This window comes from Cherax quadricarinatus, chromosome 26 (assembly GCF_038502225.1).
Source record: "Cherax quadricarinatus isolate ZL_2023a chromosome 26, ASM3850222v1, whole genome shotgun sequence".
Classification (NCBI taxonomy): domain Eukaryota; kingdom Metazoa; phylum Arthropoda; class Malacostraca; order Decapoda; family Parastacidae; genus Cherax; species Cherax quadricarinatus.
This window is the reverse complement of record NC_091317.1, coordinates 4,732,543-4,804,631: the sequence shown is the minus strand read 5'-3', so window position 1 is coordinate 4,804,631 and position 72,089 is coordinate 4,732,543. Positions and strand designations below refer to the sequence as shown.

The window sequence follows — 72,089 nt, the reverse complement described above, 5'->3', positions numbered from 1 at the left end:
TGTTGAAATAATAGATTCAATGGTTTTACACCAAGATAATGAAGCAATGGATACTGATTTTACATCCTATAATGATGATGTGCAACAAGTCAGAGATGAAGTAGTTTTTAATGGGCAAGGGATTTCTGGTTCCAGTGCCTATGCTAACACCAAAGGCAATGGTTCTGATCCTGAGGTCTCACACAGTAAACAGTGGAACGGTCGTATTGCTTATAACTCAAGAGAAAATTATATAAAGATGCAAGAAAGCAAAAAATTCAATGATACTGATGAGATTGTATCACCTGCTACTCGACTTGGTAGCCCAAAATTCACTGGTAATGATGCAGACGACATTGGTGAAGTTGGAGACGATTTCACTATATCTAAGAATTCCAATTCCATTGTTGACAAAAAATCAGTGGATTCTGTTGTTAATGATGGCATGAAAACAAGTGAGGTCGTTAAAAAAGTGAACCAGGATAGACAGAGAAAGTCTCCCATGCATGAACTTCTTGCCTCTGATGAAGGAAAGGATGGTGACCCTCTTTTCCCCGAAGATAAGGATGGCGAGTCTCTTATCTCTGAAGATAAGGATGGTGAGTCTCTTATGTCTGAAGATAAGGATGGCGAGTCTTTTATCTCTGAAGGCATTGTTTCTAGGCACGGTAAGTCTAAAGAGTTAGAACAAATTGTCTTTTCAAGCGATGAGCCGGATGTCTCTACTGATGATGACTCCGAAGCGTCTGTTGACAATGATTCTGAGGACTTTAGTGATGATGAATCTAAGGTGCCTGGTGGAGGAGAAACATCTGGCAATGATGACCTGTCTGAAGTTTTAGAAGAGGAGTCCGAACTTTCCAGTGATGAGCACAAACTTTCTGGTGATGAGTACAAATTTCTAAGTGTTGAGTCCAAACTGCCCAGTGATAAGTCCAAACTTTCCAATGAGGAGTCCAAACTTTCCAGTGAGGAGCCCAAACTTTCCAATGATGAGTCCAAGCTTTCCAATTATGAGTCCAGACTTTCCAGTGAGGAGTCTAAACTTTCCATTGAGGATCATGAACTTTCCAGTGAGTCCAAATTTTCTAAAAGCGAGTCCAAACTTTCCAGTAATGAGTCCAAACTTTCCAATAATGAATTCAAACTTTCCAATAATGAGTCCAGATTTACCAATAATGAGTTCTAACTTTTCAATAATGAGTCCAAACTTTTCGGTAATGAGACAAAACTTTCCAATGATGAGTCGAGATTTTTTGATAAATTATCTAATTTTTCCGGTTATGAGTTCTTACTTCCTTCAATGGAACAGTAATTATGAGGATCCTAAGTCTGAGGACCCTAATAATGGGGATTCTAATAATGAGGATCCTAATATTGAGGATCCTAGTATTGAGGATTCTAATATTGAAGATTCTAATGCTGAGGGTGCTAATTGTGGAAAATAATTTCCCAAAATTATGCTGTATATTTTTTATAACGTAAATATACCTGATTAATATATTACTATTGCTCCAAAGTGTATTTTGAAAAGGTGAACCGACAGGGAAGCTCTGCGCCTACGCTGACGAGCAGGAAAAGAGACGCCATTGTTTTGAATGTGGTACAGGCCCGCTAATGAAATGTGCATAAATTTCGTCACTCTGGAAGTTAAATTGTGTTTTAAACGTCCCAAATAGGAGCCGAAATTGTTGGATTTGCAGTCTTGCATAACGTGAGCATTAAGCAGATGGACAGGACAGCTTAGGAACCCCACCTAAGTCGTTGTCTATATATGTTGAGATTCTGGCCAGTATTTTCTTCATAAATTTAGGCCGGGGGGTTGGTATGACACACAGAAATCTCCAGACTAATTGGTGAGTCTTATTATTATAAATTCTACATCAATGTATATGTATTCACATTTTAAATTTAATATACAGTCCACATATTTACATTAATGTTTACCACAATTCCTGGTGACGTATATTTCATTTGAAATTAATATAGGTCCAGAGTGACTTGTGGAGAGATAGATTATGGTAAGTATTGAAGGGGGACATTTTTTTGCGACCTAGGTGTCCTAAAATTCCTACTTGTCTCTGTAACCTTGATGATAAAGAATAATTATCTTTGTTACCATTTACTGGTATGTATCTTATGAGTTACATCCAGGTAAATTTAATTTTCCACAATAGTTGCCCGTTGGTCCTTGATCGAACTGGATGTAATTAGTGAAGTCATTAATTAGTGAATTAATTACTTAATAATTATATGTGAAATGACAGAAGGAGGTGGATGTTAGGTCTACCAATATACTTAATGTGTAGTGGATTATAATTATTACAATACTAAATTTGCTAAGCCAAGTCTGGCAAGGATAAGCCAAGTCTGGCTAAGATTTATATTAATGTGTATTTAAAATTTATATTATAATTTCCTTACATGTGTAATTGCTACGCTTATGTGTAGCTAGGATTCATATTAATGCATTTAAAATTTATATTATAATTTCCTTGCATGTGTAATTGCTAAGCTCAAGCATAGCTAAAATTATTAATGTATATTTAAAATTTATATTATAATTTCCTTACATGTAATTGCTAAGCTCAAGTAACTAGGATTTATTCAAGGTAAGTTGTAATATTTACCTTTATAAAGTGCATAATTAAGTACATAATCAGTGTTATTAATTAAGTTGAATTTAATACATTACACCATGGGTGAAAATGAGGAAATTAATGTAGATGACAAACATATGGAGTTTAGAGGGAAAAAAATCATTGCAGGCTAGAAAGGGTCATGCAACAAAGGCATACAATAGATGTTTGGAATTAATGAATCAAGAAACTGTGAATACTGATTATTTAAAATTGTATTTAGATGCTTTTGGGAATAGATATGATTCATACAAATTATATTATAAAAAATATGAAGGAGATTTGTTTGTAAACTGTGGAGATGAGACAGAAATAAATCTTACGATTAACCAGTATTATGAATTAGAAGAAAAGATTCATTCTTGTAAAAGTCAGGCTTTGAATAAATTAAAAGGTGTAAACCAGGCAGTTAATCAATCTATTCCAACAAATGAGATGTCTTTGCCAAAACTTCCAGAATTATGTTTACCTGTATTTAATCCTGGAGAAAATTGGGAGGAGTTTAGATCTATTTTTAAAGCAACTGTGCATGATAGGAGTGACCTAGCATGTGTAAATAAATTATTTTACCTCAAAGGGCAGATAAGAGGAGATGCTCGCATTCTCATACAAGCCTTTCCCAATGTAGATGATTCTTACAAAGAAGCAGTTGACTTGTTGAATGTCACTTATGGTAATATAGAACAAAGTAGGTTGGATCTAGTGAATATCATTGTCAATTTAAAAACTCCAGATCACACTTACAAAGGTTTACAGCAGTTTAGAGTTAAACTGGAGAGCACTCTCAAAACTTTAAGTAATAAATATAATCTGAAGGAATCAGACTGGTTATTGAGTGCCATTGTACAGAACAAATTAATCTGTAAAACACTTGAATGACTCTCGAACAAGTATCACAAAGGTTATTTTGGTCTGGAGGAAATAAGACTAGGTCTACAAGAATTAATTGTTCAGTTGCAGACAAGCCAACCAACTCATTTTAAAGATACAACACATAATAACTCTGAGATATCTGTCAAGTTTCACAAGGGGAAAAATTATCTCAATATTAATAATCAAAATTCATTTTCTAAAAAGAGTTGCATAGGTACATATCAATTAGCAGAATCAGAAATAATGATTCTCTACAAGGTAAGAAGAATAAGTACCCTCCTAAGAGTAGCCCAGTTAATAAGAAACCAGTCAAAGAAAAGAGAGATTGTCTTTTCTGCAAGGGTACTCATTTTTCCAAGAATTGCAATGAATACAATTCATGGAATGATAAAGTTGAAAGATTGGAAGAACTTGACTGATGTATCAGATGTCTAGGTAATCACAATGTAAAGGATTGTCATGCCAAATTAAACAACTTTTATCAATGTCACAAAGGAAGACACCATATAGTCATGTGTAAGGGTCTATATGATAATGTTGATAATAATGATAATGTTGACAATCCTGACACAACAGTGGCTAATGTAAAAATTTGCTGCTAATGTTAATAATGATGGTTTTGCTGAAGTAGCCTTACCTGTGTTACAGGTAAAAAATTGATGATAAAAGGCATAAATCAAAAAATGTAATTTGCATTATTAGACCAGGGATCACAACGTACTTTCATAAAACGTAAATGTCTTGATGGGATGAAAGTACAGATGGGAGCTCCTACAAATCTAAAATTATCTGGTTTTCTCTCAGATAAAAGGGCTCAATTGTATGGCGCTGTTACTGTAAATGTCAGTTTGGGCAATGAGGAAAAAACGTGTTAATGCAGTAATTGTAGATAGACTCCCAGAGAAAATATCTACAATAGGGCTTAGTAAAGCTACAGAAAGACTTTCACATAATGTAAATTTAGCACCTTCTGGTGTAAATGATGATTCTGTAGGCCCAATAAATATTTTGTTAGGTAGTGACTATTATGCCTCCTATGTAAAGGGTATGGTAAAGAAATGTGGTGTCACCCTTTTAAAGACTGCAGGAGGCCATGTAATGTATGGTAGGATTCCTCGTAATAATAATACATGACTAGAGGAAACTGTAAATACTATAAATGTGTGTCTTACTCATGAAGTCGTGCCCCAGTATAATTCTCCCATAGAGGATGGTGTTGAGCCAGTGCATAAATTGTGGGAATTAGGCAGCATTGGAATAAATGTAAATGAAGAAAGTCCAGACGATTCTTTTACTCAGGAACAGTACCTGAGAGATGTAAAATTTGAATCTGGACAATACTGGGTACGACTTCCGTGGAGACTGAACCATCCAGAATTGCCCACTAATTACAGAATGGCATATAGACAATTAAAGACTCAGCTCCCTGAACTGAGTAAGACACCAGAATTGTTGACTGCCTATAATGATATAATTACTGAACAATTAATTAATAAATTTATAGAAGAGGTACCTCCTGAGCAAGCCAAAATTTATGGTCACTATTTGCCACATCACGGAGTGAAGAAGGATTCTAAGACCACTCCTCTGAGGATTGTGTTTAATTGTAGTGCCAGGAATAACAAAAATGTACTTAGTTTAAATGACTGTTTGAAGACAGGTCCGTCGTTGACGGAAAAATTAGGAGATATCTTATTAAATTTCAGGATGAAGAATTATGCCTTTACGGCTGACATAAGTAAAGCTTTCCTAAGAGTGGGTTTACAAGAGGCTGACCGGGATTGTATCAGCTTCTTATGGCCTGAGAATCCTAATGACCCACTTAGCTCTCTGAAAACCTTTCGCTTTAGGAGCGTATTATTTGGTGCTACATCCAGCCCGTTCCTACTTCAAGCGACGATAAATGCACACCTTAAACGTATGGGAAGTCCATTGAGTAAAGTAATTAGCAAACAGTTTTATGTGGAAAATTTCCTGGGAGTGACGTCAACTGAAGAGGAACTGTTAATGACTTATGGAGAGGCTAATAAAATAATGCAAAGTGCAAATATGCCTCTGAGGGAATGGAATAGTAATTCGTCCAAATTAAAGGACAAAATAAGTAAAGATTACCCTGGAGATGAAGTACCAAAATATAGTAATGTATTGGGATTAACTTGGGATACTGAGAGAGATTTGTTAATGTTAAAACCTAATAATTACGGTATGCCCAATAAATTAACTAAGAGAGTTTTGCTTGCTGAAGTTTCCAAATGTTTTGATCCACTAGGCTTAGTGTTACCCCTTACTATAAGAGGGAAATTATTAATACAAGAAGCATGGAAGCTTAATGTGCTTGGGGCGAAACTCTGCCTGAGGAATTCATTAACAGGTGGGATGAATTAATTGGTGATTATGAAAAAATTCCAATGTTGGAGTTCCCACACCAGGTGACATTGTGTTAATTGATACTGAACAACATCGAACATTGTGGCTTCTGGGTAAAGTATTGACATTGTACCCAGATGCACAAGGTGTTGTCCGGAATGTCAAAGTGTTGTGTCGTGGCCAGGAAAGTTTACGCACAATTAATAAATTGATTCCCTTGGAATTAGATGATATTCAATCAAACGTAAATGAAAATTTAAGGGAAAGTGACACGAGTGATATTGAAGGTAATGCTGACCAAGTGATGCAGGAAGATGAAATTGTAGTAAGACCTACTAGGAGAACAGCCACTCAAGCCAGAACCGGCTGGAATCGTCTCCTAAAGGAAGGAGTAATTTGAGTAGTTTAGCAACGACCTCCGCCCGGCCGCAGTGTGGAAAATAATTTCCCAAAATTATGCTGAATATTTTTTATAATGTAAATATACCTGATTAATACATTACTGTTGCTCTAAAAGTGTATTTTAAAGAAGTGAACCGACAGGGAAGCTCTGCACCTGCGCTGACGAGCAGGAGAAGAGATGCCATTCATTGTTTTGAATGTGGTACCAGCACGCTAATGAAATGTGCATAAATTTCGTCACTCTGGAAGTTAAATTGTGTTTGAAACTTCCCAAATAGGAGCCAAAATTGTTGGATTTGCAGTCCTGCATAATGTGAGCATTAAGCAGATGGACAGGACAGCTTAGGAACCCCAGCTAAGTCGTTGTCTGTTCATGCTGAGATTCTGGCCAGTATTTTCTTCATAAATTTAGGCAGGGGGGTTGGTATGACACACCATAATCTCCAGACTAATTGGTGAGTCTTATTATTATAAATTCTCCTTCAATGCATATGTATTCACATTTTAAATTTAATATACTGTCCACATATTTATATTAATGTTTACCACAATTCCTGGTGATGTATATTTCATTTGAAATTAATATAGGTCCAGAGTGACTTAGGTGTCCTAAAATTCCTACATGTCTCTGTAACCTTTGTAAATTGTGAGTTCATTACCTTTGTAAATTGTGAATTCATTACCTCTGTAACTTGCTCAGCTATCAAAACTTTGAGGCCCAGTCCCTGGACCCATTATGTACCTCTGTAATCTTTTAACTACCGCCCACTGGATGGGTATGGGGTGCATAATAAACATATTAAACTAACTAACTCTGTAACCTTGATAAAGAATAATTATCTTTGTTACCATTTACTGGTATGTACCTTATGAGTTACATCCATGTAAATTTAATTTTCCACGCTAATATTGAGGATTCTAATGTTGAAGATCCAAATGATGAGTATCCTAATGTTGAAGATCCTAATGTTGAAGATCCTAATGTTCAGGAGCCTAATGTTGAGGAATCTAAGGCCTTCAATTACACAATGAAAGTGTTATTGCTGATAGTAATACTAACAAAGATCCTCAGACAAAAACAAAATAAGAAAGATGAACAAATGGCAAGTTCGATAAGAAGAAATTGCCATGATATTTGCATTGACTGAAAGAGTCATTTATTGTTGAAAATGGTGAAGAAAGATTTCTGCTGACATATGAGTCATCAGTGACATATTTATGAATAAGAATGATGAAATATCTTCTGAGAGGCTGACAACAGAGACCAGAGACAGGTAAGTAAAGTGCTGTGGAAAGCCTCGTCTCTATCACAAAAAGTAAACAACTCACAAAACTTAATGATTATTTACTCCCAAATGTATCACAACTAAATATTATATGAGCAGTTCATTGTATAAGTTAAGAAATTTATTCAATCTGTATAAAAGCATTCAAGAGAGATTCTGTGTTATTTAGAGGACAGAGAAGTTACTGAGTTTATGACCAGATGTAGGAATTAATTTATACAACAATTAGCAGAATTGAGCTTTGGGCTATAAATAAAAAAAGGATAAGAAGCCAACTGTTCTCTCAGAGATCCTTCATGTAAGGTAGGGTGCCTTGATGCTGGTCAAGAGCTCTTGGTTAAAGGAACAGGCAATAACCTCATTTCATTTGAATTAAAGTCACGGGAGCTACTCATTCTTTGGTCAGACCTGATAACCTCTCCCAGGTGCTGTATGACCACTAAGGGTTGAACGCTTCAGAAGGAAAGTAATAATAACATATTCTTAATAGGAAGAATTCCGAGTGTAAAGACATTGAGGATTCATAACCTAGTACGTTAAATCTCCATATTTTACAGTGTGCAAAATAACGATTTTAAAATATTAATCTGCAAAAAAATAGTTTTCATAGAGCTGAAGTTTTAGTATTCATGGAAGGAAGACATAAAGTATTAATGAATTTCATACAAAAAAATAATAATATAAAACATTTTTCGTAAAGTTTGGAGATTATATTAGGCTTCTTTTTAGCAAAAAATCCTCTTTAAGTTGTTTATGAGACCTTCATCCATAAATGATACTCAACACACACACACACACACACACACACACACACACACACACACAAGAGCTCACTCGAGCAGAGCAAAGTTACTGGTAATGGGCGATTTCAACCACAGGGAGATCGACTGGGAAAACCTGGAGCCACATGGGGGTCCCGAAACATGGAGAGCCAAGATGATGGATGTGGTACTTGAAAACCTCATGCATCAACATGTCAGGGACACAACCAGAGAGAGAGGGGAGGATGAGCCAGCAAGACTGGATCTTGTGTTCACCCTGAGCAGTTCATACATTGAGGACATCACTTACGAGAGGCCCCTTGGAGCTAGCGATCATGTGGTTCTGACTTTTGACTATATAGTAGAGTTACAAGTGGAGAAGGTAACAGGAACTGAAGGGGACAGGCCAAACTATAAAAGGGGGGACTACACAGGTATGAGAAACTTCCTGCAGGAGGTTCAGTGGGACAGAGAAATGGTAGGAAAATCAGTAAACGAGATGATGGAATATGTGGCAACAAAGTGCAAGGAGGCAGAGGAAAGTTTTGTTCCCAAGGGAAACAGAAATAATAGGAAGACCAAAACGAGTCCTTGGTTTACCCGAAGGTGTAGGGAGGCAAAAACTAAGTGCAACAGAGAATGGAAAAGGTACAGGAGGCATAGGACCCAGGAAAACAAGGAGATTAGTAGAAGAGCCAGAAACGAGTATGCGCAGATAAGGAGGGAGGCCCAGCGACAGTATGAAAACGACATAGCATCGAAAGTCAAATCTGACCCGAAACTGCTGTATAGCCACATTAGGAGGAAGACAACAGTCAAGGACCAGGTGATAAGGCTGAGGAAAGAAGGTGGAGAACTCACAAGAAACGATCAAGAGGTATGTGAGGAGCTCAACACGAGATTTAAGGAAGTATTTACAGTAGAGACAGGAAGGACTCTGGGGGGACAGACCAGATGGGGACACCAACAAGGAATACACCAACAAGTGTTGGACGACATACATACAGATCAGGAGGAGGTGAAGAAACTGCTAAGGGACATCGATACCTCAAAGGCAATGTGACCGGACAACATCTCTCCGTGGGTCCTTAGAGAGGGAGCAGATATGTTGTGCGTACCACTTACCACAATCTTCAACACATCCCTGGAAACTGGGCAACTACCTGAGGTATGGAAGACGGCAAATGTAGTTCCCATTTTCAAAAAAGGAGACAGAAAAGAGGCACTAAACTATAGACCTGTGTCATTGACGTGTATAGTATGCAAAATTATGGAAAAGATTATCAGGAGGAGAGTGGTGGAGCACCTGGAACGGAACAGGAGTATAAATGCCAACCAGCACGGATTCACGGAAGGCAAATCCTGTGTCACAAACCTTCTGGAGTTTTATGATAAAATAACAGAAGTAAGACAAGAGAGAGAGGGGTGGGTTGATTGCATCTTCTTGGACTGCAAGAAGGCCTTTGACACAGTTCCTCACAAGAGATTAGTGCAGAAGCTAGAGCATCAGGCGCATATAACAGGAAGGGCACTGCAATGGATCAGAGAATACCTGACAGTGAGGCAACAACGAGTCATGGTACGTAATGATGTATCACAGTGGGCACCTGTGACGTGCGGGGTCCCACAGGGGTCGGTCCTAGGACCAGTGCTATTTTTGGTATATGTGAACGACATGACGGAAGGGTTAGACTCAGAAGTGTCCCTGTTTGCAGATGATGTGAAGTTAATGAGGAGAATTAAATCTGATGAGGACCAGGCAGGACTTCAAAGAGACCTGGACAGACTGGACACCTGGTCCAGCAAATGGCTTCTCGAATTTAATCCTGCCAAATGCAAAGTCATGAAGATAGGGGAAGGGCACAGAAGACCACAGACAGAGTATAGGCTAGGTGGCCAAAGACTGCAAACCTCACTCAAGGAGAAAGATCTTGGGGTGAGTATAACTCCGAGCATGTCTCCGGAAGCACACATCAATCAGATAACTGCTGCAGCATATGGGCGCCTTGTAAACCTGAGAACAGCATTCCGACACCTTAGTAAGGAATCATTCAAGACACTGTACACCGTGTATGTCAGGCCCATACTGGAGTATGCAGCACCTGTTTGGAACCCGCACTTGATAAAGCACGTCAAGAAACTAGAGAAAGTACAAAGGTTTGCAACAAGGTTAGTTCCAGAGCTAAGGGGAATGTCCTATGAAGAAAGATTAAGGGAAATCGGCCTGACGACACTGGAGGACAGGAGGGTCAGGGGAGACATGATAACGACATATAAAATACTGCGTGGAATAGACAAGGTGGACAAGGACAGGATGTTCCAGGGAGGGGACACAGAAACAAGAGGCCACAATTGGAAGTTGAAGACACAAATGAGTCAGAGAGATAGTAGGAACCATACCCCCGGCCGGGATTGAACCCGCGGTCATAGAGTCATAGAGTTGTAAGGCAGTGGAATAGCCTAGAAAATGACGTAGTGGAGGCAGGAACCATACACAGTTTTAAGACGAGGTTTGATAAAGCTCATGGAGCGGGGAGAGAGAGGGCCTAGTAGCAACCGGTGAAGAGGCGGGGCCAGGAGCTAGGACTCGACCCCTGCAACCACAAATAGGTGAGTACAAATAGGTGAGTACACACACACACACACACACACACACAATGTGGACATGGAACAGGATAATAACCAGCAACAATTGATACTTAAATCCAGACACACACAAGGCGAATAACTTAATATAAGCTAGGTGGGACAAGCTTTTAAAGGGCAACATTGTAAGACGGTGCAAGGGTTGGTCAAGTCCCAGGAGGGTTGTGTCAGGTCACAAGAAGTTGCGGCCAGTCATTACACCGCACAAGACACTCTCACACACACACACACTCACACACACACACACACACACACGCACACCACAGTTACAGTATTAGAACAGAAGTTGAAGGTTTGGTACACAAATGCAGATGGATTAACGAATAAACATGAGGAATGGCAAGAAAGAATCAATGAGAAGTCCCCAGACATCATAGCAGTTACAGAAACAAAACTCATGGAGACAATAACAGATGCAATCTTCCCACCAGGATACCAGATCATGAGGAAAGATAGAAGGGGCAGGGGGGGAGGTGGGGTTGCTCTGCTCGTAAAAAACAGATGGAAATTCGAGAAAATGGAAGGAATAGATGAGACGGGAGAAAGAGACTACATAGCAGGTACACTTCAGTCTGGGGAACACAAAGTGGTCATTGCAGTGATGTATAATCCACCACAGAACTGCAGGAGGCCAAGAGAGGAATATGAAGAGAGCAACAGAGCAATGGTGGACACACTTGCTGAGGTGGCAAGAAGAGCTCACTCCAGCAGAGCAAAGTTGCTGGTTATGGGGGATTTCAACCACAGGGAGATTGACTGGGAAAACCTGGAGCCACATGGGGGTCCCGAAACATGGAGAGCCAGGATGTTGGACGTGGTGCTGGAAAACCTCATGCACCAACATGTTAAGGACACTACCAGAGTGAGAGGGGAGGATGAACCAGCAAGATTGGACCTTGTGTTCACCCTGGGCAGCTCAGATATTGAGGACATCAAGTATGAGAGTCCCCTAGGAGCTAGCGACCACGTGGTTCTGTGCTTTGAATACATAGTAGAGCTGCAAGTGGAGAGAATAACAGGAGTTGAATGGGAAAAGCCTGACTATAAAAGAGGGGACTACATAGGGTTGAAGAACTTCCTGCGGGAGGTCCAGTGGGACAGAGAACTGGCAGGAAAGCCAGTAAATGAAATGATGGAATATGTAACAACAAAATGCAAGGAGGCAGTGGAAAGGTTTATTCCCAAGGGCAACAGTAACAACGGGAAGACCAGAACGAGCCCCTGGTTTACCCGACGTTGTAAAGAGGCAAAAACAAAATGCAATAGAGAATGGAAAAAGTACAGAAGGCAGAGAACACACGAAAATAGGGAGATCAGTCGCAGAGCCAGGAATGAGTACGCACAGGTAAGGAGGAAGGCCCAGCGACAGTATGAAAATGACATAGCATCGAGAATCAAGACTAACCCGAAACTGTTGTATAGCCACATCAGGAGGAAGACAACAGTCAAAGACCAGGTGATCAGATTAAGGACAGAAGGTGGAGAACTCACAAGAAATGATCAGGAGGTATGTGAGGAGCTGAACAGGAGATTTATGGAAGTTTTTACAGTAGAGACAGGAAGGGCTGTGGGAAGACAGCACAGAAGGGAACATCAAGAGGGAATATACCAACAAGTGTTGGATGACATACGAACAACTGAGGAGGAGGTGAAGAAGCTCTTAAGTGACCTTGACACCTCAAAGGCGATGGGACCGGACAACATCTCCCCATGGGTCCTTAGAGAAGGAGCAGAGATGCTGTGCGTGCCTCTAACCACAATCTTCAACACATCCCTTGAAACTGGGCAACTACCTGAGAAATGGAAGACAGCTAATGTAGTCCCCATATTTAAGAAAGGAAACAGAGACGAGGCACTAAACTACAGACCTGTGTCTCTGACATGTATTGTGTGCAAAGTCATGGAGAAGATTATCAGGAGGAGAGTGGTCGAACACCTGGAAAGGAACAAGATTATAAATGAAAACCAGCATGGGTTCATGGAAGGCAAATCTTGTATCACAAACCTCCTGGAGTTTTATGACAAGGTAACAGAAGTAAGACACGAGAGAGAGAGGGGTGGGTAGATTGCGTTTTTCTAGACTGCAGGAAGGCCTTTGACACAGTTCCCCACAAGAGATTAGTGCAGAAGCTGGAGGATCAGGCGCACGTAAAAGGGAGGGCACTGCAATGGATAAGGGAATACCTGACAGGGAGGCAGCAACGAGTCATGGTACGTGAAGAGGTATCACAGTGGGCGCCTGTTACGAGCGGGGTCCCACAGGTGTCAGTTCTAGGACCAGTGCTATTTTTGATATATGTGAACGACATGATGGAAGGAATAGACTCTGAAGTGTCCCTGTTCGCAGATGACGTGAAGTTGATGAGAAGAATTAAATTGGACGAGGATGAGGCAGGACTGCAAAGAGACCTGGACAGGCTGGACATGTGGTCCAGCAACTGGCTTCTCGAATTCAATCCAGCCAAATGCAAAGTCATGAAGATTGGGGAGGGGCAAAGAAGACCGCAGACAGAGTATAGGCTAGGTGGACAAAGACTACAGACCTCACTCAGGGAGAAAGACCTTGGGGTGACCATAACACCGAGCACATCACCGGAGGCACACATCAACCAAATAACCGCTGTAGCATACGGGCGCCTGGCAAACCTGAGAATAGCGTTCCGATACCTTAATAAGGAATCGTTCAAGACACTGTACACTGTGTATGTTAGGCCCATACTGGAGTATGCAGCACCAGTCTGGAACCCACACCTGGTCAAGCACGTCAAGAAGTTAGAGAAAGTACAAAGGTTTGCAACAAGTCTAGTCCCAGAGCTCAAGGGAATGTCGTACGAGGAAAGGTTAAGGGAAATCGGACTGACGACATTGGAGGACAGAAGGGTCAGGGGAGACATGATAACGACATACAAGATACTGCGGGGAATAGACAAGGTGGACAGAGATAGGATGTTCCAGAGAGGGGACACAGGGACAAGGGGTCACAACTGGAAGCTGAAGACTCAGACGAGTCACAGGGACGTTAGGAAGTATTTCTTCAGTCATAGAGTTGTCAGCAAGTGGAATAGCCTAGCAAGTGAAGTAGTGGAGGCAGGAACCATACATAGTTTTAAGAAGAGGTATGACAAAGCTCAGGAAGCAGAGAGAGAGAGGATCCAGTAGCGATCAGTGAAGAGGCGAGGCCAGGAGCTGAGTCTCGACCCCTGCAACCACAATTAGGTGAGTACAATTAGGTGAGTACACACATGCACACACGCACACACGCACACAGGAGTAGGGCAGTGTTAATACCGGTAGCTATTAGCAGTAAGAATACTTAGGAAGCTAGGAAGTCCTCTCTCAATGTGAACAAGGAAAATGATAATAACCAGCAATAATTAATACGTAAATCCAGAAAGGGCAGTAAGTGGAGAGTGTAGCATAATTGGGAAAGATAAATGAGACTAAATTTGTGCCTACACGAAGGATCTTTCAACCACACCACCTACCAACCCCTAACCATCCCACCCTCGCACTCAAGCACACACACACACAAGGGTAGACACACACACACACACACACACACACACACACACACACACACACACACACACACACACACACACACACACATACACACACACACACACACACACACACACACACATACACACACACACACACACACAAACACACTTACACACACACACACACACACACACACACACACACACACACACACACACACACACACACACCCTCCACCACTTGACACAAACACTTAACACAAACACGTACCCCCCCTCCCCTAACCACCCCTCCCCCTTTCCTAACCACCTCACCTTAGCCATCTACCCCTCCCCCAAACCATCTAACCCCCTCCCCCAACTCTCTCTACCCCTCCAATAACCATCCTCCCCCTCCCCCACAACCAACCATCCCCTCTCCTCCTAACCATCTATTTCCCTCCCCCTAACCACCCATCCCCCCTTCTGTGGAGCAACGGGGTAACTTAGAACCAGGATGAGGACAAGGGGCTCCAAGGACGAATCTGGGAGGGAGGAATGGGAGGCAGAGCTCAAAAAAAGGGAGGAAGAGTGGGGAAGGAGACTAGATGAGCTGGAAAGGAAGAGGGAAGAGAGGTTAGCAGAAGAATGCAGAAGGTGGAAGCAACAGGCCACAACAGCAGAAATCAAGATAGAGAGATTAGAAGAGGAGCTGAGACATCTGAAACAGCACAGAGACAAAGATATTACAGAAGTAGCATCGGAAATGGCTACATCAGACACAGACAACAGGTCTGAAGGAAGCATGGAAACTAAACTGTATGCAGAGGTCCTGTCAAACCCACATGGGGCCAAAACAAAGACAGGGAGCACACTAGGACAGAATGAGAGATTGGAAGACATTGAAGGAACTAGGACATGTGCAGGGATCATATCAGATACCTGTGGGGGCCAGGAACAGGTGAGCAGGAAGGGCAAACCAAGAAGCATAGGGGCCATAACTAGGGAAGGGACAGAAGGAATGAACACTCCACGGGAAGGCACTAAAACACATCAGAGGATGCAATGGGAGTCACAGTGGGAGGTGGAAAGGGAGAGATCCATGTTTGTCTATGGGCTAGACGAAGCTAAAGGGGAAACTAATGATGAAAGAAAGCAGGAGGAGAAAAAAGCAATTGAAGATATCATGAAGGTGATAGGCGAGGGGGACATGACCCAGGTGGCAAATTTTCGGAGAATTGGGTGGTTCACAAAGAAAAGGAATCGGCCTCTCAAAGTAATTTTCAAGGCAGAATCAACCCGAACCATGATCCTGCAGGAGAAAGCACGGCTGAGAGGCAAGCAGGAGTTCCAGAGTGTGTACCTCGATCGAGACAGAACACAGGACGAAAGGAAGACGATGAAAGAGAGAGTTCAAAAACGAAAGGAGAAATGGGGGGAAATGAAAAAGGAGAGCAGAATAACCCAGGATCTAATGGAAGGACAAGCACACTCCCCAGAAACACCTGCAGAAGGACTCCAGCCACGACACCCCCAAGGCAACTGAACAATCCAAACCAACCATCACACACCGATCCCTCTGTTCCCACCCCCTGCACCACAGTTACAGTATTAGAACAGAAGTTGAAGGTTTGGTACACAAATGCAGATGGATTAACGAATAAACATGAGGAATGGCAAGAAAGAATCAATGAGAAGTCCCCAGACATCATAGCAGTTACAGAAACAAAACTCACGGAGACAATAGCAGATGCAATCTTCCCACCAGGATACCAGATCATGAGGAAAGATACAAGGGGCAGGGGGGGAGGTGGGGTTGCTCTGCTCGTAAAAAAAACAGATGGAAATTCGAGACAATGGAAGGCATAGATGAGACCGGAGAAAAAGACTACATAGTTGGTACACTTCAGTCTGGGGAACACAAAGTGGTCATTGCAGTGATGTATAATCCACCACAGAGCTGCAGGAGGCCAAGAGAGGAATATGAAGAGAGCAACAGAGCAATGGTGGACACACTTGCTGAGGTGGCAAGAAGAGCTCACTCCAGCAGAGCAAAGTTGCTGGTTATGGTGGATTTCAACCACAGGGAGATTGACTTGGAAAACCTGGAGCCACATGGGGGTCCCGAAACATGGAGAGCCAAAATGTTGGACGTGGTGCTGGAAAACCTCATGCACCAACATGTTAAGGACACTACCAGAGTGAGAGGGAAGGATGAACCAGCAAGATTAGACCTTGTGTTCACCCTGGGCAGCTCAGACATTGAGGACTTCAAGTATGAGAGTCCCCTAGGAGCTAGCGACCACGTGGTTCTGTGCTTTGAATACATAGTAGAGCTGCAAGTGGAGAGAATAACAGGAGTTGAATGGGAAAAGCCTGACTGTAAAAGAGGGGACTACATAGGGTTGAAGAACTTCCTGTGGGAGGTCCAGTGGGACAGAGAACTGGCAGGAAAGCCAGTAAATGAAATGATGGAATATGTAACAACAAAATGCAAGGAGGCAGTGGAAAGGTTTATTCCCAAGGGCAACAGTAACAACGGGAAGACCAGAACGAGCCCCTGGTTTACCCGACGGTGTAAGGAGGCAAAAACAAAGTGCAATAGAGAATGGAAAAAGTACAGAAGGCAGAGAACACACGAAAATAGGGAGATCAGTCGCAGAGCCAGGAATGAGTATGCACAGGTAAGGAGGGAGGCCCAGCGACAGTATGAAAATAACATAGCATCGAGAATCAAGACTGACCCGAAACTGTTGTATAGCCACATCAGGAGGAAGACAACAGTCAAAGACCAGGTGATCAGATTAAGGACAGAAGGTGGAGAACTCACAAGAAATGATCAGGAGGTATGTGAGGAGCTGAACAGGAGATTTAAGGAAGTTTTTACAGTAGAGACAGGAAGGGCTGTGGGAAGACAGCACAGAAGGGAACATCAAGAGGGAATATACCAACAGGTGTTGGATGACATACGAACAACTGAGGAGGAGGTGAAGAAGCTCCTAAGTGACCTTGACACCTCAAAGGCGATGGGACCGGACAACATCTCCCCATGGGTCCTTAGAGATGGAGCAGAGATGCTGTGCGTGCCTCTAACCACAATCTTCAACACATCCCTTGAAACTGGGCAACTACCTGAGAAATGGAAGACAGCTAATGTAGTCCCCATATTTAAGAAAGGAAACAGTAACGAGGTGCTAAACTACAGACCTGTGTCTCTGACATGTATTGTGTGCAAAGTCATGGAGAAGATTATCAGGAGGAGAGTGGTCGAACACCTGGAGAGGAACAAGATTATAAATGAAAACCAGCATGGGTTCATGGAAGGCAAATCTTGTATCTCAAACCTTCTGGAGTTTTATGACAAGGTAACAGAGGTAAGACACGAGAGAGAGGGGTGGGTAGATTGCGTTTTTCTAGACTGCAGGAAGGCCTTTGACACAGTTCCCCACAAGAGATTAGTGCAGAAGCTGGAGGATCAGGCGCATGTAACAGGGAGGGCACTGCAATGGATCAGGGAATACCTGACAGGGAGGCAGCAACGAGTCATGATACGTGAAGAGGTATCACAGTGGGCGCTTGTGACGAGAAGGGTCCCACAGGGATCAGTTCTAGGACCAGTGCTATTTTTGATATATGTGAACGACATGATGGAAGGAATTGACTCTGAAGTGTCCCTATTCGCAGATGATGTGAAGTTGATGAGAAGAATTAAAGCAGATGAGGATGAGGCAGGACTGCAAAGAGACCTGGAGAGGCTGGACATGTGGTCCAGTAACTGGCTTCTCGAATTCAATCCAGCCAAATGCAAAGTCATGACTACAAAGTCAAAGACTACAGACCTCACTCAGGGAGAAAGACCTTGGGGTGACCATAACACCGAGCACATCACCGGAGGCACACATGAACCAAATAACTGCTGCAGCATACGGGCGCCTGGCAAACCTGAGAATAGCGTTCTGATACCTTAATAAGGAATCGTTCAAGACACTGTACACTGTGAACATTAAAATGGTATAAAATACCGACAGGTTGTTAGGTAAGATACATATGCAACAGTTAGGTATCTTTATTTCGAAACGTTTCGCCTACACAGTAGGCTTCTTCAGTCGAGTACAGAAAAGTTGATAGAAGCAGAAAATACTTGAAGACGATGTAATCAGTCCATCACCCTTAAAGTTTTGAGGTCAGTCCCTCAGTCTGGAGAAGAGCATTGTTCCATAGTATGAAACAATATGGAACAATGCTCTTCTCCAGACTGAGGGACTGACCACCTCAAAACTTTAAGGGTGATGGACTGATTACATCGTCTTCAAGTATTTTCTGCTTCTATCAACTTTTCTGTACTCGACTGAAGAAGCCTACTGTGTAGGCAAAACGTTTCGAAATAAAGATACCTAACTGTTGCATATGTGTCTTACCTAACAACTGTACACTGTGTATGTTAGGCCCATACTGGAGTATGCAGCACCAGTCTGGAACCCACACCTGGTCAAGCACATCAAGAAGTTAGAGGAAGTACAAAGGTTTGCAACAAGGCTAGTCCCAGAGCTCAGGGGAATGTCGTACGAGGAAAGGTTGAGGGAGATCGGACTGATGACACTGGAGGACAGAAGAATCAGGGGAGACATGATAACGACATACAAGATACTGCGGGGAATAGACAAGGTGGACAGAGATAGGATGTTCCAGAGAGGGTCTCAGTAGTAGAACCGGTTCCTAGTAACCAGTTACCAGTAACCAGTGTATCAGTAGATGACTCACTACCAACCGTCTGCGTGAATCACTGACTGATTATTCATATTACTGCTGACCATAGCAGGATTTCAAACACCCTCACCCGTAGGCACTGTGGGTCAGTCGAAGATAGGGAGCAGAGAGAGGCAGGTCGGCTGTTGGTGCTTTCCTATACTTTCCGTTATATTATATGTACTACTAGCCTACGTGAGTATTCTTACCCCATCCACGTTATCGAAAACCCACTTGACAAATGGTGGCACCAGTGTGGGCGTGGATTTAAGGGTATTTCAGACGTTAGAAGACTGTTTGTGGGGTCCCGGCATATCAGAGGTGAACTGTCTAAGCCACCTCCAGCTAGCAGCTTACCCTCACCACACCACCCTGTGTACTCCAGCCTGCAAGCCTGTTGCAGCCGTTTTTCAAGCTTCCTGGCTTAGTTCGTGCTTCAATCTCCGAGGGGTTGACCCGGATTTTGCAATTAAGCCAGTCAATAAGCCAGACTGTGAAAGTGAACGCTAGTCAGCCTGCCTCAGCCTACCATCCAGCCTGTCTCCTGTCATCCAGCTGCTCCTTCATGCTGTGTGCATTGTTACACGTCTTCCAGTCAGCCATTCTCGTGGGTTAAGCCAGTCAGTCAACCCAGCTTCTAACCCAGCTGAGAGAGAGAAGTAAGCCACGCAAGTTTCTCTGAAGTATTGTTTCATATATCGCTTGTGCTGGGATGCTGGTAAGAGTGGTCTTCATCATCCCTGTGGCATTGTGATTTAGTTAAGCCACCTTGTGCGTGGTGAGAAGTGTGTGGCAGTGAGAGCACACAGGGCCAGCTTGTTCTGCTGCCCCTACCACCACAACCACCACCACCACCACAACCACCACCACCACCCACCACCCACCTCATCTACCTGTGGGGTTTTTCTTTTTCCACCCTTGTACCGGGTCCTAGTACTGTTTTGGCTCACATAATTGGTCAAGAGATTGTAGCTGAGCACCAACGATAAAGCCAGTTATGTGAGTTCACCTAGAAAGCGCATTTCTACGAGAACAGTGTGAGTGTAGGAGGCGTAATCACCCGCATAGGACGACCTTCCCCTCATCACTAGTCACTCCGTCTACTACTCCAGACTTCAGTGATAATTTTCTGTTTAGAGACATTTTCCTGCATTTAAAGACATTTGCATGTGTGAGACATTTACAGTGAATTTCTTGTGTACTCTAAGCCTTGTGTTTTCAGTGTAGACTCAGTGTTTCTTTGACTCATTATTTTTGCAATATTTTTCAGTGTTATTGCTCATCTCTTGTGTTTCATTTTCATAATTTTTATCTGTGTTTTTTTCTTATGCTACTCTCTGTCTGTAGTAAGTATTATTGTGTAGTGTACCAGGCAGTCGCTCCGTGCGAAGTAATTCATTCATTTTTTTTTGTAATCTTTCAGCATTGTATTCTCCAGTATTTGTCGTATACCAAATTATCCATTTATTTCTATATGTGTCTTTTTTTCGTATGCCAGCAGTGTCTCATTCCCTGATCTTTTCGCAAACTTGTGTACCATTATTTTTGCCAGCAATTTTTGTCGAATCAGTCACAGCAAGATTTTGTTGTAAGAATATACTAAAAAAAATGAATAAGTGAATATGTTGTGTGTGCCCCGCCACTTGTAAGTGTTGTGTGCCCCACCACTTGTAAGTGTTACACTTCCAGTTTTGTTTCTTGTTTTATTTTTATTCATATTTTTCATATTTCTTTGAACAAATTCACTCTTAGTGTAATTTCAATTTCTTTTATACCGTAAAGTGTTTTCTTTACTCTGTTTGAGTAAATTGTTTTGTCTAATTTACAATTAAGAGTTAAAGTGTTCAATCAGTTTTTCTTCATATTTTTATTTTATTATTTAACCTACATTTTCCCAGTGTAACTTTTATTACTGCATTGATTATTCTACACCTTATTTTGTTGCACTTGTTCTGCAGTGAATTATTTTGTTGCACTTGTTCTGCAGTAAATTATTTTCTTTTATTGATATTTTTATGCATTATTATTCTCAGTTCATTATTGTTTGAGTCTTGTTTTTCATTTTATTATTTTTCCTCATGTTGTCTTTGTATTATCAGACTTGCTAAAGAAGCTCTTCATCGGTCCCCTGCTGCTGTTCACATTGTTGATCTCCTTGATATGCGAGACTTCAGGAATCTTACTAAGTGGTCACAATATGAGGAACTGATTCGTTCTTTCCTCGTACCAGTAAAATCAGCTGATCCGTATGTCGTTCTTAGGGAACTAGTGAATGCTACACCCATGACTAATGAATCGTTGAGTGCATTTTCTGTTAGATTAGACAAACTTTTATCATCATTTATCAATGCTGTCCAGTCCTCAGCTTTTGTCCCTGACGAGGATAAACCATCCACAGCGTCGTTTGCTAAAATAGCAACTTTTGGTGCAATCAAAGAACTAATGCCGCCTGCTTCCGTGTGTGCTTATGAGGCTAATCCCCCAACTGTGACGATGGAACCCCTTACAGCCCTAAATCATGTACGTTCCTTGTGCCCCCAGGGTACTTTCCCCTGTATCAAAAGTAATTTCACACCTATGCCTCAGTCTGCACCACCTCTTGTTTGTGCCACAGCGACAAATCGTGGTCGTCAACAATCTCAGCGATCACCAAGGACCAGTGTACAGAGTCATTATAAACCTCGTAGTGTTCATAGTACATTCAGTAACCATAGTCAGCGGACTTGTTACAACTGTGGTTTCCGTGGCCATATTGCAATTAATTGTCCTGAGTGCAATGCTCTCTACAACCTTCAGTACTCTAGGTCTTTCCGTGGCCGTTCCAGCCGCAGAACCCGTAGAGGAAACAGACATCGTGGTTCTCAAAATAACCAGAACCAGGCTCATTCTTCCAATTCGGGGGAATTCGAGCGCCCCAGTCAAACCGTCCCATGGTGACAGTAGGTGATAATGAGTACACCATCCCCGTTCACAATTTTGAAGCCTTAAGCAGTCTCGAGAATGACAATCCTGCTGATGATGTTGCTTCACACGTCTCTGACGTAGATGATTTTGGGGATGAAGTGGAACAAATCTTTTCTGATGACAATCCACCTTTATGTTTGCACATAACTTCCAATGCAACCATAGGCCCTATAATGCAAGCATCTGTTCATAATGCGCCCGTTCATTTGTTCATGGACTCTGGTGCGCAAGTCAATATTATCAGGTCTAGTTTGTTTAGGGATAAGCAGTTACGACATGTCCTTCTCGTAGAACCGACTCATGTGTCCTCCCTTAGTGGAGTAGCTGGTTCTCACCTGCGTGTCCGAGGTCGGACTTCCCTCACTTTTTCTATCCAAGGTAGAGACTTCACTGCTTCCTTCCTTGTTGTCGACCAGATTACTTTCCCTGGTGACCTTCTACTGGGATTCGCTTCCATGCGAGACTTACGCATTGTGCTCGACCCCTATCGATGGCATGCCCAAATTGATGACTTGATCGTACCATTTTGGGGTTACCAGCTTGGATCTGAGATCTGCCATACTGCCGCAGAGTACGACATTCGAATTAAGTCCTTACAGGCCAGTGCATTTTCCAGTAGCGTACCCAAGCGGTCAGGCACTGATGATCCTGTCACTCCTGTTTGTGTTCCTGCAACTTCAGACTAGCAAGATAGTGTCCAGTTACCTCAAGTGTCCGAGGACGCTCTGACTACCTTGAGTGCTGAGCCTATCCCTGCAATGTCTGCTAGTTCAAGTAGTAGTTTCTCCACAGGGGACGCCTTGTCGGAAAACGATTACTTGCAACTAGTAATGCCATCTCTTGTTGATGTAACATGCCGTCTGCAGAAAGACGTTTCTGTCGCGGCTAGTGCCCTCACTAGAGTGTCTGTTGTTGTCCCTAGTGTTCCAGATGGTGATAACGTCCTAGTTGACAGTGATTCTTGCAAAGTAAAAGGTCTATTTGTTGAACCATCCTTACATGTTGTAAGAGATAGTAAGATCCATTTCTTCCTAGCTAACACTTCTGGTCACAGTGTTCGTCTCAGAGCAAATACCAATCTTGTTGACCTTGTTCACTATCCTTACCCTGTTCAGGTAGAGGATGAGTTGTCACCTGACCAGTGGGTCGGTGCTATTTCTACCGAGGAGACCTCATCCACTTCACTGGATCAATCTGTTCCACCAGTTGAGGAGAAAGACATAGCACCCACTGACTTCCCAGATGAAGTCAAGCGTTTGTTGACTCTGTTAAACAAACGTCGTAAAGCCATTGCCTTACCAGGTGAGAAAATGGGTATAACGAACTTATTGTCCCATCGTATTCCACTTGAACCTGGTACTAGACCTATCTACATACCTGCGTACAGAATGCCTCATTCACAAGTTGCTGTCGCAGAAGAATTGATCAATCAAATGCTTGATGATGGAGTTATTGCACCTAGCAATTCACCTTGGAATGCGCCCTTGATCCTAGTACCTAAGAAGGATGGTACTTGGCACCCATTAATTGACTTTAGGAAGTTAAATGCGAAAACTATTCCAGATCGCTTCCCACTCCCTGTACTGGGTGATCTTTTACGTAACATCAGAGATAACAAAGTCTTTTCAACCCTGGACTTGTTACAAGGGTTTTGGCAAGTCCCTCTTCACGAGGACAGCCAAGAGCTAACTGCATTTTCCACTCCTACAGGTCATTATCACTTCCTCCGTAGGCGTTTGGATTACGATCCTCCCCTATCACGTCCTCAAGGCTCATGACTAATATCTTTAGAGGTCTCATAGGTAATGCACTTATGGTGTACTTAGATGACGTAATCGTCATGTCTAAAGACGTGGATACACACTTGAAAAGACTTGATGTAGTACTTGGTAAGCTTGAAGAAGCCAAATTAAAGATCAAACTGTCTAAATGTCAATTTTTCAGATCAGAAATTAAGTTTCTTGGTCACGTAGACACTCCTAGAGGGGTTACGACTGACCAAAGTAAAGTAACTGCAGTACTAAATTTTCCAACTCCCAAAACTGCTGATGCCGTAAGATCCTTTGTGGACTTAGCAGGTTTTTATAGGTCTTTCATTGCCAATTGTTCTTCCATTGCTGCTCCTCTAACTGAGTTGCTTAAGAAAGATGCTCCTTTTGTTTGGACCTTCCATCAAGAAAGAGCATTCCAATTTTGAAATTTCCAGATTTTTCTAACCCCTTCTATCTGACAACTGATGCTAGTTCTATTGGCATAGGTGCCGTACTAGCTCAGAAGACTGATGGCAAGTACAACGCAGTTGCATTTGCTAGTCGAGTCCTTACGAAGGCTGAACGTAATTATACAGTAACTGAGCAAGAAGCTTTAGCAATAGTATGGTCTTTAAAGCACTTCCGAGACATTATTTATCAGTACTCTGTTCATGTCTTGACAGACCACGCTCCACTGATACCTTTATTCCAGAACAAACAACCTACTGGAAGGTTAGCCAGATGGACCTTGACTATCCAAGAGTTCAATCCCACCTTTGAACACTTACCTGGCAAGTCAAATGTAGTCGCAGATGCCTTATCGCGACATGTTAGTATAGTAACTGCAGACCCTCCATTTAGTGCTGAGGATGTAAAGAATGCTCAACGAACAGATCCCATGTGATCTGGTGTAATTCGATTCGTGCTCCAGGAAGATCTTATTCTGACTGTGAAGCCACCAGCACCCATCAGTGACTTTGTCATGAACCAAGAATTACTGTATCGAACAGCCGAGTTGGGTACTCCTAGCAGAAGAGTATACCAGTTAGTAATTCCACAGTCACTAGTGAATGTAGCCTTACAGCTAGTTCACGATGTACCAGGTGTTGCGCACCCTGGTATGGATCGTTCAGTAAAACAAGCCAGATTGAAATACTTTTGGCCTCGTATGGCAACTGATATTTCTGAGTATGTTAAGAAATGTAGTGTCTGCAAGCAACATAAAGGTAATGCTAATGGTCCTAATTCAATCCAAGTGTATCCAACCACTAGCGAACCGTGGGAAAGAGTTGCGCTAGATCTGTTAACTAATTTCCAATGTTCCCTCCAGGGCAACAAACATCTATGTGTTATGGTAGATCATTTCACCAGATATTGTGAGTTAGTTCCTATTGCAGATAAGACTGCCGAGACAGTAGCTAAAGCGTTTAAAGAACGCATTATCTGCAGGCATACCACCCCTAAGTTCCTAGTAACAGATAATGGAGGTGAATTCTGTAATGAGATTCTTGAAAATTTGTGTACCTTGTACAAGATCTCTAAATCCACCATTGTTCCTCATCATCCTGCCAGCAATGGGTTAGCGGAACGTACCAATAACAAAGTACTTGATGTCTTGAGAGCCACTATCAATCCCAACAGTGAAACTTGGGATGAAGTTATACCTGATGTGCAGTGTGCTATAAATTCTGCTTACAATGTTTCTATAGGTGACACTCCACATTATGCATTGTATGGTGTAGATAAACGTTTGCCTTATGAGTTGCTATCTTCTAATCCGAAACCAAATTACAATCCTGATGATTTCATAGCAACTCGTACCAGCTTAGCTCAAACTGTTTTTAGAAGAATCCGTGAAACGCTTCATAAATCAACAGCAGAATTTACAAGAGTCGCAAACACTCGAGCAAAGCCATCCAAAATCAAAGTAGGTTTACCTGGAGAGAGTTCCGGGGGTCAACGCCCCCGCGGCCCGGTCTGTGACCAGGCCTCCTGGTGGATCAGAGCCTGATCAACCAGGCTGTTGCTGCTGGCTGCACGCAAACCAACGTACGAGCCACAGCCCGGCTGATCAGGAACTGACTTTAGGTGCTTGTCCAGTGCCAGCTTGAAGACTGCCAGGGGTCTGTTGGTAATCCCCCTTATGTGTGCTGGGAGGCAGTTGAACAGTCTCGGGCCCCTGACACTTATTGTATGGTCTCTTAACGTGCTAGTGACACCCCTGCTTTTCATTGGGGGGATGGTGCATCGTCTGCCAAGTCTTTTGCTTTCGTAGTGAGTGATTTTCGTGTGCAAGTTCGGTACTAGTCCCTCTAGGATTTTCCAGGTGTATATAATCATGTATCTCTCCCTCCTGCGTTCCAGGGAATACAGGTTTAGGAACCTCAAGCGCTCCCAATAATTGAGGTGTTTTATCTCCGTTATGCGCGCCGTGAAAGTTCTCTGTACATTTTCTAGGTCGGCAATTTCACCTGCCTTGAAAGGTGCTGTTAGTGTGCAGCAATATTCCAGCCTAGATAGAACAAGTGACCTGAAGAGTGTCATCATGGGCTTGGCCTCCCTAGTTTTGAAGGTTCTCATTATCCATCCTGTCATTTTTCTAGCAGATGCGATTGATACAATGTTATGGTCCTTGAAGGTGAGATCCTCCGACATGATCACTCCCAGGTCTTTAACGTTGGTGTTTCGCTCTATTTTGTGGCCAGAATTTGTTTTGTACTCTGATGAAGATTTAATTTCCTCATGTTTACCATATCTGAGTAATTGAAATTTCTCATCGTTGAACTTCATATTGTTTTCTGCAGCCCACTGAAAGATTTGGTTGATGTCCGCCTGGAGCTTTGCAGTGTCTGCAATGGAAGACACTGTCATGCAGATTCGGGTGTCATCTGCAAAGGAAGACACGGTGCTGTGGCTGACATCCTTGTCTATGTCGGATATGAGGATGAGGAACAAGATGGGAGCGAGTACTGTGCCTTGTGGAACAGAGCTTTTCACCGTAGCTGCCTCGGACTTTACTCTGTTGACGACTACTCTCTGTGTTCTGTTAGTGAGGAAATTATAGATCCATCGACCGACTTTTCCTGTTATTCCTTTAGCATGCATTTTGTGCGCTATTACGCCATGGTCACACTTGTCGAAGGCTTTTGCAAAGTCTGTATATATTACATCTGCATTCTTTTTGTCTTCTAGTGCATTTAGGACCTTGTCGTAGTGATCCAATAGTTGAGACAGACAGGAGCGACCTGTTCTAAACCCATGTTGCCCTGGGTTGTGTAACTGATGGGTTTCTAGATGGGTGGTGATCTTGCTTCTTAGGACCCTTTCAAAGATTTTTATGATATGGGATGTTAGTGCTATTGGTCTGTAGTTCTTTGCTGTTGCTTTACTGCCCCCTTTGTGGAGTGGGGCTATGTCTGTTGTTTTTAGTAACTGTGGGACGACCCCCGTGTCCATGCTCCCTCTCCATAGGATGGAAAAGGCTCGTGATAGGGGCTTCTTGCAGTTCTTGATGAACACAGAGTTCCATGAGTCTGGCCCTGGGGCAGAGTGCATGGGCATGTCATTTATCGCCTGTTCGAAGTCATTTGGCGTCAGGATAACATCGGATAGGCTTGTGTTAATCAAATTTTGTGGGTCTCTCATAAAAAATTCATTTTGATCTTCGACTCTCAGTCTGGTTAGCGGCTTGCTAAAAACTGAGTCATATTGGGACTTGAGTAGCTCACTCATTTCCTTGCTGTCATCTGTGTAGGACCCATCTTGTTTAAGTAGGGGCTCAATACTGGACGTTGTTCTCGATTTTGATTTGGCATAGGAGAAGAAATACTTTGGGTTTCTTTCGATTTCATTTATGGCTTTTAGTTCTTCCCGCGATTCCTGACTCCTAAAGGATTCTTTTAGCTTAAGTTCGATGCTTGCTATTTCTCTGACCAGTGTCTCCCTACGCATTTCAGATATATTGACCTCTTTTAGCCGCTCTGTTATTCTTTTCCGTCGCCTGTAAAGGGAGCGCCTGTCTCTTTCTATTTTACTTCTACTCCTCCTTTTTCTTAGAGGAATAAGCCTTGTGCATACATCGAGTGCCACCGAGTTAATCTGTTCTAGGCATAAGTTGGGGTCTGTGTTGCTTAGTATATCTTCCCAGCTTATATCGGTTAGGACTTGGTTTACTTGGTCCCACTTTATGTTTTTGTTATTGAAGTTGAATTTGGTGAATGCTCCCTCGTGACTAATCTCATTATGTCGGTCTGGGGCTCCGCGCATACATGACTGAACCTCAATTATGTTGTGATCTAAGTATATTGTTTTTGATATGGTGACATTTCTTATCAGATCATCATTGTTAGTGAAGATGAGGTCTAGTGTATTCTCCAGTCTAGTAGGCTCTATTACTTGCTGGTTTAAATTGAATTTTGTGCAGAGATTTAAAAGCTCGCGTGAGTGTGAGTTTTCATCAGGGCTGCCTCCTGGTGTTATTACTGCAACAATATTATTTGCTATATTCCTCCATTTTAGGTGCCTTAAGTTGAAATCCCCCAGGAGCAAGATGTTGGGTGCAGGAGCTGGAAGATTTTCCAGACAGTGGTCAATTTTTAACAGCTGTTCCTGGAATTGCTGGAATGTTGCATCCGGAGGCTTGTAGACTACCACAACGACTAGGTTTTGGTTCTCGACCTTTACTGCTAAAACTTCCACTACATCATTTGAGGCATTTAGCAGTTCTGTGCAAACAAGTGACTCTGCAATGTACAGGCCAACCCCCCTTCCTTTTGCCTGTTCACTCTGTCACATCTGTATAAGTTGTAACCTGGGATCCATATTTCGTTGTCCAAGTGATCCTTTATGCGGGTCTCAGTGAAAGCCACGAACATTGCCTTTGCCTCTGCAAGCAGTCCACGGATGAAAGGTATTTTGTTGTTTGTTGCTGGCTTTAGACCCTGTATATTTGCCAAGAAGAATGTTATCGGACTGGTGGTATTGTTGGTACTGGGGGGGGGGATTTTTTTTCCGGCATTAGTATCTGTATCTGTTGGTTTGGAGTGGAGGCCATCGACTGTGGTTCCACTCCAGGAATGACTGGATTTGGTGTACGATTTCTGCCATTTCCTGCCAGTTTTTTTTCCTTCCTGGCACTAAAAAACCTCTCCCTCTTGAGTGGCTGTGGCTACCCAGGTTTTCCCATGGCCTGGATGTTTTGTATCTTTTTGTCCCCTTTAGATGGTATGCCTGGAAATTTAAGTTATAGCACAGTCTTTCCTGTACTGAAGAGGTACACAGTTCAGGGTGAAAAAGCTTACAGGAAGGGAGTTTGCATTTTCCTGTTGTCATATGGGCATGGCATTTTCTAGGGTGGTCATAGTTGCACGTCCCATCTGTTTTTCCAGATTTCCCATGCCAGCAGATACCAAGTGCATAGTATGTGCACAGGCTTGGTTTCCGTTTGCCTTGGGTTTCTGTGACTGTATTCCCTGTTGGTGCATGTTTCCCTGTCTTCGTTCGAGAGTTATGCTGACTAACTTTAACAAAACGTCTGCAATGCCTAAGCTTGATCAAAAGTTTGTTGGTCCTTATCGAGTAGTTGAACATATCACTGGTAATAAGTATAAGGGTAGAGAAATTAGTACTGGTCAGTATAAAGAATCGCATTTAGATCATATGAAGTTAGTATGTGATGATAATGATGTTCCAACCCAGACTAATGTGACAGACTCTGACAATCCTCCTGATCCTGTACTCTCTACCTCTGATACTCAGTCAGACGATCAACCTGAATGTCGTTATTCCATACGTACACGACAGGTATTGAGAAATCCTCAAGTATCATTTGTTACTTCCAATTCAGATTTGCCTCAAATACAGCATGAGTTAGCCAGTGCAACAGAGTTTGATCCTCCCAGAGATGACACCCATTCTGCATATATCAATCTCACCCTAGCAGAGTTGGGGTTAAATGCAAATAACCTGTATAGATGAATAATTACAGTATCAACTTATCAGTATTCAAGAATTTTTTTGTGTGTTCACGTTCTCTCCGAATTCTGAGAGTTAACAGTCTAGATTTGAGTGCACCGAATCTGCCTTTCTGTTAAACACTTCTTTCTTTGTATATATTCCTTCCTCAGAATCCGTAGATCACATGAATACAGATCGATCGATCAAAATTTTTTTTTTATCACTTCTATTGTGTAATCCCAACGTTGAATTTCATTCGATGAGTTGTGCTATATTATACCTTGTAATGCGTTACAGTTTCATTACAGTTTCAGTTACGTAAGCTTCCATTCCAATATTCTACTTATGTATGTTATAATGTTCAATTGTTGTGTACTTTGACATTGTATAGAATCAGCCCAAGCCATACACCTGCCATCTCTAGTTTGTATTAGTTGTATGTCGGGACGACATACGTTAGCGTCGCCGAGCTCTCAGTAGTAGTACCAGTTCCTAGTAACCAATTACCAGTAACCAGTGTACCAGTAGATGACTCACTACCAACTGTCTGCATGAATCACTGACTGATTATTCATATTACTGCTGACCATAGCAGGATTTCAAACACCCTCACCCGTAGGCACTGTGGGTCAGTCGAAGATAGAGAGCAGAGAGAGGCAGGTCGGCTGTTGGTGCTTTCCCATACTTTCCGTTATATTATACGTACTACCAGCCTACGTGAGTATTCTTACCCCATCCACGTTATCGAAAACCCACTTGACAAGGGGACACAGGGACAAGGGGTCACAACTGGAAGGTGAAGACTCAGACGAGTCACAGGGACGTTGGGAAGTATTTCTTCAGTCATAGAGTTGTCAGGAAGTGGAATAGCCTAGCAAGTGAAGCAGTGGAGGCAGGAACCATACATAGTTTTAAGAAGAGGTATGATACAGCTCAGGAAGCAGAGAGAGAGAGGACCTAGGTAATGCACTTATGGTGTACTTAGATGACGTAATCGTCATGTCTAAAGACGTGGATACACACTTGAAAAGACTTGATGTAGTACTTGGTAAGCTTGAAGAAGCCAATTTAAAGATCAAACTGTCTAAATGTCAATTTTTCAGATCAGAAATTAAGTTTCTTGGTCACGTAGTCACTCCTAGAGGGGTTACGACTGACCAAAGTAAAGTAACTGCAGTACTAAATTTTCCAACTCCCAAAACTGCTGATGCCGTAAGATCCTTTGTGGACTTAGCAGGTTTTTATAGGTCTTTCATTGCCAATTGTTCTTCCATAGCTGCTCCTCTAACTGAGTTGCTTAAGAAAGATGCTCCTTTTGTTTGGACCTTCCATCAAGAAAGAGCATTCCAAACTCTAAAAGAAAAGCTAACATCTGCTCCAATTTTTAAATTTCCAGATTTTTCTAACCCCTTCTATCTGACAACTGATGCTAGTTCTATTGGCATAGGTGCCGTACTAGCTCAGAAGACTGATGGCAAGTACAACGCAGTTGCATTTGCTAGTCGAGTCCTTACGAAGGCTGAACGTAATTATACAGTAACTGAGCAAGAAGCTTTAGCAATAGTATGGTCTTTAAAGCACTTCCGAGACATTATTTATCAGTACTCTGTTCATGTCTTGGCAGACCATGCTCCACTGATACCTTTATTCCAGAACAAACAACCTACTGGAAGGTTAGCCAGATGGACCTTGACTATCCAAGAGTTCAATCCCACCTTTGAACACTTACCTGGCAAGTCAAATGTAGTCGCAGATGCCTTATCGCGACATGTTAGTATAGTAACTGCAGACCCTCCATTTAGTGCTATATTTATGTTGTTTTAAACTCAGTTCAAGACTTTTACCAGTTTGATAGTAATTAACTTTATCGCAAATTTTACAAAGAATCTTAAAGACTCATCTGTCAGCATTTGGTGGAAAATCTTCATCAAAAGTTTTTTTTTACTGTATCAAGATTTTTAAATACAACTTTGATATTAAAAGTCTTAATAAAAGAAGGGAGAAAAAAAACTACTTTTTCTTTCTTTTAAATCATTTATTAAACTTAGACATCCATTTATCGCTGAAATATTTAGTCATCATCAAGATCCTGAAATTAAATAGAAAAAGTAAGAAATAATTTGTAGGTCAAATGTAAAAAAAATAAACTGCAGACTGAGAAACAAAGATACAAATAATAAAAAAACATAGAAGAAGAGTATGTAACAACTATAAGAGCAAAATAGGTAATAAATGGGAATTATCTCCAAGAAATGCTACGTTGGAATTATATCTCAGTAGGTCAGTATGAAGAGAAACTTCTAAAAGCAAAAACAAAAAAAATGTGTACAGACCTGAAGCCAATTTTCTTCAAAATATCATGTGAATAGACTAGACAAAGTTGTTCTTGAAGATTTCATTGAAACTATACCTGGTGTTATGTATATTTTATTATAAAATGTAAAAATGTGTGTGTGTGTGTGTGTGTGTGTGTGTGTGTGTGTGTGTGTGTGTGTGTGTGTGTGTGTGTGTGTGTCGATGTGTGTGTTTCCGTGAGGGTGTTAGTGCATGTGTATGTTTGTGTGTGTGTGAGAGAGAGAGAGAGAAAGAGAGAGAAAAAAGAGAGAGAACACTTCACCTGTCTAGGAATAGCTGTGATCACTAACGCAACTGTTGGTATCATGGATGGTCTGGCAACATCTTTTCAGTTGACAGAGTGTTGCTTCCCTGGTTGGTTCCCTGTAGGTCTGATATAATCAATATCAAAGTGTATGTATTCACACACACACACGCCTATATGTATATATATATATATATATATATATATATATATATATATATATATATATATATATATATATATATATATATATATATATATATATATATATATATATATATATATATATATATATATATATATATATATACATATATATATTATATATATACATATATGTATATTATATATACATATATATATATATATATGTATATATATACATATACATATATATATATATATATATGCATATATATAATGTATATATATATATATATATATATATATACATATATATATATATATATATGTATATATAGATATATATATATATATATATATATATATATATATATATATATATATATAGATATATATGTAGATAGATAGATAGTATCAATAACAACACTGCCCGTCTCATGGTGAGCGACAATCACATGATGCTCTCACCCACAGGACCACCAAATCCTACAAGAATCACGTGCCTAATAGGTAAAATTGGTCGATTAGCAATATCTCATTTAAAATTAAGTCCTTTCTAATATTTTTTCTTATACTTTCAGAGATATATTTTTTAGCATTTGTGTTAATGTAAAAATTAATAATTTTGTACCAAAAGAATCTTCGAAAAGTTACCTAACCTTATTATAACAAGCGCAATTTAATTCAGCCTACTCCAACTAAATATGTTTTAGATAAGTTTACAATAATTTAATAATAAACAAACACAGTGAAATATATTATTTTTCGTTAGGTTCAGAATGATTTTTGCGAAATTATTGCAAACACAAATTATCACTTGCCTTAATCAGCAAGAAGAGCGTTGCTATTTATGCCAAAATCACAGTCCTACATCCAAATAAACAAAACTTGAGATAACCTACGACTTTGTTTTGGAGATCCAGCGACACTGGATTTAACTTTGGAGCCCATCATTCCTGTGTTGACCAGGGCACTGCGCACATCTGCAGTAAAACAAATGAGAAGCAAAGATTTTTCATGTATCATTTCTACACCTTATTTTCCGATGTTCATGGTATTGCCTCGCGACTGTTGACTAAGTAATTGCATATTTGTAGTTACATGAATCAAATCTCAGATCTTTGTTTTGGCTTACAAACTGAGCAAAATGCAGGCTCCTGTCTTCATGAGCTCTTTTGTGCTCATTCTTAAAGCATTATGATCCTACTTTTACGATTTAGCTGTCTAAATCGTTCCTCTTTGTGATGATTCTAATGTAAAGAAGTATTAACTAATATCCCTTCATTTCCCCTGTTTTTAACTTTAAGATTTACCCTAATGAACTAGTTTCCTGTATGTTGAACATCCTGTCCATGTGTGAGTGTGTGTACTCACCTAATTGTGGTTACAGGGGTCGAGACTCATTTACTGGCCCAGCCTCTTCATTGACAGCTACTAGGTCCTCTCTCTGCTCCCTGAGCTTTGCCATACCTCGTCTTAAAGCTATGTATGGTTCTTGCCTCCACTACATCACTTGCTAGACTATTCCACTTCCTGACAACTCTATGACTGAAGAAATACTTTCTAACATCCCTTTGACTAATCTGAGTCTTCAACTTCCAAGAGTGACCCCTTGTTTCTGTGTTCCCTCTCTGGAACATCCTGTCTCTGTCCACCTTGTCTATTCCACGCAGAATTTTGTATGTCGTTATCATGTCTCCCCTAACCCTCCTGTCCTCCAGTTTCGTCAGACCGATTTCCCTTAACTTTTCTTCGTAGGAAATTCCCCTTATCTCTGGAACCAGCCTTGTTGCAAACCTTTGCACTTTCTCTAATTTCTTTACCTGCTTGACTAGGTATGGGTTTCAAACTGGTGCTGCATACTCCAGGATGTTCCTGACGTGCACTGAGTATAGAGTCATGAACGATTCCTCACTGAGGTATCGGAACGCTATTCTCAGGTTTGCCAGGAGCCCATATGCCACAGCAGTTATTTGGTTAATGTGGGCTTCCGGCAACGTGCTCGGTATTATACTCACCCCCAGATCTTTCTCCTTGAGTGAGGTTTGCAGTCTTAGGCCACCTAGCCTATACTTTGTCTGCGGTCTTCTTTGCCCTTCCCCGATCTTCATGACTTTGCATTTGGCGGGGTTAAATTTTAGGAGCCAGTTGCTGGACCACGCGCCCACCCTTTCCAGGTCTCTTTGTAGACCTGTTTGGTCCTCATCTGATTTAATTCTCCTCATTAATTTCACATCATCTGCAAATAAGGACACTTCTGAGTCTATCCCTTCCATCAGTCATTTACATATACCAAGAATAGCACTGGTCCTTTCACTGACTCCTGTGGGACCCCGCTCGTCACTGGCGCCCACTTTGATACATCATCACGTACCATGACTCATTGTTGCCTCCTTGTCATGTATTCTCTGATTCACTGCAGTGCCTTTCCTGTTATACTCATCTGATCCTCTAGCTTCTGCACTAATCTCTTGTGAGAAACTGTATCGAAGGCCTTTTTGCAGTCCAAGAAAATGCTATCGACCCACCCCTGGTGTGTGTGTGTATGTGTGTGTGTGTGTGTGTGTGTGTGTGTGTGTGTGTGTGTGTGTGTGTGTGTGTGTGTGTGTGTGTGTGTGTGTGTGTGTGTGTGTGTGCGTGTGTGTGTGTGTGTGTGTGTGTGAAGTCGTATTTGTGTGTAGGCATTGAAAATATGCAGACTTTTATAGTATAACTATGTCTAACTGTCTTTTAATTCAGTGTTTTCAGAAACTATTCAACTATTCAGTTGATCCTAATTAATTATAATTAATTAAGTTGCTGCATCGTTGATGCTTGTTAACATATATCATAATTTTTTTTGTACTTCCCGTATTAAGTATTTTAAACGTTTTGTGGTCGTCCTTACGTTCAGTACCTTCACAGTTACAGCGGCTTCTACTCACGTGACTCGCTGTGAGCTGTTGAGTCTCCTGTCATTTGAGACTTGAGCGAACTGTCAAGTGTGGTGTCGCCAACCCCGTAACCACCGAATTCTGTGGGTAATTAGTTTTATCTGAGCACCTGTACATATATATACATATATATATATATATATATATATATATATATATATATATATATATATATATATATATATATATATATATATATATATACAGAGAGAGAGAGAGAGAGAGAGAGAGAGAGAGAGAAGAAAATAAAATAGCCAGCCCCAAGCTTCTTCTAGTCGCCTAGAACAGGTCATGTGACTTGAGAAAATACGCTTCACAGTGGATAAAATACATATAGATTCCTATTATTCTCTGTAACCCCTTAATTGATAAAAGAAAAGAAACGAATGTACTGTTTGCTCTCTGGGATTCTGGAAGGCTCCCTGGGGTACTCAGAAGTGTCTCTTCATATATTCCTAAATATATTCCTAAATATTCCTATATACGGTGTGGATGTGGGTGCCCCTAAACTAATTTCATTCTACTTCCCGTTTGGTGAACTAGCCTCCACGAGCAGTATTTTATGTTACTGTAACTACAAACGAGTGGTACTGAATGAATAACAACACTGCGACTGCTCGGAAGCACCCACACCAACGTATGTCCTCAGATCAAAATAAAACACCTAGCTCTTCCAAGTGCTTGGTTATTGTAGGATTGCATGGTCCTGTGAGTTAGAGCTTCATGTGTGATTTTCGCTCACTATGAGGGGGGCCAAAACGACGTGGGTTCGAATCCTCGGCTAGTCGCAGTATTGTTATATACAGTGGTCCTCCGCTTTTCGTAGTTCCCGGCAATCGTAAAATTCGCCAATCATAGAGGTATTTTCGTATAAACATGGACTCGCTTTTCATAGGTTGACTCGCGAGTCGTAGTTCGTCCGGGATGCGTACCCACGGCGTGAGCCAGGGCGGCAGCCAGTCTGGCATTGTTCACCAGTGAGCGAAGGTCCCCTCACGTGCTCCAGCGAAATATTTCATAATATTCCAGTTATTTTAGTGCTTGCAAGTACTAAATAATCTACCATGGCTCCAAAGAAAGCTCCTAGTGCCAAGCCTGTGGTAAAGAAGGTGAGAAATACGATTGAATTTAAGAAAACCATCATTGAACAATATGAAAGTGGTACAAGTGTGGCCGAACTGTCCAGGATGTATAAGAAACCCTACACAACCTTATGTTCCATAGTGGCCAAGAAAAATGAAATAAAGGATGCTGTTGTTGCAAAGGGAGTAACTATGCTGACAAAAATGAGATCACCAGTACTGGAAGAGGTTGAGAAGTTATTATTGGTGTGGATAAATGAGAAACAATTAGCAGGAGATACTCTTATGACTTCGTTTATTTGTGAAAAGGCTAGGCAGTTGCATGAAGATTTGGTAAAGAAATTGCCTGCAAATAGTGGTGAAGTGAGTGAATTTAAGGCCAGCAAAGGCTGGTTTGAGAGATTTAAGAACCGTACTGGCATACACAGTGTGGTAAGGCATGGTGAGGCTGCCAGTTCGGACAACAAGGCGGCTGAAAAATATGTGCATGAATTCCAGGAGTACATAGAGGCTGAAGGACTGAAACCTGAACAAGTGTTCAATTGTGACGAAACAGGCCTCTTTTGGAAGAAAATGTCAAAGAGGACCTTCAATACACACGAGGAAAAGGCAATGCCAGGACACAAGCCTATGAAAGACAGGCTGACGCTTATGTTCTGTGCTAATGCTAGTGGGGATTTCAAAGTGAAGTCATTACTAGTGTACCATTCTGAAAATCCCAGAGTGTTCAGGAAAAACAATGTTATGAAGAGTAAATTGTGTGTGTTTTGGAAATCTAATAGTAAGGCATGGGTCACGAGGGAAATTTTCGTCGAGTGGTTCAATGAAGTGTTTGGCCCTAGTGTGAAGGAGTATCTCCTGGAAAAGAAATTGGATCTCAAGTGCCTGCTAGTAATGGACAATGCACCTGCTCATCCTCCAAACTTGGATGACCTAATTTTCGAGGAGTTTGGGTTCATCACAGTAAAGTTCTTGCCCCCGAATACCACTCCTCTCCTCCAACCCATGGACCAGCAGGTTATTGCAAACTTTAAAAAACTCTACACAAAAGCAATGTTTCACAGGTGCTTGACTGTGACCACAGACACTCACTTGACCCTAAGAGAATTTTGGAGAGAACACTTCAGCATCCTCCACTGCATAACCCTTATAGGTATGGCTTGGGAGGGAGTGACTACCAGGACTTTGAACTCTGCCTGGAGAAAATTGTGGCCAGATTGTGTCGACAAGAGGGATTATGAAGAATTTGGGTCTGACCCTAATGAGCCTATGTCTGTTGTAAAATCTATTGTGGCACTGGGGAGTTCCATGGGGTTGGATGTGAGTTTGGAGGATGTGGAAGAATTGGTGGAAGACCACAATGAAGAGCTCACCACTGAGGAGCTGCAAGAGCTTCAGCAGGAAGAGCAACACATCGCAGCTCAGAATCTTGCTGCAGAGGAGGAGGAAGAGAGATGGAAGAAGGTGCCTTCTTCAGAAATTAAAGAGACTTTTACTATGTGGGGTAAGATGGAAAGCTTTATGGAGAAACATCACCCTAACAAGGTTGTTGCAAGCCAGGTTAGCAACATGTACAGTGACAAAGTCTTGGGCCATTTTAGGGAAGTGTTAAAGAGACGCCAGTAACAGAGCTCTCTCCACAGTTATTTTGTGAGACAGGACTCCGGTGACTCTCAAGGTGGTCCTAGTGGCATTAAGAAACAGAGAAGAGAAGCAACCCCAGAAAAGCAAATGGTACCTGAGGTGTTAATGGAAGGGGATTCCCCTTCCAAACTATAAACAATCCACTCTCTCTCCTCCTCCAGTCTCCCATACACTAAGAAGAATCTCCAATAAAGGTAAGTGTTATGCTGTTAATGTTTCATTCATCATTTCCCATTGTATTGTTTATGTACTACATGCATATTTCATGTTAAATTTTTTTTGTTTTAATACTTCTGGGTGTCAGGAACGGATTAATTGTATTTACATTATTTCTTATGGGGAAAATTGATTCGTAAATCGTAAATTTCGTTTATAGTAACGGCTCCAAGAACGGATTAATTACGAACAACGAGGGACTGCTGTATATATATGTATATATATATATATATATATATATATATATATATATATATATATATATATATATATATATATATATATATATATATATGCAGGATAAGCCACGGGAGGGTGGAAATCTTTAGTTCAAGTACTTTCACACTTCTCAGTGCGTCATCAGGAGCTGATATTGCAAGGGAGCAACCAAAGCAGGGAAAGAGATCTCAGAGTAGTGTCTAAGGGTAACCGTGGCTGGTGACACCTACTCTGAGACCTCTCTCCCTGCTTTGGTTGCTCCCTTGCAACATTGCACAGCTCCTGATGACTCACTGACAAGTGTGAAAGTGCTTGGGCTGAAGATTTCCACCCCCCTCCCGTGGCTTGTCCTGCATAGTTATGCTCGCCCGTGTGCGATTGTTTGCACACACACACACACACACACACACACACACACACACACACACACACATATATATATATATATATATATATATATATATATATATATATATATATATGTATGTATGTATGCATGTATGTATGCATGTATGTCACATATGTATGTATAAGAACACATATCAATGAAAGGTGAGTACCCACATAAAGACAAAAAAAAACACCAATGATAGAGTGACTGTATATGTCTTCCTCCATCTGAGATAACCCTCAGTAGATAAATGTAAGTGAAGTTGAAGTATTTAATATGGGAAGGTCAGTACACATCTAATTTAGAATGAGTTTAAAATGCTGAAAGAGTATCACAGTACTTGTGTATAGGAATAATAAAAGCAAATAAAGAGGTATAATAAAATATTTAAATTTATGTTAACATAAGCACGTTCAGAAAATAATTATAGAGGACTAATTCATAAACTTCAGTCAGAACTGATGATTTAATTTATACGGTATTAGACGTTATGCGATGTATACTGAAAACAGAAGACAGCTGAAATGCACAAAGCAGAGTTGAACACAGAAATGGGTGAATTGTGTGCAGCAAACAGACAGAAATGATTGACAATTAAAAAAATTTTTAACACCTTGAACAGTAAGTCACAAATCATTAGGTTAAAAACTAGTGAATTTGATGGGGCATACTACAGATGGTTGTTCTCACCGGAATGTGCAGGCTGAGACATGCCATGTAACTGATCCTTGGCAGGAGAGGCAGCGGGCAGCATGAAGACACCAGCAATAAACACCACACTGAGCTGTGCCAGCATGACACATATAAGTCAAGACTTAACGAGGCTCTCAGAAAATATACATAGGGTTGTTTTGTCATACTTTTTTTTATTTAAGAGATATTTCATGCTTGCAAGTGTATTCATGTATCGCATTAAACTTTTTTTCAGCGTATGCTTCTTCTCTCTGGAACTTAAAAAAGAGGAGCCTTGATGTCGGTGAAATGTACTTGATCTAAACAATGGGAGTAAACCTACCATTCCTCGGCTCAAACATGATTGCCAGACATTTCTCTCTCTCTCTCTCTCTCTCTCTCTCTCTCTCTCTCTCTCTCTCTCTCTCTCTCTCTCTCTCTCTCTCTCTCTCTCTCTCTCTCTCTCTCTCTCTCTCTCTTTCTTTCTCTGTCTCTCTCTCTGTCTCTGTGTCTCTGTCTCTCTGTATGTCTGTTTGTCTGTCTCTCTGTCTCTGCCTCTGTCTCTGTCTCTCTCTCTATCTATCTTTCTATCTATCTATTTATCTATCTATCTATCTATCTATCTATCTATCTATCTCTATCTCCTGTTTTACTTCTGTTACCTACTCATAGAACTCCAATAGGTTTGTAACGCAGGATTTCCTTTCCCTGAAGCCTTGCTGGTTGTCATGAATTAGTTCATTACTTTCTAGGGGATCCTCCGCTATTTTCCTGATAATCTTCTTCATAACTTTACATACAATACATGTCAGCGACACTAGTTTATAATTTAGTAGAGCCTGTCTCTCTCCTTTCTTAAAAATCAGGACAACATTTGTTGTCTTCCACACCTCAGGCAGTTGCCCTGCTTAGATAGATTTATTGAAGATTGTTGTTAGTGGCACACAGAGTGCATCAACTCCCTCTTTCATGAACCCAAGGAGAGATGTTACATGGGCCTACCGCCTTCGAGGTATCTAGTTGCCCTAGCAGTTACCTCACCTTCTCCTCGGTTGTGTGCAGTGTGTCCAGCACTTGCAGGTGCACCCTACCACGTCGGTTTGCTGGGAGCTTCTCAGTCTCCACTGTGAATACTTCCTTGAATCATGAGCTGAGCTCTTTATATTTCCTGATCGTTCCCTGTGTCAGATTTGGCTTTTGATGCTATGTCATTCTCGTATTGACACTGGGGTTTTCTCCTTGTTCATGCATATTCATTTCTGGCTCTTCGGCTCAACTCCTTGTTTTCCTGGATCTGCCTTCTATACTTTTCCCATACTTTTACTTGGCTTTGGCCTCTCCACACCCGGTAAACCATGAGCTCAATCTGGTCTTCCTTTTTATATCTGTTTCACCTTGGTACGAACTTTTCCACCGCCTCCCTGTACTTTGTGGTGTACTCACCTATTTGTGGTTGCAGGGGTCGAGTCCTAGCTCCTGGCCCCGCCTCTTCACCGGTTGCTACTAGGCCCTCTCTCTCCCCGCTCCATGAGCTTTATCAAACCTCGTCTTAAAACTGTGTATGGTTCCACTACGTCATTTTCTAGGCTATTCCACTGCCTTACAACTCTATGACTGAAGAAATACTTCCTAATATCTCTCTGACTCATTTGTGTCTTCAACTTCCAATTGTGGCCTCTTGTTTCTGTGTCCCCTCCCTGGAACATCCTGTCTTTGTCCACCTTGTCTATTCCACGCAGTATTTTATATGTCGTTATCATGTCTCCCCTGACCCTCCTGTCCTCCAGTGTCGTCAGGCCGATTTCCCTTAATCTTTCTTCATAGGACATTCCCCTTAGCTCTGGAACTAACCTTGTCGCAAACCTTTGTACTTTCTCTAGTTTCTTGACGTGCTTTATCAAGTGCGGGTTCCAAACAGGTGTTGCATACTCTAGTATGGGCCTGACATACACGGTGTACAGTGTCTTGAATGATTCCTTACTAAGGTATCGGAATTCTGTTCTCAGGTTTGCCAGGCGCCCATATGCTGCAGCAGTTATCTGATTGATGTGTGCTTCCGGAGACATGCTCGGTGTTATACTCACCCCAAGATCTTTCTCCTTGAGTGAGGTTTGCAGTCTTTGGCCACCTAGCCTATACTCTGTCTGTGGTCTTCTGTGCCCTTCCCCTATCTTCATGACTTTGCATTTGGCAGGATTAAATTCGAGAAGCCATTTGCTGGACCAGGTGTCCAGTCTGTCCAGGTCTCTTTGAAGTCCTGCCTGGTCCTCATCAGATTTAATTCTCCTCATTAACTTCACATCATCTGCAAACAGGGACACTTCTGAGTCTAACCCTTCCGTCATGTCGTTCACATATACCAAAAATAGCACTGGTCCTAGCACCGACCCCTGTGGGACCCCGCTCGTCACAGGTGCCCACTGTGATACATCATTACGTACCATGACTCGTTGTTGCCTCCCTGTCAGGTATTCTCTGATCCATTGCAGTGCCCTTCCTGTTATATGCGCCTGATGCTCTAGCTTCTGCACTAATCTCTTGTGAGGAACTGTGTCAAAGGCCTTCTTGCAGTCCAAGAAGATGCAATCAACCCACCCCTCTCTCTCTTGTCTTACTTCTGTTATTTTATCATAAAACTCCAGAAGGTTTGTGACACAGGATTTGCCTTCCGTGAATCCATGCTGGTTGGCATTTATACTCCTGTTCCGTTCCAGGTGCTCCACCACTCTCCTCCTGATAATCTTCTCCATAATTTTGCATACTATACACGTCAATGACACAGGTCTATAGTTTAGTGCCTCTTTTCTGTCTCCTTTTTTGAAAATGGGAACTACATTTGCCGTCTTCCATACCTCAGGTAGTTGCCCAGTTTCCAGGGATGTGTTGAAGATTGTGGTAAGTGGCACGCACAACATATCTGCTCCCTCTCTAAGGACCCACGGAGAGATGTTGTCCGGTCCCATTGCCTTTGAGGTATCGATGTCCCTTAGCAGTTTCTTCACCTCCTCCTCATCTGTATGTATGTCGTCCAACACTTGTTGGTGTATTCCTTGCTGGTGTCCCCATCTGGTCTGTCCCCCCAGAGTCCTTCCTGTCTCTACTGTAAATACTTCCTTAAATCTCGTGTTGAGCTCCTCACATACCTCTTGATCGTTTCTTGTGAGTTCTCCACCTTCTTTCCTCAGCCTTATCACCTGGTCCTTGACTGTTGTCTTCCTCCTAATGTGGCTATACAGCAGTTTCGGGTCAGATTTGACTTTCGATGCTATGTCGTTTTCATACTGTCGCTGGGCCTCCCTCCTTATCTGCGCATACTCGTTTCTGGCTCTTCTACTAATCTCCTTGTTTTCCTGGGTCCTATGCCTCCTGTACCTTTTCCATTCTCTGTTGCACTTAGTTTTTGCCTCCCTACACCTTCGGGTAAACCAAGGACTCGTTTTGGTCTTCCTATTATTTCTGTTTCCCTTGGGAACAAAACTTTCCTCTGCCTCCTTGCACTTTGTTGCCACATATTCCATCATCTCGTTTACTGATTTTCCTACCATTTCTCTGTCCCACTGAACCTCCTGCAGGAAGTTTCTCATACCTGTGTAGTCCCCCCTTTTATAGTTTGGCCTGTCCCCTTCAGTTCCTGTTACCTTCTCCACTTGTAACTCTACTATATAGTCAAAACTCAGAACCACATGATCGCTAGCTCCAAGGGGCCTCTCGTAAGTGATGTCCTCAATGTCTGAACTGCTCAGGGTGAACACAAGATCCAGTCTTGCTGGCTCATCCTCCCCTCTCTCTCTCTGGTTGTGTCCCTGACATGTTGATGCATGAGGTTTTCAAGTACCACATCCATCATCTTGGCTCTCCATGTTTCGGGACCCCCGTGTGGCTCCAGGTTTTCCCAGTCGATCTCCCTGTGGTTGAAATCGCCCATTACCAGTAACTTTGCTCTGCTCGAGTGAGCTCTTCTTGCCACCTCAGCCAGTGTGTCCACCATCACCCTGTTGTTTTCTTCGTACTCCTCTCTTGGCCTCCTGCAGTTCTGTGGTGGGTTATACATCACTCCAATGACTACTTTATGTTCTCCGGACTGAATTGTACCTACAATGTAGTCTCTTTCTCCAATCATGTCCATGCCTTCCATTTCCTCAAATCCCCATTGGTGTTTTATGAGCAGTGCAACCCCTCCTCCCCCTCTACTCCTTCTATCTTTCCTCAGGATCTGATATCCTGTTGGGAAGATTGTGTCTGTTATTGTCTCAGCGAGTTTTGTTTCTGTGACTGCTATGATGTCTGGGGATTTTTCACTGATTCTTTCATTCCACTCCTCATGTTTATTCGTTATTCCATCCGCGTTTGTGTACCAAACCTTTAGTTTCTTTTCTATCATTGTGGTCATGCAAGAATATTGGGGTTGGGGGAGCGAGAGCCTTGGTGGGGGCCTATATGGGGCTGTGGTGTAGGTGGGGTTTGTGTTGATGGGGGTGGGGTCAGAATGCCCATAAGGGACAGCTGTTGGGGTGAGGTTTGTGATATGGGGGTTGGTGGCAGAGGGAACAGTGAGTGGGTTGTAGTATAGGTTGCTCAGTTGCGTTGGGAATGTCGCGGGTGGAGTCTTTTGGTGGGAGATTCTGTGGGGTGTGTTTGCCACCATTTTGTGGTGTGTGTGTGTGTGTGTGTGTGTGTGTGTGTACTCACCTAGTTGTACTCACCTAGTTGAGGTTGCGGGGATCGAGTCCGAGCTCCTGGCCCCGCCTCTTCACTGATCGCTACTAGGTCACTCTCCCTGAACCGTGAGCTTTATCATACCTCTGCTTAAAGCTATGTATGGATCCTGCCTCCACTACATCGCTTCCCAAACTATTCCACTTACTGACTACTCTGTGGCTGAAGAAATACTTCCTAACATCCCTGTGATTCATCTGTGTCTTCAACTTCCAACTGTGTCCCCTTGTTACTGTGTCCAATCTCTGGAAGTGTGTGTGTGTGTGTACTCACCTATTTGTTCTCACCTATTTGTGGTTGCAGGGGTCGATTCACAGCTCCTGGCCCCGCCTCTTCGCTGATTGCTACTAGGTCCTCTCTCTCCCTGCCCCATGAGCTCTATCATACCTCGCCTTAAAACTATGTATGGTTCCTGCCTCCACCACATCACTTTCTAGGCTATTCCACGGCCTGACTACTCTATGACTGAAGAAATACTTCCTAACATCCCTTTGATTCATCTGAGTCTTCAACTTCCAATTGTGACCTCTTGTGTCTGTGTCCCATCTCTGGAACATCCCGTCTTTGTCCACCTCGTCTATTCCGCGCAGTATTTTATATGTCGTTATCATGTCTCCCCTGACCCTCCTGGCCTCCAGTGTCGTCAGGCCGATTTCCCTCAACCTTTCTTCATAGGACAATCCCCGTAGCTCTGGGACTATTCTTGTTGCAAACCTTTGCACTTTCTCTAATTTCTTGACGTGCTTGACTAGGTGTGGATTCCAAACTGGTGCTGCATACTCCAGTATGGGCCTGACGTAGATGGTGTACAGAGTCTTAAACGAATCCTTACTGAGGTATCGGAACGCTATCCGTAGGTTTGCCAGGCGCCCGTATGCTGCAGCAGTTATCTGATTGATGTGCGCCTCAAGAGATATGCTCGGTGTTATACTCACCCCCAGATCTTTTTCCTTGAGTGAGGTTTGCAGTCTTTGGCCATCTAAACTATACTGTGTCTGCGGTCTTCTTTGCCCTTCCCCAATCTTCATGACTTTGCATTTGGCAGGGTTAAATTCAAGGAGCCAGTTGCTGGACCAGGCTTGTAGCCTGTCCAGATCTCTTTGTAGTCCTGCCTGATCCTCGTCCGATTCGATTCTTCTCATTAACTTCACATCGTCTGCAAACAAGGACACTTCTGAGTCTATCCCTTCCGTTATGTCGTTCACGTATACCAAGAACAGCACAGGTCCTAGGACTGACCCCTGTGGAACCCCGCTTGTCACAGGCGCCCACTCTGACACCTCGTCGCGTACCATGACTCGTTGTTGCCTCCTTGTCAGATATTCTCTGATCCATTGCAGTGCCTTTCCTGTTATGTGTGCCTGGTCCTCTAGCTTTTGCAGTAACCTCTTGTGAGGAACTGTGTCGAAAGCCTTCTTGCAGTCCAAAAATACGCAGTCGATCCACCCCTCTCTCTCTTGTCTTACTTCTGTCACCTTGTCATAAAACTCTAGTAGGTTTGTGACACAGGATTTTCCTTCCCTGAAACCGTGCTGGTTGTGAATTATACACTTGTTTCTTTCCAGGTGCCCCACCACTCTCATCCTGATGATCTTCTCCATGACCTTGCATACTATACACGTTAGTGATACAGGTCTGTAGTTTAGTGCCTCATGTCTGTCTCCCTTTTTAAAAATTGGGACTACATTTGCCATTTTCCATACCTCAGGGAGTTGCCCAGTTTCAAATGATGTGTTAAAGATCTTTGTTAATGGCTCACACAATATCTCTGCTCCCTCTTTAAGGACCCATGGAGAGATGTTGTCTGGTCCCACCGCCTTTGAGGTGTCAAGTTCGCATAGCAGCTTCTTCACCTCCTCCTTGGTTATATGTACCTCATCCAGCACTTGCTGGTGTGCCCCCCTGTTCTGATTTCTTGGAGTCCTACTGGTTTCCACTGTAAATACCTCTTTAAATCTTGTGTTGAGCTCCTGACATACCTCTCGGTCGTTTCTTGTGAATTCCCCATCACCCTTCCTCAGTCTGATTACCTGGTCCTTGACTGTTGTTTTCCTCCTGATGTGGCTGTACAACAGCTTCGGGTCAGTCTTTACTTTTGATGCTATGTCTATTTCATATTGTCTCTGAGCCTCCCTTCTTATCTGTGCATATTCGTTTCTGGCTCTTCGGCTGATTTATTTATTTTCCTGAGTTCTCTGTCTTCTGTACCTTTTCCATTCTCTAGTACACCTAGTTTTTGCCTCCCTACACCTTTGGGTGAACCAAGGACTCGTTCTGTTCTTCCCATTATTTCTGTTTCCCTTGGGAACAAACCTCTCCTCTGCCTCCTTGCATTTTGTTGCTACATAGTCCATCATTTCTTGTACTGGTTTTCCTGTCAGTTCCCTCTCCCACTGAATGTCTTGAAGGAAGTTCCTCATGCCTGAGTAGTTCCCCCCTTTTGTAGTTTGGTTTTTCCCAGCCTATTCCTGCTACTCTCTCCACTTGGAGCTCAACTATGTAGTCGAAGCACAGAACCACATGATCACTAGCTCCCAGGGGCCTTTCATACATGATACCCTCGATGTCCGAACTACTCATGGTGAATACAAGGCCCAACCTTGCTGGTTCATCCTCTCCTCTCTCTCTGGTAGTGTCTCTAACATGTTGATGCATGAGGTTCTCCAGTACCACATCCATCATCTTGGCTCTCCATGTTTCGGGACCCCCATGGGGCTCCAGGTTTTCCCAGTCAATCTCCCTGTGATTGAAATCACCCATAACTAGTAACTTTGCTCCCCCCATGTGTGCTCTCCTGGCCACCTCGGCTAGTGTGTTGATCATTGCTCTGTTGCTCTCATCGTATTCTTCTCTTGGCTTCCTGCAGTTCTGTGGTGGGTTGTACATTACTGCAATTATCACCTTATGTCCCTCAGACTGGATTGTTCCTACTAAGTAGTCCCTTTCGCCCATGCCATCCATTCCTTCCATTTTCTCAAAACCCCACTGGTTTTTAATGAGCAGTGCAACTCCTCCTCCCCCTCTCCTCCCTCTGTCTTTCCTGAAGATTTGATATCCGGATGGAAAGATTGAATCTGTTATTATTCTGGTGAGTTTTGTTTCTGTGAGTGCTATTATGTCTGGGGATGTCTCTTTGATTCTTTCGTGCCACTCCTCATACTTGTTTGTGTGTGTGTGTGTGTGTGTGTGTGTGTGTGTGTGTGTGTGTGTGTGTGTGTGTGTGCGTGTGTGTCTGTGTGTGTGTGTGTGTGTGTGTGTGTGTGTGTGTGTACTCACCTAGTAAGGTGAGTACACACACACACACACACACACACACACACACACACACACACACGCACGCACACACACACACACAGTTCCAGAGATTGGACACAGTAACAAGGGGACACAGTTGGAAGTTGTGTGTGTGTGTGTGTGTGTGCGTGTGTGTGTGTGTGTGTGTGTGTGTGTGAGTGTGTGTGTGTGTGTGTGTGTGTGTGTGTGAGTGTGTGTGTGAGCGTGTGTGTGTGTGTGTGTGTGTGTGTGTGTGTGTGTGTGTGTGTGTGTGTGTGTGTGTACTCACCTAATTGTACTCACCTAATTTAGGTTGCAGGGGTCGAGACTCAGCTCTTGGCCCCGCCTCTTCACTGATCGCTACTAGGTTCTCTCCCTCTCTGCTTCCTGAGTTTTGTCATACCTCTTCTTAAAACTATGTATAGTTCCTGCCTCCACTACTTCACTTGCTAGGCTATTCCACTTCCTGACGACTCTATGACTGAAGAAATACTTCCTAACATCCCTCTGACTCGTCTGAGTCTTCAGCTTCCAATTGTGACCCCTCGTTTCTGTGTTCCCTCTCTGGAACAACCTGTCTCTGTCCACCTTATCTATTCCAAGCAGTATTTTGCATGTCGTTATCATATCTCCCCTGACCCTCCTCTCCTCCAATGTCGTCAGTTCGATGTCCCTCAACCTTTCTTCGTAGGACATACCCCTGAGCTCCGGAACTAGCCTTGTTGCAAACCATTACACTTTCTATAATTTCTTGACGTGCTTGACCATTTGTGGGCTCCAAACTGGTGCTGCATACTCCAGTATGGGTCTGATGTACAGAGTGTACAGTGTCTTGAACGATTCCTTGCTAAGGTATCGGAACGCTATTCTCAGGTTTGCCAGGCGCCCATATGCTGCAACAGTTATCTGGTTGAGGTGTACCTCCGAAGACATGCTCGGTGTTATGGTCACCCCAAGATCTTTCTCCTTAAGAGAGGCTTGCAGTCTTTGGCCACCTAGCTTATACTGTGTCTGCGGTCTTCTTTGCCCTTCTCCGATCTTCGTGACTTTGCACTTGGCAGGGTTGAATTCAAGAAGCCAGTTGCTGGACCGCGTGTCCAGCCTGTTCATGTCTCTTTGAAGTCCTTCCTGGTCCTCATCTGATTTAATTCTCCTCATTAACTTCACATCAACTGCGAACAGGGACATCTCTGAGTTTATCCCTTCCATCATGTCATTCACATACACCAAAAATAGCACTGGTCCTAGGACCGACCGCTGTGGGACCCCGCTCGTCACAGGTGCCCAGTGTGATACCTCATCCCGTACCATGATTCGTTGTTGCCTCTCTGTCAGGTATTCTCTGATCCAATGCAGTGCCCTTCCTGTTATATGAGCCTGATCCTCTAGTTTCTGCACTAGTCTCTTGTGAGGAACTGTGTTGAAGCCCTTCTTGCAGTCCAAGAAAATGCAATCAACCCACCCCTCTCTCTCGTGTCTTACTTCTGTAACTTTGTCATAAAACTCCAGAAGGTTTGTGACACAGGATTTGCCTTCCATGAATCCGTGCTGGTTGTCGTTTATACTCTTGTTCCTCTCCAGGTGCTCCACCACTCTCCTCCTGATAATCTTCTCCATGACTTTGTATACTATACACGTCAGTGACACTGGTCTGTAATTTAGTGCCTCTTTTCTGTCTCTTTTTTTAAAAATGGAACTACATTTGCGGTCTTCCATACTTCCTTTAGTTACCCAGTTTCAAGGGATGTGTTGAAGATTGTGGTTAATGGCACATAGTATATCTGCTCCCTCCCTGAGGACCCACGGGGAGATGTTGTCCGGTCCCATTGCCTTTGAGGTATCAAGGTCACTTAGCAGCTTCTTCACATTCTCCTCAGTTGTGTGCATATCATCCAGCACTTGTTGGTCTATTCCCTGTTGGTGTCCCCCTCTGTCCTGTCTTCCCAGAGTCCTTCCTGTCTCCACAGTGAATACTTCCTTAAATCTCGTGTTGAGCTCCTCGTATACCTCTTGATCGTTTCTTGTGAGTTCCCCACCTTCTTTCCTCAGCCTGATCACCTGGTCTTTGACTGTTGTCTTTCTCCTAATGTTGCTAAACAGCAGTTTCGGGTCAGACTTGACTTTCGATGCTATGTCATTTTCGTACTGTCACTGGACCTCCCTACTTATTTGTGCATTTTCGTTTCTATCTCTTCGACTGATCTCCTTGTGTTCCTGGATCCTTTGCCTTCTATTCCTCTTCCATTCTCTAATGCACTTAGTTTTTGCCTCCCTGCACCTTCGGGTAAACCAAGGACTCGCCTCCATGCATTTTGTTGTTACATATTCCATCATTTCATTTACTGACTTTCCTACCATCTTTCTGTCCCACTGCACCTCCCGCAGGAAGTTCCTCATACCAGTGTAGTCCCCCCTTTTATAGTTTGGCTTTTCCCCTTCGACTCCTGTTACCCTCTCTACTTGTAACTCTACTATGTAATCAAAACTCAGGACTACGTGGTCACTAGCTCCGAGGGGCCTCTCATATGTGATGTCATCAATGTCTGAGCTACTCAGGGGTGAACACAAGGTCCAGTCCTGCTGGTTCATCCTCCCCTCTCTCTCTGGTAGTGTCCCTGATGTGTTGATGCATGAGGTTTTCCAGTACCACATCCATCATCTTGGTTCTCCATGCTTCGAGGCCCCCATGAGGCTTCAAGTTTTCCCAATCGATCTCCCTGTGGTTGAAATCACCCATAACCAGTAACTTTGCTCTGTACGATTGAGCTCTTCGTGCCACCTCAGCCAGTGTGTCCACCATCGCTCTGTTGTTCTCATCATATTCCTCTCTTGGCCTCCTGCAGTTCTGTTGTGTGTGTGTGTGTGTGTGTGTGTGTGTGTGTGTGTGTGTGTGTGTGTGTGTGTGTGTGTGTGTGTAAGTTTTAAGAGTCAGTCATATAATAAAAAGTAAGAACAAAGAATTAGTTACCCATGTATTGTTAAACATGTATGGACGACTTATAGGTCGTCACCTCATACTTTTATTTCCCCCATAAAGTGAGGTACCTGGGTGCTGGTGAAGGTTTTTTGATATTAGGAATAAAAGCTGCCTTCCTACTCTTAGGATCAAAGCTGATTACCTTTACTTTTCCATGAATTTTGTCACCTATGCTAGTTTAGCGCTGCATCCTACATAATTTGTGTGCAATATGTTTATTTACCAGAATTCACAGTGTTACGTTCCTGCAATACTCAAGCTCATCATCCCCATATGCTGTACTGTATATAAGCATGCAAGTAAACAAATTTGACTACTAAAACATACGCGCGGTTATATATTGTTTTTATGGACACAATAAAGTGATTTATTAAAATATATTCATGTGATTTCTCATGACAAAGTAAAATGTAAACACTTCAAAAGCTTACCATCATAACTGTTTTAATTCTGATTAACTTCTGTGCTACGAATTAGAGATGAGAACAGCAGGGGAAGTGAACAGAGTGTGTGCACAGTAATAAAGACTGCTACAATACCTGACGTCCAGGATATATACTTCAGGCGTTTATAAACAGCTGCGTGATGTTATTGGCAAACTGGAGAACTTTAAATTATTATTTTATGTTTCATATTTTACATATGGGACGTCTCTCTTATTTCCATATTTCTGTTTCCCTCTGGGATACTGATCAGCATCGGAAAGTGTTCATTTCTCGTTTATTGTTAATGTACGCCTTAGACAGGGAAGTGTAATGTCACAATGGCTGTTTAACATATTTATAGATGGGGCTGTAAAAGAAGTAAATGCTAGGTTGTTGGGGAGAGGGATGGGATTAAATTATGGGGAATCGAATACAAGATGGGAGTTGATACTGATGATACTGTGCTTTTGAGAGATTCAGAAGAGAAGTTGTATAGGTTAGTGAACGAGTTTGGGAGGGTGTGTAAAGGAAGAAAGTTGAAAGTGATCATAAATAAGAGTAAGGTGATGAGGGTATCAAACGAGTTAGGTAAAGAAAAATAGATATTACATTTAAGGGAGGGATTATGGAAGAAGTAAATGTGTTCAGAGATTTTGGAGTAGACTTGTCAGCAGATGGGTTTATGAAGGACGATATTAACAATAGCACTGATGAAGATAAAAAGGTGAGTGGTGCGTTGAGACATCTGTAGAGACAAAGAACGTTATCCGTGGAGGCAAAGAAGGTAGTGTAAGAGAGCATAGTGGTACCAACACTCTTATATGGGTGTGAAGCTTGAGCAGTGGAGATGTCGTGTCTAAGGGCAATGTGTAGTGTAAATATTATTAGGAGAATTCGTAGTGTATAAACTAAGAAGAGGTATAGAGTTACTAAAAGTATTATACAGAGGGAGGAAGAGAGATTGTTGAGGTGAATTGGTCATTTAGAGAGGATGGAGCAAGATGACTTGGAGTGTGTATAAATCAGTAGTGGAGGGAAGAAGGGGTAGGGGTCGTCCTAGGAAAGGATGGATGGAGGTGGTAAAAAAGGGTTTTGTGTGCAAGGGGCTTGGACATGCAGCAGGCATGTGTGAGCGTGTTAAACAGGAGTCAATAGAGACATATGGCATTTAGGACATGGCGAGCTGTTTTATGAAGGGATTCAGGGAAACCGGTTCGCCGAACTTGAGTCCTGGAGGTGGGAGGTACAATGCCTGCACTTTAAGGAAGGTGCAGTTGTAATTTTCATGTAGAGTCAATTTGTTAATTAAAAGATTAACAAGCTTGGCTTGTATTTTTGGAATGAGTTTATGGTAAAGTTATCTAAAAGATGGGTGTCAGATGTCTGGACAGGGGAGAAATTTCATCTCTTGCCATAGGCGCTGTTTTACGTAGATACACCCCTGTGCTGGAACCATTAACATTATTTCACGTTGTTTAGCAACTTTATTGTTTGCCTTTGTCGGTCACATTCAGCTTTATAAAACTCCAAACTTGATATTCTTGTATTGCTGTTGTCTTCACGTAAACAACTCTAAGGAATGATTTCAATGAAAGACACTACGTTAGCAGGGAAACCGTTATGAGAAGATCTTGTATATATATATATATATATATATATATACATATATATATATATATATATATATATATATATATATGATGACACTGTGCTCTTGGGAGATTCTGAAGAGAAGTTGCGGAGATTGGTGGATGAATTTGGTAGGGTGTGCAAAAGAAGAAAATTAAAGGTGAATACAGGAAAGAGTAAGGTTATGAGGATAACAAAAAGATTAGGTGATGAAAGATTGAATATCAGATTGGAGGGAGAGAGTATGGAGGAGGTGAATGTATTCAGATATTTGGGAGTGGACGTGTCAGCGGATGGGTCTATGAAAGATGAGGTGAATCATAGAATTGATGAGGGGAAAAGAGTGAGTGGTGCACTTAGGAGTCTGTGGAGACAAAGAACTTTGTCCTTGGAGGCAAAGAGGGGAATGTATGAGAGTATAGTTTTACCAACGCTCTTATATGGGTGTGAAGCATGGGTGATGAATGTTGCAGCGAGGAGAAGGCTGGAGGCAGTGGAGATGTCATGTCTGAGGGCAATGTGTGGTGTGAATATAATGCAGAGAATTCGTAGTTTGGAAGTTAGGAGGAGGTGCGGGATTACCAAAACTGTTGTCCAGAGGGCTGAGGAAGGGTTGTTGAGGTGGTTCGGACATGTAGAGAGAATGGAGCGAAACAGAATGACTTCAAGAGTGTATCAGTCTGTAGTGGAAGGAAGGCGGGGTAGGGGTCGGCCTAGGAAAAGTTGGAGAGAGGGGGTAAAGGAGGTTTTGTGTGCGAGGGGCTTGGACTTCCAGCAGGCATGCGTGAGCGTGTTTGATAGGAGTGAATGGAGACAAATGGTTTTTAATACTTGACGTGCTGTTGGAGTGTGAGCAAAGTAACATTTATGAAGGGGTTCAGGGAAACCGGCAGGCCGGACTTGAGTCCTGGAGATGGGAAGTACAGTGCCTGCACTCTGAAGGAGGGGTGTTAATGTTGCAGTTTAAAAATTGTAGTGTAAAGCACCCTTCTGGCAAGACAGTGATGGAGTGAATGATGGTGAAAGTTTTTCTTTTTCGGGCCACCCTGCCTTGGTGGGAATCGGCCAGTGTGATAATAAAATATATATATATATATATATATATATATATATATATATATATATATATATATATATATATATATATATATATATATATATATATATATATATATATACATATATATATATATATATATATATATATATATATATATATATATATATATATATATATATATATATATATATATATATACATGTCCTCAGTAGTAGTTTCGAATTTTGCTGACTGCGATCTTTCTTTGTACATTCCAGCTTGTTTCTGCGTGGTGCGTTGATATAAAAATCGCTCGAAAGGTCAGAACATACAGAACATGATTGAAATAGCTTGAATCCATGCTTGAGGCTCACTGACGTGCGTGGGCTGGGAAAGAAACATGACTTGTGAACCAGGCTGCCCAGTCTATGTGGCATTTGTGTGGCAGAGCGGACTAGAGCGCTCTCTGGGAATCTTGACCGTCCCCAGTAATAGTTTCGAATCCTGCTAACTGTGATCTTTCTTTATATGTATTTTTATATTCTTTTTTTCAATACGTCGGCCGTCTCCCACAGAGGCAGTGTGACCCAAAAAGAGAAGCAATACTTTCACCCTCATTCACACATAATCACCATCATAGCAGAATTGCTCATATACGATAGTTTAGATATCATTCCACTCTTCCAGTATCCCAAACCTCTCCTTTAATGTCACTGTTGCAAATTGGTCTATGATGTGCTCAGATTCAGTTTCTTCTCTTTCTACACTCAGCATAGATAATCACAGAGTCTTGACCCACAGACGATCTCAAATACGAAATTATTAGTTTTAACTTGCTGCATGATCTCTCACAGCTGGTGTTGGAAACTGCGGCGGTTAGCATGATCTGAATAGCAATGTTATGATTGGGAAAGATGCTCTCATCTCCATACTGAACAATAAATTCGAGAAACTCTTCAGCTCTTGATATTTTCATGTTGGCCCGACTTTATAGCAACCTTCCGCAATCCAAAATTTCTTCATATAGCTGCTATCCATCAACATCAGAACTACAATTCCCCCAAATTTTTGCACGTCAGTGCGAAAATTTGGTGTCAGTGCCATGCAAACGAGTGAATCTTTCATCCATTTCTCTGTAAAGACGGTCGAGTGTTCCCTTCATGATTCTTTTAATTTCCTCCTTGGTTGTTAACCCACCGTCTCTCGAGTTCTAATCAGCCATTCGTTTCTCTCGTCTCAGCTTCAATATTCCATTCTTGACAGAGACCGAGTCCTTCTTCGAGTGATTTACTGCCCAACATCTCTCTTTCATCATCAAAATGATCTCGGGGAGCTTCAAATCCAGGGTAGCATCGTGAAAGTTCATGATTGGTTCCTGCAGCCTCTAATGAATACGGTCAATGCGAGCGTACATGCAGCGAATGGCTGCATGTACATGCAGCGAATGGCTGCATGTACATCCACTAAGTGTTAAACCGACAATCTAGTAGTTCCATTTCGTTCTTCTCTAGCTGTTTCACAATGTCTTCAATTATGCCCTCAGAATCCTTCTGGCTTAACTGGATAAAACCAAGGAAGAACTCTCTAAAACGGACTATTTTTCCTCTCAAAATCATCTTTCACCTACCTCACTACATCTGACATCTGTTCACGGTATGCCTGATCAGGATTCGATTTGAACATGAGACCAAAGTACTTGATTTTAGGAATGATTCTCAGTAAAATCTGGCGAACAGTGGAAGCCATTATGTGGATGAATTCGTTCTGGACACCCGGTGAAAGATAAGACCTGGCTAGTAGTTTTAGTAAGCCAAGGAAATTTCCCACATTGGAGTCATCGTCCAGCTGAAATGACTTCCTGTGTCCTCGCAAAGCCAGGTTCTCTGTCGCAAGGAATTTTATGCACTGAAGGATTCTCTTCAGTATATCACGCCACTTCTACTTTTCCTTCTCTATCTGTGACTGAAGTTCCGCGTCAATAACTACTCTGTTTTCGATTAAATTTCCATTCAGGTGCTATCCAATGGTTCAATCCACATTCCTGGCACTTTCAATAAGAACATTAAATTTCACAGATTATGCACAAAATTCTAGACTACCTCTCTAGTTTGCGCAGGAGAATGGTCTTATTGCCAAATGTCACTGAACAGTGGTACTGTGAGGTATGTGGTCATGTTGCTCCCAGCACTGTATTTTTATCTAATAATTTATGTAAGTGGTTTAACACTCTAGCCATCTTAGTGCTTCTCACCCCTGATAATCAGAAACAAATCATTCATTTGAAGAAAAAAAAAATTTCACTGTACATGAATGGTTTGTCTGTTACAGCAACAACTTCATATGTAGAGGAAAGGATCTTTGCTGCGAATAGAATTAAAACCTTCCCAAGAAAACATCAAGGTAAAGAAAGATTGCACAACTTTGCTCTCCTAACATTTCAGACAGAATTATTGCAAAAGCTTTACGGCAAGCAGAGCTAATGATCGTTTTGCTCTAATCTAAAATTAAGAAGAATACCATTGAATTATATTAAAAATGACAACATAAAGAGTATTTTATTATTACTGCTTCCTGTTTTATTTATTAAATGAATCATTAAAACAAATATTAATATACTTACTTTATTATTAATATTAAAACGCCTTTAATGTCAATTTTTCACCACATGCCACCTACTGTACGTTTGTAAACTATTTTAAACAAATGTGTCAAGAAATTATAACCTTATAATGAGATACTTAACATGAGCAATACGTCGAAAAACAAAAGCATAATTAAAATATTGCAATTACCCTGTGTTGCCAATAATATCACGGAGATACGTAGGCGTTTATAAACGTCTGAAGGATAAGACCTTGGCGATAATTAGCCTGTCAGCCTTTATAACGGGTCACTCTTTGTTCCCAGGTCATCCGGTGTTCTCTTCTCCTGGTCTTAACATCGAGTTCCACTCGATCGAAGGCAACTATCATGGTAAAGTTGTGAGGTGTTTAAACTTGTTCTTTTTTAATGTTAATTCAGTTTCGAAAATTTTACTAAAATTTATACATCACATTATGTTATAATTATTATTATTATTATAATAAAAAAGAAGCTCTAAACCACAAGGGCTATACAGCTTGTTATAATTATGTCTTAAGTTTCATTACTGAATTTATTTAACATTTTGATCCTTTATTATTATTATTATTATTATTATTATATGTGAAAACATGTGTTAAATTCATGTGGATCATACAAAAACATACTTACTGATATAGGAAGTAGAGTAGAGTAGGAAGTGAACATTTTCGATAATTATCTCAGTGACGTTGTTACACACCATTAAACTACTTGTGTAGCTCATTAATAATTTTCCACTATTATATTAATGATATGTAATTCTGCTAAATTGGTGGCTAAGACACCTGGAGGTTACTCCGGGGATCAACGCCCCCGCGGCCCGGTCCATGACCAGGCCTCCCGATGGATCAGGGCCTGATCAACTAGGCTGTTACTGCTGGCCGCACGCAGTCCAACGTACGAGCCACAGCCTGGCTGATCCGGCACTGACTTTAGGTATCTGTCCAGCTCTCTCTTGAAGGCAGCCAGGGGTTTATTGGCAATTCCCTAATGCTTGATGGGAGGCTGTTGAACAGTTTTGGGCCCCGGACACTTATGGTGTTTTCCCTTAGTGTACCAATGGCGCCCCTACTTTTTATTGGGGGCATTTTGCATCGCCTGCCCAGTCTTTTACTTTCGTAGGGAGTGATTTCTGTGTGCAGATTTGGGACCATTCCTTTCAAGATTTTCCAAGTGTAGATTATGATATATCTCTCTCTCCTGGGTTCCAACGAGTACAAGTCAAGTGCTTCCAAGCGTTCCCAGTAGTTAAGGTGCTTGACAGAACTTATACGTGCAGTAAAGGATCTCTGTACACTCTCTAGATCTGCGATTTCACCTGCTTTGAGTGGAGATGTTAATGTACAGCAGTATTCCAGCCTAGAGAGAACAAGTGATTTGAAAAGGATCATCATTGGCTTGGCATCTCTCGTTTTGAAAGTTCTCATGATCCATCCTATCATTTTCTTTGCACGTGCGATCGTGGCACTGTTGTGATCCTTGAAAGTGAGATCCTCAGACATTACTACTCCCAGGTCCCTTACATTATTTTTCCGCTCTATTGTATGGCCGGAGTCAGTAGTATACTCTGTTCTAGTTATTATCTCCTCCAGTTTTCCATAACGGAGTAGTTGGAATTTGTCCTCATTGAACATCATATTGTTTACCGTTGCCAACTGGAAAACTTTGTTTATATCTTCTTGGAGGTTAACCGCGTCCTCAGCAGATGACAGCCTCATGCAGATCCTAGTATCATCCGCGATTCTCGTGTATCTTTATTGCCGCAATGTTTCTCCTGCGTAGCAGAATTCTTTAGTTGAATAAGGATTCGAATTTCATCCTGGCGATAGTGAAAGATTTGAAGTGTTCAGTTCCTACGTCTGCGGCTGAGAGATAAACACCGAAAAATTTCCTCTTCATTCCATCCATTGTTTCCAGTGAAAGTTTTCGGCGACATAGATAATCAAGAGTTGCATTCGTGTCTTCTTTTTCATCTACCTACCTACCTACCAGGAGTCTACCTGGAGGGTATTTCGAGGATCAACGCCCCCGCGGCCTGGTCCATGCTCAGGCCTCCCGGTGGATCAGGGCCTGATCAACTAGGCTGTTACTGCTGATCGCACGTAGTCCAACGTATGAACCACAGCCCGACTGATCTGGCACTGACTTTAGGTATCTGTCCAGCTCCCTCTTGAAGACAACCTGGTGGGAGGCTGTTGAACAGTCTTGGGCCCCGGGCACTTGTTGTGTTTTCTCTTAGTGTACTAATGGCGCCCCTACTTTTCACTGGGGGTATGTTGCCTGCCTCTTTTATGGAGTGGGGCTATATCCGTTTTTTTAATGACTCTGAAATCTCACCTGTATCTATGCTCCTTCTCCATAGCATACTTTGGGTCCGCGAAAGGGATTTCTTGCGGTTCTTATTGAAGACAGAGTTCCACGAGTCTGGGCCTGGGGCTGAGTGCATGGGCATGTTAGCTAATTTTACATCCATTCACTTAATGCAAAGACAGTTCTTTTATTTAGTCTTTTACCATTTGATTTAATTCTAGGAGCTATTCCAAATCACATGGGTATAGTAACATAGCTGGTACAATATCTTTCAGTTACATGAAAGCAGTCAGAATTATATAAATTATATTTCTGTATTGGTATATCAATGATTATGTATTGAAAGTGCACTACGAAAGAAAATGAACACACTGGCATCGCATAAGAGATCAACAAATGTTGAATGAACAGGCGAAGAATTAATTGTATAAGTTCCAGCTATGAAACTGTTAAGATAATTGGCTTCAGTGAAATATGTTACCAAGAACCAGATGACGGAGAACAACAAGAAACTTTTAAAATGTAAGTATAAAGCATTGCCTTAAATAAAAAAAAAATTATGACCTAAAACACTGATAACTGGTTTCTAAGAGAGAATTCTCCTAAACATATCACATAAACATATCTTGAATAATTTATGTTGTATCGTCACAGCTGAAACTGACATTTATGATGGCGGTGTGCGGTCTGGCTGCTGCCTTACCAACCCCAGACATCGTAGTTGTCCCTCAACCTGTTCGCTCTGGTAAGAATAACCATACATAACATGCTCAATTAGGTTCAGAAGTTTCAACTTAATGAAATATGACAAACTACTCTTGGAGGACAAATTACTTTTGTTTAGAGGGAATGTATGGATGGCAAGGAAAGATTTACTACAAAAATTTTCTTTGGACTGGTTGTTACAAAAACGGTTTCCATAAGCAGCTCCCTTGTTAGTGTAGGAAAAGAAACCGTAAACGGGATTTTGCTAATTTATATTTTCTATTAACATTGTTTACCTTATTTTTACGGAGAAAAAATGACAGTTTTTATACATTTTATCCTCATTCTTATTTGGAGCTTGTTATTCATAGATTTCATCGGCTATGGAACTGGCGACACCTTCCTGGACAGCGCACTGCACTCCAAGATGGAGGAGGGAGCACCAGCTCAGAGTGACGCACGTAAGTTGTTGTTACGATAGACGTAAGTCTTCACGATAGACGTAAGAAGTTGTTGTAGTGATAATTTTAGTGACAATACTGAAACTGATGGTCATCCTGTGATTATATGCGTATTATTTAGCATTTTAGTTAGCATTACAGGGTTATTTGATAACACTATAATCTAGACCATTAAAATATGTAGTTGAAGCCTCTTGAAAAAACGAGATTTTTACTAAAAAAAAAAACTTTTATTCTCGTTTACGACACTTTGGGGTCCTAATACGACTGCTCGTCCAAAGGCTACCTAACACACACACACACACACACACACACACACACACACACACACACACACACACACACACACACACACACACACACACACACACACACACACACAACTTGGCACAATTGGGTAAGAAAGTAGTTATGTAGTTATTTATTTGCAACCCAAGATTTATGGTATCGTAAGGGTACTTTACAATCAGGGAAATTCTAGTGTTCAACATGCTGCCTATTTCTTTATACCTAAAGCGATACTGCCTAACTCTTTCAGAGGTTCTTGGCGTCTTGATTGGCGAAGGAACTATTGGCTCTAAGGGTGAAGCCTCTCTCGACCTTCCAGGGGGAAAAGGTTTAGGAAGCGGAGGTAAGATATTAATATTTTTGTGTGTTGGTGTGAAGAATTTTGTGCAACAGTCTAATTGTACTAATAACCAAGTTGTTGAAGTTCCTTAATAAGGAAGGAAGAAGAAGAAGGAGGAGGGAGAGCAAGCACAGTGCATACTCTGAATTACCTGATCAGCGAGGGATAAGCAAATATCCATTTTAATAGTTATACAAGGATACATTTAGAAATATAAATTCTCTTAAGAATTTTATATCCATATCACTTCTTAACTAAAGTATTTACCAGGCTGTGGGGTGAGATGAATCCTCTGTGAAAACTTGCACTGAGTTGCAGATGGTGGCTATGCTAAATTTGCAAAGCTTACAGTTGGTGGCTTGTTTCAGATGTCATTATTGTTACCCCACGGTGTGGTGGTGAGACCTGCTGGCTTGCACTTTACCTTTACTCATTTGAACCCTCTCCATTATCTTTCGAGAAAGGTACGACCTATTGTAACTGTTATTTCAGATTTTCATATAAATATAAATAAATAAATATATATATATATATATATATATATATATATATATATATATATATATATATATATATATATATATATATATATATATATATATTTATTTATATATATATATATATATATATATATATATATATATATATATATATATATATATATATATATATATGCAAAACAACCACAGGGTGAGTTGAATAATAGCTATAGGCCTTTTGTGTTGTAATCAGTACATCATCAGGAGCTTGCAAAGTTGCGGAAATGAGTAAGAAATCTCAGCAGATTCATTCCAAGGGACTCTTGTAAGACTGAGGGTAGGAGGAGAGGCGAGAAGCATACAGTGCCAAGGCATACGAGTGCTGAGTGCCAGACACTTTCAGTATTTTAAGAATAGAGAATAGTCAGCCAACAAGCAAAGGTAATGGAGTGGTTAGCTAGGAAATTATCATTGGTAACATAACGGTTATCAAAATTATCAACTGGACTTCAGGGCAATATAAATGACTTAACTTTCTGAATATGGATGTGTCTGTCGTATGTCTGAGAGAAATTCCACACCTTTAAGGAAAACAGGCAAGCCACCTAAAGGGTAGACTAATGGTCGAGCCTCAAAAGGGAACACTAACCTCATGCCCTATTTCCTAAGAGTAGAACCCAGGCAGCTAAGGCAATCCATAGCATTCACATAAGAATCTGGTTTAAGACTGTGCACGATAGCCTCGATAATAAACGAATCCTGCTTGAACAACCCACTACTGCCATTATATAAAGAATGTTTATCATGTTTAATATTTGCAGACTCGAGAATATTTCTTTCTAGCTATGAAGTGTATGGAACCACTTCAAACCACTTTATTACAGACCAGATTATTACAGACTCGTGTGTGGTTGAATTCTTGAGCAGACCTTACAGAGTAGTGATGCTGTGTAGTTCTAACATTTAGAGATTTGCCAGTTTGCCCCACATACGACAAGCTGCAGCCTTAGCACTCAGCCCTGTACACACCACCTACACCTAGGGGACTTCTTGATCAACATACTCTTAACAGTCTGTGAATTCTTAAAAACAACTTTTATATTGTGTCTCTTCAGGGCACTAATAAATTCTTTATGTTTGGCAGCACAAACACATTCTTGTTACTAGAGGTTATTCTAGGTTCAGTTCTATGATAAGTCTTCCTAGCTGTCAACATAGCAGGCTCTACAAACTTCTTAGGATAACATAGTTTTTTAGTGATATCGAAGATATAGTATAGTTTTAATATACGTGTAGACACAATTTTGTGTTTAAGGGGAGTTGCAATAAAGTGTGAAGAGATAATGTTAACATAGGTATAAATGTCTTATCCTGTTTGTTAAATGTTATGTTTCATTCCTGTGCCGAGTACTCAGTCATACATGATGTGTCTGTTTTAGTATTCACGTAAATTACCTGTTTTTAAGTCAGTGTTTCTTTGTAACCTTATCAATGTTAAGGTTGAGACACCATAGTTGGGAGGTAAATGATATGTGAAATCAGTTTAGGTAACATCCATTGTTTATAGTATGTTAGGTAAATAGTGGGGTGGTTGGATAACCACGGGGGGGGGGGGTATAATATGTCTGTGTGTAATATGTTCAGTGCAATGAATTGCATGGTCTGTAATGGTTTTCTAGTGGTCGCTTACATCATCAATGTGGGGTGAAAATGGATGCATCTGAGGGTACAAGTTATGTATCATTTCGAGGAATGTGTAGATAAGTGTTGTTCACTGTGTAATTCTGTTGGGTAGCTCCAACAGGTTTGGGTTAAGTGATAGGATGAGGAAACAAGGGGGGGAGGGGTTGTGCACCCACACGGAGTTGTAAGTGTGAAGTGTAATGTTAGCTTTAGGTAGGATGGTGTTACAGTTATAGCACAATATGTGTTTTATATATTATATTTTTGTACTGTCATGTTCTAAATAAAATATAAAAAAAAATTAGGCCAAAGACGGATGATGTCATCCACATATGTGAACTACTTAGCTTCACAGGGTAGGATATCTTTCAACAGCTTAGTCTGAAAAAACTCCATTTAAAATTGATTAATAGTGGAGACAATGGATATCCAATAGCATTTTCCTGACTTTGAGAGTAATATTTCTCTTCAAATTCAAACTTGCAGTCAACCACACACAACTTAATCAACCCAATAATAAGGTTCTTATCAAATGTCAGGGGTAACACATGTAATTCTTCCTGCAGATAAGTTAACAAATCAGGGACAGGTACACGGGTGAACAAAGCTGTGACGTCGAAACTTACTAGCGTGAAATCAATTGCCAAACACATCCATATTCAGAATGTTAACTCCTTTATATTGCCCTGAAGTCCTATTGGTAATTTTGATAACCGTTATGTCACCACTGTTAATTTGCTTGTTAACCATTCCAATACCTTTACTTGTGGGCTGACAATCCTCAGTTCATGTTGATGCATATATATATATATATATATATATATATATATATATATATATATATATATATATATATATATATATATATATATATATATGAATGGTTAGATTTGTTTGAATAGCAACAGCAAAACTGAGCTCTTTGTCTTATTCGCAGAATTTAGTGGAGCCAGCAAAGGCTTATCTGGAGGATTCCAAGGCAGTCTGAAGGCTGTGAGTCTTGAGGACCGCGGCTCAAGTGGTGTCTCAGGTAAGTCTCGGTGTTGCAGTATCTGAAAAAAATATTACTGGGAAATAATAAGAAGTAATTCACGTCTTGGACGTGAATTCAGTTGACTCTAGATATATTCCGATTGCTGTGCAAGCTATCCACCTATTCCATAAGCACAACTTCCTCTACTACAATACTCGCAAAACGAATAGTGTAGAGTGGAGATAAAATTCAATAGCAAAATGAAAAAAATATGTTTACGTTTGTGTGTATTTATGTAGGCATATATGCATGTACAATTTTGTATATGTATGATTGTGTGCATATACGAGTGGATATACTGTTGTTGGCATGTGTGTTCTTATGTACACAATTGTTCATATATGCATATTTAGATGTGCACTTGTGCATAAGTATACATGCGTACAGTAAAGTTTGCATATATTTGCATGCATATTTATGTGTGCATGTATATACGTATGTACATTTGCTTGTGTATATATATTTTGCCTGCATAAAGGAATGTGTGTGCGTACATATTCATACCTGTATGCATCGTATTCATGTATTTATGTAAACTTTTGCATATGCGTCTATGTGATTGTACCTACGTATGTCGTATGTATACTTCAGTGTTCAGAGCGTGACAATCAGACGAGGGTTCTAAGATTATAAACTTAAGTTCCGAGACAGACAAAAGATTACGCAGCCACTTAGGGGATACCTTATTAACTTGCAGATCAGGTCACCGACATGATAATGCTCTTTTATAACCAGGTATTATGTGAGTTCATCTCTTTTTCGAAGATCTTCGTGGACGCCACAGAGGAACCGGAGGCATCGTAGGTGGAAGTACTGGTGTTACTGGTCAGAGGAAGGACGCCCTCTTAATTGTCCCAGTCTCTGCCTAAACAGGTAAGTAAATCAATAGATATATATATATATATATATATATATATATATATATATATATATATATATATATATATATATATATATATATATATCGTGCCGAATAGGTAAAATTGGTCAATTACCAAGAACTCATTCAAAATTTAAGTCCTTTCTAAAATTTTCTCTTATACACTTAAGGATATATTTTTTCATTAATGTTACTGTAAAAGTTAATGACAGTGAATGTAAAAATTTATGATAGTGAATCTTCTTTTTTGTTCGATCAACCAGTCTCTGTGGGAGATCTTCAGTGTCAAAAAAAGTATATATATGACGTTTGTACATTTCTAGCGAGACAGCAGTTGACTGCATGATGGTGAATGTTTTTATGGGATATTATGTGGCCATCTTAGCTTGTACATAAGTCAAAGAGTCAGGAATGAAACTGGTTTGTAACTTTTGTCTTACTGTGCATAAAATCACAACAGCATGTAATGTGAAATATGCTAACTTATCACTATGGAAAAGTATCATCAACAGAACGTAACAAATACCTGATTATAGACAGAGTAAAAATCATACATTAAAAGTTGCCAGAACTTATCTAAATTATGAAATGTATAATATATTTTTATGTCTCACAGCCCAAATTTTATACCATTCTATTTATGTACTCATATTACTTTATTTTCAGTGACGACTCACAGTTCTCAGAGCAATAGGGGCCCCAGTCATCCAACACACCAGTACCAGAACTGTCGTATGTCACGAACCTGGAGAGATTACACATCGAAACTTCGAATTATGGAGAACCATTGGAGACCTTTACATCAAAATTATAAAAACAAGAAGAAATCCGCATTAAAGATATCCAGATGTCAGCACTCTATGATGGACAAGAACTTCATAAACTCTTAGACACCGGAAAAAGTTAATTACGAGACTTGTGAACACCAACGTACCAAAAGAAAGAAACTTTTGAGGCCTTCATAACAGGACTCTACAAAATACATCATACTGAACTGTACATGTAGATGAATGACTTGGATTTTTAAACATACACATAAACTTTCTAAACATTAAATAAATGACCTACTGTAGATGTTTCGCACACTTCATGAATAAATCAACAAATGCTTAACCACTTGCTAACATCTTTTCTATTTCCTGGACACAGAGAACTTTTCAGCGATGATTGTGTATGTCTTGTAAATTCAGAGATTCTTATGAGGATCATGTTGGACAATACATAATGAAATATATAATTTCAGAAAGCTTTATTGTAAAAATAAATAAGATTATTAATGAATAATATCAGACAGCATCAGAGAGGTCTAGAAAACGATTGGTTGGTTGGTTGATTTTGTTTGAAGCCTTTCGAACCACAAGGGTCATTAATGCAGCGTGACATTGTTCACCACCAGTCAAGAATATCGTAATCCCAAATAAAGGCCTATTGGGACTAAAGTAAACGATAAGTGTATTTAATTGTAAGAGAAGACTTAAGGAAATTCAATGCGAGATCATCTACAAAAATTATCTCTCTGTCCACAACAGAACTCGGCATCAGAGTACCGAGTACTTAATCCACAACACCAGTCTGGCATTGTGGATATATATATATATATATATATATATATATATATATATATATATATATATATATATATATATATATATATATATATATATATATATATATATATATATATATATATATATATATATAATATATATATATATATATATATATATATATATATATATATATATATATATATATATATATATATATATATATATATATATATATATATATATAATATATATATATATATATATATATATATATATATATATATATATATATATATATATATATATATATATATTATATATATATATATATATATATATATATATATATATATATATATATATATATATATATATATATATATATATATATATATATATATATATATATATATATATATATATATATATATATATGTGTGTGTGTGTGTGTGTGTGTGTGTGTCCTGCCGAATATGTAAAACTGGTCAATTAGCAAGAACTCATTTAAAATTAAGTCCTTTCTAAAATTTTCTCTTATACATTTAAAGATATATTTTTTTTCATTAATGTTAATGTAAACATTTTTAATTTTGCTCCAAAAGAATCTTAGAAAACTTACCTAACCTTATTATAACAAGAGCAATTTATTTTCGCCTAACCCAACTAAATATATTTTAGATTTGTTTACAATAATTTAATGCTAAACAAACACAATGAAATATACTTTCTTCGTTAGGTTCAGAATGATTTTGGCGAAATTATTGTATACACAAATTTTCACTTGTCTTATAAGGCAAGATGAACGTTGCTATTTAAGCCAAGATCGCAAGTTCTGCCTATTCGGCACGACATATATATATACATATATACATGCCAAACGCTTTCGTGATTTCTTACATTATCAATGAATTAAAAAAATAAAAGATTAACAGGAACTCATATCTTTTTATGATAATGTATCTTAAATTTTCCCAAAATTTTATTAATTATAAGTGAATCCAATTTATTTTCAAAACTATTTCTTATAAGACTTGATTCTTGACTATGGACTTAAATATAAAAATATGATTATAAATGACCATAATTTTTAAAGGGATGGACCGGTAAGCCAGAGGAAGGCCTCGGTCAGATGGCCAAAGCTCCAAAGGCGGGTCATCATCTGACTTAGGCCCGCGTCAGGAAACATTTATTCTGTTTCCTGACGAACCTTACCTAACCTAACCTAACCATGGACTTACTAGATACAACTTTCTCAGCCTTTTGTAATTCAGTTGGATGGTTAAAATATCTCACATGAATAAACAGAGCATCAGAATGTTGTCCTCTTCTATATTTATATTGTTTTAATCTTAGTTCAAGACTTTTACAAGTTTGACCGTAATAAACGTTATCACACACTTTACAAGGAATCTTGTAGACACAGCCGTCAACATTTCTGGGGTATTTTTTTTTTTATCATTTTTTTTTACTTTATCAAGATTTTTAAATACAACTTTGATATTAAAATTCTTAAGTAGAAAAGGCATATCAACAACGTTTTCATTGTAAGAGAGAACCAACATATTTATAGTTGAATAAGGTCGTGATAAGGAATTAGGACAACCAATCTTTCAACAAAAAATATGTTGGTTCTCCCATACCATGAAAACTTGGTTGATATGCCTTCTGTTTTAAGAATTTTAATATCGAAGTTGCATTTAAAAATCTTGATACAGTGAAAAAAAATGGATAAAAATTTCCCCCAGAATTGCTGACGGTTGTGTCTGAAAGATTCATTGTAAAATATGTGATACAGTTTATTACGGTCACACTTGTAAAAGTCTTGAACTAAGATTACGACACCATAAATATAGCATTACAAATGGACAAGATTATAATGATCTGTTTATTCATGTGAGAAATTTTAACCATCCATTTGTTTTTTTAAAAGGCTGAGAAAGTTATATCTAGTAAAATGATACTTATACAGTTCAGTTCAGGACATTTATTAAAGGAAACGTTTCGTCACGAGTGGCTTCTTCAGTCCTAATACAGAGATAACTAAGAAAACGAGTATTTATAGTGCCAGGAGTCGGGTGAAATGTCGCATGGGCAGCACTAGCAGTGTGATAAATGGTTTAAAACCGACAAGTTGAAGATTGAGACACTTATGCAACATATGGGAATCTTTATTGAAGAAACTTTTCGCCACACAGTGGCTTCATCAGGCCAATACAAATCAGAAGGGTGAAAGGAGAGGAGGAGTTTGAGGTAATCAGTCCCTCAGCCTGGAGTCGATGTGTTCAGTCCATCAATCTAGCAGAAAGTACAGCATAGGGCCGTAGAAGTGGTTTATATACTGTAGTCAGGAGGAGGCGGGGTCATAAGGGTACCATCCACCAGTCGAAGTAGGTCTTCGTCCAAAGGCTGAGGGACTGATTACCTCAAACTCCTCCTCTCCTTTCACTCTTTTGATTTGTATTGGACTGATGAAGCCACTGTGTGGCGAAATAAAGATTCCCATATGTTGCATAAATATCTCAATCTTCAGTACTAGTAGTGGTAGTAGTAGTAGTAGTAGTAGTAGTAATTATGGAGAGACGGGTTGGAGAAGGACCTGTCGACATCATGTTACAGCGGTCTCCAAAATGGATAATATCTTGTTGATTAGCAATTTGGAGATAGTGTAAATGCCGGACTTTTGATGGATAATGTTACTGACCGCAATTAGGGAAGCTTCTATGCACTTTCGCCGTCGTAAATCGTCTCCCTTAATTACTAGTCTAGCCTCACTGAATGTCATGAGGTGTCCAACATCGTCCCTATGTTGAACACACGCGTTTTTACGGTAGTCATTGCTGCAAGCGTTTTTGTGTTTCTTGATCCTAACATCCAGAGATCTGGCTGTTTCCCCCACATATACTTTGTCACACACCCCACATGTTTTTTTTTTTTTTTTGTACTAGGATTTTAATAGTAGCTGAAAAGCTGGTGGATGTTTTAGCTAGTTTTCTGTCAAAAAATTTTGGAGCTTTAGTTGCAATGTCTCTGACCGATAAAACAATGTAACTTGAAAGCTTTTCTTCAAGTTGATTATCGTTGGTCTTGTTGAGGATACGTGTCGAACGTTTCCTGCAGTCACGTATGAGGTGTAGGGGGAAGTATAGTGAACTAAAAGAATGTGTTATGCATGTACGTTCTTCCTCGAAGAACTGCGGACTGGAAATTCTGTAAGCTCTCAGAAAGAAGCCTATAACTGCTCCTCTTTTAGTTCTGGTGTCATGGTGAGAGAAGAAATGTAGAAGATCGTTCTTGTAGGTAGGTTTACGGTAGACTTTAAAAGAAAGTTTATTTTCGCCAGTGAGTGGAAGATCAACGAGAAATGATAGTTAGTTGTCCTTCTCTTCCTCTGGTGCAAACTTAATAGTAGGTTCCGGCGTGTTGATGGTGTTGAGGATATCACGTACATCTGGATTTTTGGGTATAATGACCAAAATGTCATCAACGTACCGCAGCCATAATACTGCACTAAGGGGTGAGCTAATGGTCAGCACGAACACTTATTTATATTTGTTGTTTTCGAAACTAAAACAGTTCTAACGAACACATAGTTCGACAAGGCTCACAAAATCAGTGATCAACTGCAACAATGGTATTTCAGTTGATCATATATATATATATATATATATATATATATATATATATATATATATATATATATATATATATATATATATATATATATATATATATATATTTTTTTTTTTTTTTTTTTTTTTTTATAATATATAGGGAAGTACCACCTCTATAGCTGGAATGGGGACCCTCATCCTCAGAGAAGACAATAAACGTACCTCAGAGAAAACTCAAGGTTCTCCCCGGAGCTGTTTGAATATTTTCTTCTCCTACCACCCCCTATATATTTTTTATTCTATGTGAACATTTATTAATAAACAAAATACATTTACAGAAAAAAACATAAACATGAATACAATGGCACAATGTATCAAAGATGATGAATTTCCTCCAGCTCCTCCGAGGCTGGACGTGAGCCAAGTATGCAGCAAGCATTTCCCCTCTGGATGGCGACGCTGAGGCGCTGGAACATGAAAGTGGCTGCCCTTGGGTCCCTGGTGGTGTCGATGAGTCTGGAACCCAATTCTTTAAGGAAACGTGTGGCATTTTTTCCCCATGATCCCAAGGTCTCCGATCCCACTGGGACAAATTGATACTGTTGGCTAATGTCCCTGTACTTGCTGATCTTGTACTCCTCCCTGTGGTCAGCAGCTCCTCCCTGTCGCCCCACACTGTGATGGATATAGGTGTCAGCCAGTGTGGACACACAGGTATAGTCCCATGCTAAGAGCTTGCCATTCTTCCAAGGATAGATGGTGATCCCGTCGGGGCGGTTTGCTGGGTTGTGGGTATTGTTTGCTGCAAGTGATCGTGGCTCCCTCTCGGCAGGGCATCCAGCTGTAGCAAGGGTTCTCTTAATGATGTCGTTGACCTCATTGTGTTTTGCATGCCAGCCCTTGGTTTTGGAACAGTTAAGACCATGTAGACCGTATTGGTCTGCTTGCACTTCGCCGCAAATACACATATATTCTGTGTGAATTGGGGCAGCAAGGCGCAGAGCCACTGCAATACGGAGGGTCTTAGGGTCGAGTCGCGTTCCCATTGCCGATATGGGAACTGTTTGGAGGAAGTCCCCGGAGTGATGTGCACTCACAGCCTGGAGACGGGCAATCTCCCTATCTGATGTTGCAGCCCTGAGCATGTTGGCAAGCACCTTTTCAGTAATTGGGCTATCCCAGCTTGACTGTTTGTGAGCCAGTGCTGCACTAGGGTTTGGTGCTGGAGCAGCAAGAGTCTCCCATTCGGTGATGGCACTGACATAGCTAGGGTCTTCTATTCCTGCTGAGTCACTGAGGGTGTCAGGAAGAATTTGTCTTATCAACTCGTTTGATGCAATGGAAGAGGATAGGAAAGCTGGTAGAGCAATCTGGGAGGATCTGCGTACTCCTAGCCCTCCAAGCCTGACCGGAAGTGAGGCTTGCAACCACTGTCCATCGTCAAGGGAAAGATTCAATACACTCTCTAGCATGGCCTTCAGGAGAGAGTCATATTCCTTGAGTTTTGGACTGCTGAAGGCTGGGGAGCATCTCAGAAAATAGGTAAGTTTTGACGTTGACAGGCACCTGGTGAGTAGGTAGAAGGCATCGTGTGTGTCAATGTCTTTCATCCTGCTTTCCATCGTCCGGAGGTCTGAGACTATATATATATATATAAGGGCTTTGGTGGCCTGGTGGTTAACGCTCTCGCATCACACGGCGAGGGCCTGGGTTCGATTCCCAGCCAGAGTAGAAACATTGGACGTGTTTCTTTCCACCTGTTGTCTATGTTCCCCATCAGTAAAAAATGGGTACCTGTGTGTTAATCGACTGGTGTGGGTCGCATACTGGGACACTGACCTAAGGAGGCCTGGTCACAGACCGGGCCGCGGGGGCATTGACCCCCGGAACTCTCTCCAGGTATATATATATATATATACATATGTCGTGCCGAATAGGCAGAACTTGAGATCTTGGCTTAAATAGCTACGCTTATCTTGCCATATAAGACAAGTGAAAATTTGTGTATGCAATAATTTCGCCAAAATCATTCTGAACCTAACGAAAAAAATATATTTCACTCTGTTTGTTTAGTATTAAATTATTGTAAACAAATTTAAAATATATATAGTTGGGTTAGGCTAAAATAAATTGTTCTTGTTATAATAAGGTTAGGCGAGTTTTCTAAGATTCTTTTGGTGCAAAATTAAAAGTTTTTACATTAACATTATTGATAAAAAATATATCTTTAAACGTATAAGAGAAAATTTTAAAAAGGACTTAATTTTAAATGAGTTTTTGCTAATTGACCAGTTTTACATATTCGGCACGACATATA

The 72,089-nt window shown here is 40.9% G+C and overlaps 3 protein-coding genes across 7 annotated transcripts in view; 2 read left to right on the top strand and 1 right to left on the bottom strand.

Moving 5' to 3' along the window:
- Nucleotides 1-2,604, top strand: part of LOC128691623 (dentin sialophosphoprotein) — a 13,494-nt gene extending 10,890 nt beyond the window's left edge. For both annotated transcript variants that reach the window (XM_070088753.1, XM_070088751.1), the window contains exon 3: nt 1-2,604. This exon is cut by the window's left edge. In XM_070088753.1, coding sequence (XP_069944854.1) covers nt 1-1,168 — 1,168 coding nt within the window. In that variant the 3' untranslated portion in view covers nt 1,169-2,604.
- A 29,261-nt stretch (nt 2,605-31,865) lies between these two features.
- Nucleotides 31,866-51,286, bottom strand: LOC128691626 (uncharacterized). Of its 3 annotated transcripts, none has more exons than XR_011392430.1 (6): nt 51,149-51,286; nt 39,770-39,863; nt 35,519-35,608; nt 33,416-33,577; nt 32,469-32,569; nt 31,866-31,940 (listed from the first exon to the last, which is right to left on the bottom strand). XR_011392430.1 is itself a non-coding variant. In XM_053780462.2 (6 exons), exons 1-5 carry the CDS (start codon nt 51,152-51,154, stop codon nt 32,510-32,512), a joined length of 339 nt encoding a protein of 112 aa, XP_053636437.2. In that variant the 5' UTR covers nt 51,155-51,286; the 3' UTR covers nt 31,866-31,940; nt 32,469-32,509. The 3 variants fall into 3 exon arrangements, 1 of the variants encoding a protein (XP_053636437.2); XR_011392429.1 differs by having other exon boundaries at nt 33,497-33,577; XM_053780462.2 differs by having other exon boundaries at nt 32,469-32,577; nt 33,497-33,577.
- LOC128691625 (uncharacterized) lies at nt 36,577-65,735 on the top strand. 2 transcript variants are annotated; one of them, XM_053780460.2, is made up of 9 exons: nt 36,577-36,636; nt 56,718-56,783; nt 59,397-59,487; nt 59,819-59,908; nt 60,447-60,539; nt 60,905-61,000; nt 63,636-63,728; nt 64,497-64,604; nt 65,278-65,735. In XM_053780460.2, the coding sequence occupies exons 1-8, from the start codon at nt 36,592-36,594 to the stop codon at nt 64,598-64,600; spliced, it is 678 nt and encodes a 225-aa protein (XP_053636435.2). In that variant the 5' UTR covers nt 36,577-36,591; the 3' UTR covers nt 64,601-64,604; nt 65,278-65,735. The 2 variants fall into 2 exon arrangements, with proteins under 2 accessions (XP_053636435.2, XP_053636436.2); XM_053780461.2 differs by lacking the exon at nt 60,905-61,000.
- Nucleotides 65,736-72,089: the final 6,354 nt, after the last annotated feature.

Coding starts and splice junctions, on each gene's coding strand:
- LOC128691625 (XM_053780460.2), top strand. CDS start 36,592: ATGGCTCCAAAGAAAGCTCCTAGTGCCAAGCCTGTGGTAAAGAAG. Junction 36,637..56,717: donor CCAAGCCTGTGGTAAAGAAG/GTGAGAAATACG, acceptor CTTTGTTCCCAG/GTCATCCGGTGTTCTCTTCT. Junction 56,784..59,396: donor GATCGAAGGCAACTATCATG/GTAAAGTTGTGA, acceptor GTATCGTCACAG/CTGAAACTGACATTTATGAT.
- LOC128691626 (XM_053780462.2), bottom strand. Junction 35,609..39,769: donor GTCTCAGCCTGCACATTCCG/GTGAGAACAACC, acceptor AATTACCCACAG/AATTCGGTGGTTACGGGGTT. Junction 33,578..35,518: donor AACAGCTCACAGCGAGTCAC/GTGAGTAGAAGC, acceptor GTTTTACTGCAG/ATGTGCGCAGTGCCCTGGTC.